Below are 72,089 nucleotides of genomic sequence, written 5' to 3' on the forward strand. Positions count from 1 at the left end.
GATTCTATGGAAGGTTTTTGCTGTCCTGTATGTATTCTGAATAAAGCTCAAACATCATCTGATGTCTTTTCTTTTGACCTGGAGGTAATTGTCATGCAATTTGTCTTGTACTGTGGGCATTTATATTGTTTGAAATGAAAAATGAAAGGATATTTTTGTGATTTTGTTGCATTTGGCATTCTTCAAAACTCTCACATTCAAAAAGCTCAATGGTTGTCTTTAGCAGATGCATTTGAGAGAATCTTCAATTTATTAGAAACACTGATATCATATTTTAATTCTGAAGGAAAGCCCCTTCCCTAAATCCTTGTTGATATTTTAAGGAATTTATTGAGTAAAGGCTACTTATTTTTTATTACTTCCAGTTTTCAATGCCTCTTTAACAATAGGATTATACAAATTGAAAGAAAAGCAATTATTGAAGACTCCATTGCTTAAAGAAACCCACTGAATGTGTTAAAAAAGAAATGACAGAAAAATGTGTCCCTAAGAGTGTTAAGGCTGTTCTTAAAAGGACAAACTTACTGATGAACAGAATAAGGGATTCTGACTTGAAGTGAATGATTATTACAGCCATGACTTGTCATGACTATCTTTTGAAATTGATTTTATCCTTGAAGAATTCAATTATGTTATAGGGATATTTCTAAATATTCTTACAGCACCTGTAGTGTTGAAGAAGAGGGATTAAAAATTGATGACCATGCTTTTTTCTTTAAGTGGATGATGCTTAAAAAATTGCTGATCAAGAGATTCAGTATAATCCTGAAGAATGGAAAAGAAAGTTATACCATGAAAGATGGCATTATGTGTTGCAAGAAATCAAATTTGAAGAGCAATTTTTGGAGTTATTAACTGCATGTAAGTACATATTCTGCATACTGGCTCATAGTACTAATGTTGAGCATGGCTTTTCATTAAAGAATGTTCAATGGACAAAATACCAAAGTAAATTGAATGTGGCCATTGTGTTACAATCTAATGGGAGCAGACACTATAACTGCAACTGATTTTGTAAGAAAATTCTGCAAAACATGTAACTGGTCAGGAAAGCCAAATTATCAGAGAAGTATAATTAAAGAAAATGGTATATAATTTAGATATATATCAGCTATTTCAGATGAATAAGTAATTTTTAGTACAATATATCCCGTGGAATATTTTATTCACAATTTACAATGCATGGACAATTCAAAATAATTAAAGTTTACCTGGGTTTCCCATGTTTTTATTTGCTTAATCTAACAACCCCAGTTAGGGATCAAATGGAGGGTGGCTCAGGGCTCTCCTAAGCTATCTAATTTACTTAGGAACCAAACTTTGACATAAACAAACTGCAAAATACAGAGGAAAAATGTCCATGGTAAATATAGGGCCTTCAACTAGACCCTAGAACCCTAGAGGTTGTTTAGTCCAATAACAGAACAAATCCCAACCACAAAGATGGCCTTCCAACCCTGCCTCAGTGGTGTAATGCTAGAAAGGGGCAAGTAGACAATCAGTGCACTTATTGTATAAACTTCTCAGTATTTGTAGACTTTTGAAAGTCACAGTTTACATAAAAGTCATTAATGGCTCTGTGGACTGTAGACAAAGTTAACACTAAATCCACGAGGATGTTTCCCTGGAAGGCGTTTGCTTTGAGCACCAAGGAAGAGTGTGTGATCCATCTGTCCAAGGTTCACCCATCCCTGGGGGCAGCTAGAAGACACTCTGTTGCATTTTTAGTGTTATTTAAGTAGCAACAGCACTCCCATTAATATATTCCCTAGTTAGAAAGTAAAATTCATCCATGTAAATGTTCTCTGGGGTTTTCTTTCTCTCTAAAATAATTCTAATAGTCTCTCAAAGATTACTTTTTCTGTTCGTGTTTTATTTTATACCGAGAACATGGTGCTGTATCCCGGCATGAGTGCAGGGTTTAACTAAGCACTAAGGCCATCCTTTTGCCTGCAGGTGACCATTAGGAAGGATGACGAGGACAAGCAAACATGGCAGCATGTGGATTCTCTGCAGAAATACGGCAGCATTTTGGGTAGCAAAGGTTCTTCAACAACAGGACCGTTACTAAGGGAGGATGTAGGAGTCAACCAGGAGTCTAGAAGATGCCCGACAGGCAACTCACCAACTTGAGTTCAGCCTCAAGAAATTTAATATTATGATGCACTGATAGTACACACAAAAACCAAAAAAGGAAAGCTTTGGTGGAGAGAGCCATGGATTTACGATCTCATAACTTTATATTGTGATAAGTCTGATTTTAATTTTTCATGAGAAAAAAAGATTGGCCCCTTCAAATGTGTTTCCTCTTTGAAAGAAGAGGTCAGGAGATGTTTTCTCACAAAACTGTTGTGAGGATTAAACACACACAGCAGACCCTCAGTAAATGTTGTCTTTCCCCTTCACTTATTCATGCCTCTGTAAAGTTGTCTGATCTACAAATACTTATTGAGTACTTACTGTGTGATTGCACTCTGATAGGTGCTAGAGACTTAATGAGGAACAGTCTCTCTCCCCCACGAAAAATCCCCAAATCCATGATTCTTACCCTTTATGGCACAGCCCTGGTAGAGAAGACAGACATTAATTAGACAGTAGACATTGGATTATAAATTAGATGCTTGATAGGAAGGGGAGAATATGATACTATGAGATAAATGTTAGGGGCCCCAGTTAAGCTTTCCCTGATGAAATTAAAACTGAGTCTAAATTCAGGGGCTGAGTAGGAGGTAACTGGGCTAACAGGGACTGGGCGGTACAAAGTTGGGAGGGAGAATGGAGCACCATGGGAAAGGAAAAAGGGCAAAAAGAAAAAAGCATACTGCAAAGTATAAAGAAAAATGGAGGTTGTTAGCAAATAGGTTGGTCTTATCTGTAAAGCTAAAGTAGATGACATCAGAACACTCCTATTAGCTCTAAAATTCAGTACATATAACTTTATGTTCCACCACACTCTTTGTGGACTGACTCAGTGCATAGCAATGGATTAGATTTTCCCTAATGGTCACTCAATTCAATTATTCATTGACCAAAGTAACCAGATCAGAAACAATTATTTCAGTCTTCTTAATAACACATTAGCTTGATTACAGCAATAATTGTGAAAGATGACCCAGTTAATTGGTTTAGGGGAAAATTGGTTTTTCCATATATGTAAGGCTTAATGTAACCTAATATGGTTTGGTTAGAACCTAGTTGGAAATAGAAAGATGTGCTCATGACAAGCTAGTTTAGGCTTTAAAATTATGTCTTCATTTATGATCTTATAGTACTGATCTCATATTGACCTAACATGACCTGATATATTATGCATGGCTTCTAGGGTCCAAGGATATGTCCATATATCTGTCAGAGAGCCTTCCTCAGCAACATAAACTTTGAGTGTTTAACAGAACAAGATACAGTGCTACAGTGAGAGGCTAAGACACATGACAGATCATCTCTGTAGTGTTTCTCCCCAGATATAATTTGGTAGATCAAGCCTAAGATTTGGAATCACCCAAACTGGGGTTTGAATCTAAGCTTGGCCATGGGCTATGTGACTTTGGACAAATGATGCCTCAGTTTCCTCATCTGTAAAGTGGGGATTGTAATTCCTATTTCTTGAGATTAAATAAGGTCAAATATACAAAGGCATATATCCAATGAATATTTATTACTTTATCCCCTTACTTTAAAAATTAACTAAGGGGCCTGAACATGCACAGTGAGCTGATGACTCCAAAAAGCAGTTCCCAAGAGCAGAAAGGGGTTCCACAGGGAATGGCAGCAGAGTCCAGTGGCAGAACTCTGGAAGAGAGTGCAGGCTCTGGCTCAGAGACTACATCATCCAGAGATGGGGACATCCATAACAGTCACTATTGCATCCATTGGACCAGTCTGCAAAGGAGCTGGTATATTAGAGAATCATGGAATAACTTAGGAATGGGTGTAGCTAGAAAAAACAATATGCAAACAGCTGTCCTTTGCTCTCCCTGCACAAAAGCACTGCTCTAAATGAATTCTTTTGTTTCTTCAGCTCAAAAGACACAGCATTCAAAAGGCCTGAGGGGAACTAATCTGCCAGAACTGGTGTGAAGTCGTTGTTGTGCTGAGGGAATCTGCACAGGGGCACCAGCTCCCCTTATTATTATCATCTCAAAAAACAAAGAAACAAAAACAAATGAGAACCCACATTCTGAGGAGGCCAGCTTCAGTTTTCCAAGATCCTCCAGATTCCTCAGCCTATAAGAAAATTCTATCATTGCCCACATGGAACTGGCTGCGATCTTGTGTTAAAAATCATGATCACATTAGCCATAGAACTATTAATCTTCCTATAGATTGTTAGACAGAAAACCACAGGCAGTGAAATAACAGCTGGTTGGGAGTGATGAAACTTTAAAAGGGTACAGTTGAGAGGCCTGGTGTGAAACCACAGCAAAGCTCAGCCTGCAAGGAACAAACCCCTTTGCCATCCCCCACAGGCACACTGAAACCCGTTCAGCACTGGGAAGACACTCGAGGTGGGTGTGAGAAGCCTGAAATGCTCCGTTACTCATATCACTCACTGCTTAAGCCCTGAAAGAGGCAGTCAAAAAATAACACCAGAGCTCAAACATTCTGACCAGCCTACAACGCGTTTCTCTCCTTTCATTCTCACACTTATCATGCTCAGTAATGGTATGGGCACTGGCAAATTGTCTGCAGAAGGGTCTGGGTGCAGGTTGTATAGTTTCTTATGCTATTAGGACTCATATTTGTTTTCAGAGCGATTTTCTCAGTACCTGGCCTGGGTTTAAGCTCTGTGCTGGCATAAAGAGCTACATTATTTAAGCAAAATTGAGTCTTAAGGCTTCCAAACTTAAGATGAGGGTAACAGTAGCCAGCGGGTCAGCCATAGGGGGATTATGACTTGAAGGACAGGACCACCACTAATATTCTGAGCTCCCAATGGCTCCCAGTAGGCTCCAAGCCTGGATATGTAAGTTGAATTTGGTGCAGGCATAAAATCACCCAGCCTCCCTCCATGAGTCAGGCCGGACTATCAATGAGAAAATGCAAGTTCTGATATTTGGCTGCATATTGTCACCCATGGGGCTGCAGCATGCAGGGGAAGAGGACTCCTTAAGAGAGGGCCAGCAGAGCCCCGTGTCTTGGGGCAGGACAACATTTTCTAAGGTGACCTGTGAGATGTGTGTCACGGTAAGCATGTGAAGGTTACCTTATCTACTTCCAGGGCTTTGCTTTCTCAGATGTTTTCCTTTTATTATTGCAAAAAGAAATCTCCTCCGTGAGGAGGTAGAGAACTGAAACACTCCTACATTGCTGGTAGGGCAGATACTTTTAAGAAAAATATCTTGCAGTTGTTCAAAAAATTAATCATTAAGTTACCATGTGACGCAGCAATTTCACTCCTAGGAATATACACAAGAGAACTAAAAACTTACATGAACGCTCATAACAATGTTATTCATAATAGCCAAAAAATGAAAAGCAACCTAAATGTCCGTTAACAGATGAATGGATAAACAAAATGTGATACAGCCATATAATGGAATATTATTCATCCATTAAAAGGAATGAAGTACCAATACATGTTACCACATGGATGAATCTTGAAAACATTATGCTAAGTGTAACAGCCAGACACAAAAAGCTCATATTGTATGATTCCATTTAAATGAAATGTGCAGATGAGGCAAATATATAGAGATATAAAGCAGAGCAGTGGTTGCCTGGGATTGGGATGGGGGGATGGTGGGGATAGGGACTGACTGCTAATAGGTATGGGGTCTCTCTCTGGGGTGATGATATTGACTGGAATCAGAGAGTGGTGGTGATTGCACAGCTATGTAAATATACTAAAAATCACTGGCTTGTGTGTTTTAAAATGGTGAATTTTAGGGTATGTAAATAATATCTCAATTAAAACAAAAAGAAATCTCCAAAATGAAAAGGCACTATAGGAATTTATAGCTAAGGGGCAAAATCTGGATTTGTGTTTAGAGATTCACCCTCTCATGTTGGACCTCAGATAGACATGCTTCATTTTGAGGACTTTATGATGTCCATAAAAAGATAGTTTTTAAAAACGGGTAAAATCATAAATCTCACTCATAGAAATATAAAATGAACATATTTCAGACTCTTTATTTAATTCATGAATTAATGAGGGAATGAGTAAGATGTAACAGGTTCAAAGGAGAATTTGAAGAATGAGAATTATGTGTGTAGTAAGGGGTAATATGTGTAGTAAGGGATAATGAAATAAACCTTCAAATAAATATAAAACTGTACTGTCCACAGGGCAAATCAATTATGATTGATTATTTGCATTTCTATGGACAAGAATAATTTGCATTATTATCAGTGTTTGCCAAAATGTAAGGTTGTAAAATAGCTCAAAGTCAATAAGAGGAAAAGGGTTATGCTAGAGAGGAGACCAAGCAATAAAATCTTTTTTAAGCATTTTAAGGTTCATAATTTTTCTTGGCTTCTCTAAGATATTGTAGGTAGTTTGATGGTTGGATGGAAGAATGCTATTGTTTTCATCATGACTATTCAGACTTGTAGATTTCCTAGTAAGTGGCAGTCATGTCACTCATCACCCAGTTGGTACATTTTTATTTAGTAGTGACTGAAAGTCAGGCCAGGAGCTTACAACTTAGTTGGAGTGGGTGGGGTAGGAGGCACAAAAAAGCACTGAGTATGAAAATGATTAGCCTCTTAATGAGAAACACTGGCAGTGCTATGGGGAGACCAGAGGAAGGAGAAAGCACTGTGGGCTGGAGCAGTCTTAGAAAGGAAGCAGTATGTTGGGCTGAACCTTCAACACACAACAAATATTTAATAATCAATCACTAAAGGCAATATGCTAAGTGCTTAGGTTCAGGAGACACCCAACCTGGACTGAACCCCAGCTTTACTATTTGTGTAATCTTGGGCAAATTACATAACCTTTCTGCTCATCTGTGTTCTCATTTTCAAAACAGGCTTAAAAATGGAACCTCTCACACAAGTTTTTGCATGAATTAAATGAGATAGGAAATGTAAAGTGCTGCAAACAGCACCCTGCATACAGTAAACCCTTAATAAATAATGTATGTACATTCATTGTTATTAAGGTCCACTCTTCGCCCTGTAATAGCTCTAAGTCAAGAGGGAAGTTTGCTGTGCACAGCAAAGGGGCACTGATTTCTTAAAATGCCTATAATGTGAAGGTCCTACTTGACACATCATCTCCACTAATTCTTACAATAAACTTGCGAGTTGACTGTCATCATACCTTTCTTAAAGGTTAGGAAAAGGAAGCACATAGAGTTGAAGAGCTACATTATTTAAGCAAAATTGAGTCCTTAGGTCTCCCAACACTTAAGATGAGGGTGACAGTAGCCAGGTGGGTCAGCCACAGGGGGATTATGGCTTGAAGGACAGGACCACTGCCAAAATTCTGAGCTCCCAATGGCTCCCAGTAGGCTCCAAGCCTGGATACCTAAGTTGAATTTGGTGCAGGTATAAAATCACAGAGCTGATTAACATCTTGTTCCACCTTGGGTTGAGTATCAGTGTTTGTCATACACATACTCTGTGTTTAGAACAGGGATATATGTGCATCATGCAGAAGCAACACCAAGGAGGAACTTTCCCTACCAGGAGAAAGATTTTTGGCAGAAGGCTAGCCTTCCAGCTTGGGATGTCTTGAACAGAGGCAGAAAGGCAAACGGAAAATGAGAGGTGCCTTCTAGAAATGATAATGACACATATAACAATGATGACACATATGACAAGAGGAAAGTTAATATCCTTTATCTTTGGATGAAATGCACAAGGAAAAGGGTGGAAGCCTGAGAGAGATACTTCCAGGAGGAGCATGGAAGATAGCCTTAACCCCTTCAAGGCTTGCCGTTTTCCTGAGGTCAGCGTTGTCATGCATTTCATTGTAGCATCAGGATCCTTTCGTTCAAGCACAATCTAGAACAGTTCATTAGAAACGGACCTGGTTGAGGCTGAGTCTGGGTAGGGCTTGGAGTCTTACCTGCTTGTCCTTCCTTGCCTCCAAAAGACAACACTTGAGGCAAATCTTTGGGGCCACAGGATTTTGCAGAGATTCCTGGTCCATGGAACACTGTGTAAAAAGCAACTGAATCAGATAGAAATGACAGTCAATCAAAGCAACCTAGAATTCTACACCTACTGGGCAACTGTCTGAGGTCAAGGATAGGTGATGTCCATGGTGGTCAGGGCAATGATTCAGGCCACTGGGGAGAGAGGATGGTAACTCACAAGAATTAAAAGTCTGGGTCATATTCACACACACACACACACACACACACACACACACACACACACACACACACGTAGTGGACTGGAACTCAACAGTGTAGAATCCAGGTGAGAGGGTGAGGTACCCAAGAGGGAGACATCACTCCCAGCATCTTTGATATACAACAGCTGTTGGTGGCGATACCCCTGTGTGCTTGACTGTCTGGCTTAGTCACTTTCTTTGAGCATCTCTACCTGAGCATGTCAAAGACAGAGCCACATCTTGGGGTTGGCCAGGGGATGTCACAGGAGGGTTATCAATTCCAGGAGCTTCATCATATCCAACTAGGAAAGTGGCTTAAGCTTGAGGGTCAAGCCCCCTTCATTAATTGAAACTTTCTTTTAAGGTTCTTGAATGCCTTTGAACTCAGAGATGTTGATGGGACATTATTGGCTAAAAGTAACTGGGTATCTGAAGGTTTCAACGAACACTAATCAGTAGAAACTTACCAACATATTTAATGGGTCTTGTCTTTGGATCTAAGCCCAGATGATTTCAAGGTCACACTGCCTCTGTTTTTTAATTTCAAATTTTCCTTAATGAAGAATGTTTAGGGAATCAAGGAGAAATGTTCTAGTGAGGCTATTGAGAGAAACAGCCTTTTAGTTATAAAAGGAAAATATGTATTGAGTTTTTGCTATGGGGAACTTCCCCATGGCCAAAGAAGAGCCTAAGTTATGGAATTTTCTTTGAAAACTATGAATTTCTTTGTGTACAGTAGTTTGTATAATATTCACTAAGGTTTATTAGAATCTGATAAGCTTCTTTGTTGCTTATGAACAGACCACGCATGCTGAGAGTAACAATCTAATTATCCAAACTGCTGGTATCCAAGATACTGTCTCCCAAGATTAATGTGTTTGTGTTATGAGTTTCCCTCTGAGTGAGAGTCAGTGGTCCTAAATAAATTGCACTGAATTGCTGTAATGAACAATAAAAATGAATCAACTTTTCATGTCAATTCTGGACTCGGGTGATTTCCACTGTGGATAGAGCATGGCCAGTTTTGTGTGTTAAAATTAAAGCAAAGCAATTCTGTGGACCATAAAGAACCATGACAACCCCTCTTGACTAACCAACTTGCTGCTCTTTTCGAAGGCCTGTCACCTGCAATTGTTCTCTTTTTAATTCCTTTCTGCAAATGTTCTTTTCTCTCTGTGACTTTTGACCCTGCTGAGATGCATTCACCTAGTCCTGGATGCTGTCCCACCTGTTTGTATAATAGTTTGTATAATATTCACTAAGGTTTATTAGTGAATAGCAATACTATTTATCATTATGAGGCTTAAATGCTTTAGGAATTCCTGGACTTATTGAGCATCAATAAGCAGTGGTGAGTAGTATTGTCAATGACGCACCCAACCAACACTGGCTCACTATGCTCCATTTTCCACCTCCTCCCTGTCTTACTCCACCCACCCTTGGGACCTGCCTGCAGTCTCTTTCCCCTGCATCTAGTTAGTACCTGCTGCTGAGGATAGTCACCACTTTTGGACCCCTTCTCCCTGGTATAAACTATAGACTTCACTCCCACTCCTGGTACTGAATATCCTGACATTGCAATTGGCTCCAACATACTGATGAAAAAGTGACTCTGGAGCCATGTTGCTTAGGTTCAAATCCTAACATCTCTGTTTACCAAGCACCTTTGCCAAGTGCTTAACCAACAAGTGCCTCTGTTGCATTCTCTGTAAATGGGGATGATAGTGCAAATATACTTTATGCCTTTTTTTAATGAGGCTAAAATGAGTTCTACATGTAGAATGTGTAGAATAATGCATGGCACACAGTAAGTCCTTAATGATAGGTTAATATTATCTTCAATATTACTATATAGTGTGATGGAATGTCCTAGATGTAGAGTCAAGAGAACTAGGTCCAAATGCTAGTTCCACTAACAGAATTCCAGATCTATGAATTTGGTAAATGTTATTTCAGCTCTGAAGTCTGTTTCCCATCTATAAAAGGCATTAATATTTACCTTACAGAGTTTCCGATAGGATTAAGTAGGAAACTATGTGGAAGCAGGGATAAATTATACAGCCATGGGCATACATAACGGAGCCGCAGTGACCTGGGCCCAAAGCTCAGCTAGCTATGTGGCCCCAGGTAAGTTATTTTTCATTTCTGAACTTTAGCTTTATCATCGGCAAAGTGTGTCAGCAATACAAATACATCGGCAAAGTGTGACCTCATATCATTATGAGGCTTACATGCTTTAGGAATTCCTGGACTGTGTTCCACTGAGCATCAATATGTAGTGGTGAGCAGTATTGTCAATGAAGCACCCAACTAACACTGGCTCACTGTGCTCCATTTTCCACCTCCTCCCTCTCTTACCCAACCTACCCTTGGGACCTGCCTGCAGCCTCTTTCCCCTGCACCTAGTTAGGACTCGCTGCTGAGGATAGTCACCACTCTTGGACCCCTTCTCCCCAGTATAAACTATACACCCCACTCCCACTCCTGGGACTGAACTTACCACGAGATTTTCACAAACGGATGCTTGACTGGGGCCTCCTGGGAGTGAAGGGCCATGGCAAGGGAGAAAGAAACGTGGTCCATGGGGGTCTGACCCAAGTCTGCTTCTTTCTGTGGCTGCTGTTTCTCCTGGCAAGAGAGCAGACACTCTTTGGAACAGCTCTGAACAGCAAAAGTATTTCTTAACAGTTGGGTGAAATAAAGACTCACCATAGACTGATACAGATTTTTATTTCAGAGCCCTCAGCTATGGAAATTACTATTTCTTCTCTTACTCATACTAACTCAGGGAATAACATTTCACATTCTTTGTAATTCTCTGTCCTTTTCAAAGGGTTTGCATGACAATGAAATCTTTTTGGGGTGGGGGTGCTTATTAGCATTAGATCAAGGGAGTGTGGTCAGTAACTCATATTTATTGAGTGTCTAGGATGTCAGACATTCATGAACTAGATCTCATACCCCAGTTATATGGGTGAGGAAGCTAAAGTTCAGAAAGGTTGTTAGGTTTGTTCTCCGTCACACAGATGGGAAGATTCAGAGATGAAATTCCAATAAGCGTCTGTTTAGTTCTCAGACTTTGAAGCTTAAACAGAAATCTCAGAAAGGAACAAGGACTTGCCACAGGTATGTTATTACTAAAATTTGGTAAAGGAGATTATTTGAATATATGGTTTGTTTTTTTGCTTTCTATTGAAATATTCAGAATAAGTGAAGAATCTGCTCCTAAGAAACAGTCCGCGAAATTCATTTGTGTAATGGGAGTAGATGTCCATGTGACTGAAGCATGCAGCAATCCTGAAATAAACTTCTGGTAAAATCTAAACCTGCACTCTACGATATGGTAGCCACTGACCATATGTGAATATTTGCATTACAGTTTAAATCAACTAAAATTAAATACAACCAATGCAATTAATGCTATGCTGTCTGGGTCGCCTGCCACAGCTGCTCTAGGCAAGGTCTGGAGAAAGTTATGCTTTGCAGGAACTTAGCGCTGTAGAAACAGAAACATGTGAGCAAGCCCCGAAACCAGGAAGGGAAACCCTTTTCTCTTCCAGCATCTCTTTTAGAAAATGTGAAACGGGCATGAGGAATATTTGGATATGGAAATATTCTGCGTATTTATTGTGACACTGACTTTATGGGTGTACACACCTGTCAAAGGTGACCAAATTGTATAATATAAATGGATATAATTTCTTATATGTAAATTATACCTCAGTGAAATTGATTTAGAAAAAGAAATGTAAGATAAACACTAAACAGAAAGAGACACACCACTCCTACCTCAGGATGGCTAGAATGAAAAAGACAGAAAATATCAAATTTTGGTGAAGATATGAAGCAATTGGAACTTTTCTAATACTGTTTGGTGTAAAGATAAAATGTACAACACTGGAAAGTTCTCTTGTAGTAACCATTAAAACTGAACATATGCATACCTTTGATCCAACAATTTTACTCCTAATAAGTAACTAACAAAAATGCAAACATATGTTCACCAAAAGATGTCTAATAGAATATTCATAGTAGCACTGAATTGTTCTTAGCCACAATCTGGAAAATATCCAAGTGGGCATAGTAGAAGAATGAATTAATCAATTCTATGATAATACTGGAGAATATTAAATATCAGTGGAAATGAGCAAACCATAACCACACAATAATATGGATGACACTCACAAATACCATGTTAAATGTGAAGACAAACACAAAGGAGAAAATGGAGTATGATACTATTTATTAAAAAAAAAATCAAAATAGTCAAAAAATTATGGTTTATAAGTGAGGGGGGATAGTACCAGAAGGGAGAATGTGAGGGTATTTGGGGGTGTTAGGTTGCATTCATGATCTGGGTGTGTTCAGCTTGTATAAGTTCATTGTGCTGTTCCCCTGTGTTCATGCTCTTTTCTCTATGTGTGTCATACTTCAGTAAGAAAGTTTACTGAAAAAAACCTCAGCCCTTCTTAGTACACTCAGAGCTCACAACCATTTGGGTCTGCATCTGTTTTAGGGGAACTTAAGCTTCTTCAGAGGGAATGTGCTGTTACCAAGGGAGTATTTTGTGGATCTGTTCCCCCTTGAGGATACCCCAGGTATCATTTCCAGAGCATATGGGGTTATTACAGGCAGGACCATGTAAGGCGCCCTTCCACTCCCTCTTGCTAGTTGGAGGAGGAACCAGCTTCAGCACAGGAAGCCGTCCCAGTCTGAGGCTGAGAAGCTCTGGCGTGGGAGCAGAGGAGCTTCCTTCACTTGGTTGAAGTTTGAATGGAAAGGGCTTTAGATTTAAAAAAAAATCTTATTCTGTTAGTTGGGGGTCTTTCTAGTTTTTATTTTAATTGATGTATAGTTGATGTACAATACCATATTGGTTTCGGGTGTACAACACAGTGATTTGACAACCACATGCATATGAAATGTTTACCACAATAAGTGTAGTTACCATCTGCCACCATACAAAGCTATTATAAAATTATCAGCTACATTCCCCATGTTGTGCTTTTCATCCCCATGATTTACTTATTTTATAATTAGAAGTTTGTACCTCTTTTCCCCATTCTACTTCACCCATTCCCCCCCCACCCCACCATGCAAGCACCAGTTTTTTCTCTATGTTTGTGAGTCTATTTCTGTTTTGTTTGCTTGTTCATTAATTTTATTCTTCTTAGGTCCCATGTATAAATGAAATCATAGTATTTGTCTTTCTCTGTCTGACTTATTTCACTTAACATAATACCCTCTAGTTCCATTCATGTTGTCACAAATGGGAACATGTCTTTAATTGTTATGGTGGAAACATATTCCACATCTTCTTTCCTCATTTTGGGCTTCAGGGTGACAGGACACTTGAAGATATGCCAATGACATTGGTGTGACCCTGCATGTTGGATGATGGGAAGGCATCCTGTGTAACAGGGAGCTCAGACACACAGGCATGGACTTGAACTCTGAGTCACTACTTGGTGTATCTGGGTGACCCAGAGAAAGGTGTGAAAGCTTTTGGAGCTCCAGATTCCTAGTTCCAAACACAAGAGGCACATCCCACATCTGGGGTCAGTATTAACGTTAAAGGGCCAAGTTTTACATAATTCTTTTGACCATGAGCTTCATTAAGATAAACATTTTACATTTTACATCTGGACCCAGTGCAAGCTTACACACACAAACCAACATTTTACAAAACAATTCTCTTATTATACATGATGCCCTGATATTTTCAATTCTATTTTACTTTTTAAGTGTGAAAAACACTAGGGCACAACCCCAAGTGCAAGGCACACAGTTGTCAGACATAAATGAGACCATTGTAAAGGTTGGATCAAATAACTTCTTTAAAATTCCAGAGGACTAAAGTCTGTGGTTCGCTAGCAAAACAGGATATTCCCAAACAAACGTGCATGAAAGGTGTGGTTCTCAGTGGAACTTAGGGCTTTAGGAGTGGTTCTCAACCTTGACTCCATCTTAGAATCACCTCTTGTGCTTAAAAAATTCCACAGACCAATTGAATCAGAACTCCTGAAGGAGAGCCAGGCACCAAGGGCTGAAGCTCCCTGGGTGGCTTGATGCGCAGCCATGCCTGTGACTTCCATTCTGTAGGGACTGTCTGTCACTACTTCAGCTCACTCAGCTTATTTCTCAAGGGTCAGAGTCCACTGGACACTCAGTATCCCATTCTTGTGCACTGCACATGCCCATCAGAGGCACTGCTGATGTCCTAGGGAAAATACCTTGATGCCCGTGTTGGGATTGGAGGGAGAACTCACTTTCCCTGGCTCTGAAGCAGTGGCTAAATATGCAGTTATCTGTGAATTCACCTGAAATGACATGAATGGGAGCCTACCAGCCTCCTCAGGTTCTTGCTGGGATTTAGCACATTAATGTTTGTAAGGCAAGTTGAGGCCCCTGGACCAAGAGACCCAGATTATGCTAATAAAGTTGTGCCATTCAGAGTTTACTATTGAGCAGACATGAAGACAAGACAGTGTGTCTCTGTGGGATGTGCCCCAGATCATGCTCTCTGAGGCTGTTAGTTAAGTTTGCAAAATGTCTCATCTTGTGATGTGTAAATATTTAGCTACATGGGAGACCAGAATTTTGCTTTCTTGCCTGCATTTCGAAATATACTTTTGACCAAAACATCACATGGCCCATAAGACACTTTTCAGTCCCATCGGAACATAATTTTAATGATGTCCTAAATTTCCAATCTAATTGCAGCACTTAGCCCTACCAGAAATACCTTCCTATTAAAGGGAAGATGGCTTAACTGTGACACAACAAAAATGCTCAGCAAACTTCCTTCTCTTGTTTTTTGCAGGCTACCAAGGTTTAGCCTCTTGCAAATGACCATTTAAAAACAAAGATTTATTTGATTATTTCTTATATAAAAGTTTACATCCATTTAGCATTTTTTGTAGTGCTAAACCACAGGGGAGGAGGGAAAGAGGATTGAGAGCACAGAGAGAACATCCATCTTTTCTGTGCGGCTCTGCTCACTCATTGCATTTATCACATGAGACCAGGCACAGGAGTTATTGTATTATGGGGCTTATCAAGCTCAGATCTTTGAGACCCCATTTACTCTTCCAGAAGTATGCGCTCTGATTAATAATGGATGGTTAGCCACATAGTTAAGTAGAATGATTGGCACCTTTTATTGGTTGTCTTTAAGACTAATTTAATGAAACCAGGTGGCCAGAGAGCAGAGGCTTGTTGCTGGGCTGACTAACAGATGCCTGCTGTTTGTAAACTAAGAAAGCCCTCCTTCCAAAGATCAAGCTGTCTGGAAATTTGCTCCATTTTATGTGACTCTTAAATCCTTTTGGACCCTACGCCCCTGAGTCATCCCTTCTTTTTCTATAAGAATATTTCATCCTCTTGCCAAAAGTGTCAAAAAGACACCTTTATTCCTCCAACCAGGCAACATAATTAGAAATTAACCACTGATTTGGTGTAGACAGTATCCCTTGGGTCAGTTAAGCTTTGGGAAGGACAGGCTGAAGTTTGGTTGCTAAGAACTCCACTAAGAAATGAAGAGTGAATAAGTACTAAAGCCAATACTGAAAAATCAAAAACACAGAAATAGAAAGCCTGCTATGCAGGAGCATTAATTATGTGCATGCGCAGGTGTGTGTGTTGACATCTGATCTGAGCGTGGAACAAGGACTGTGGCTGCAGGACTGTGGATTTCTCCGGGAGAACAGGAGAGTGGGGGGAGCTTGGAGGAATGGGAGTCTACTGACCAGTTTCTTTTCTGGGCCTGTTCTGCTCTACCCTGCTCCTCCTACCCCAGACCCACTCTCACTTTGTTCTGTGCCCCCAGGAAGCTGGTCTGTTTGAAGTGCCTCAATAGGCTCCCTGTTCTAGGATTGCCCCTTGAGTTTGGCCATAGTTTAATACTGATAGAAAAGGAGGCAGGAGAAAAGGAGTTAATTTACTCTTCTGGTCCATTCCCATGTCTTGCTGAGGGTTGGTGGTATCTCTCTACCAGAGGCCACAGCAGTTGTCAGATGGCCCTCTCTGCAAAGTCACCCTCTCTGGGTTCTGACAACCAATCCTTCCCCAAGTCCCCTGGCCCTCCACTGCCAGCCCTTGCTGGTTTCCCCAAACCCCTGTCCACACCCTGTAAATAATCTCTTTATTGAGATGGCCCCAGTCACCCAGTCTGAGTGGATCATCTGACTCCTGCCTGCACTGGCATCGAGATGGCATTCCCAGTGCTATTTGTAGAGAGGAGGGATTGGAAGCTAAGTTTGCTTAAGTAATTTGGCTGAGGTCATACAAAGAGTAACTGGTGGAATTCTGTGCCATCCTTTATGGGCACAATGGGAAGTATCCTCAGATATCACGGCAATGGAGACAATAGATATGGCTCGAGTTTTCTCCAAGCACACAGGACTGGATGGGCATATGACACAGGTGAGAGGTTGGTGTGCTGGCCAGCCCTTCTGATGCATCCCATGGGTCGGTCACCCATGCTGCTGCAAAACGGGAATGAAGGCTTCAGCATATCTCAGCATTGCAGGATCATCTAGGTACCAAGATCGCCTGAAAGCCAAACTGGAGCTCTGCAGAGACAGGAAACCATTGTCTGATGTTTGCCTCTCCAAGGGATACTTACCTTCTCCCAGCACTTAAAACTTCTGCAGTTCAAAGGGTATCAAAGATTAACAGGATTGCTGTATAGCAGGCCTGTTATGCTGGGGAAGCTACCCAATTGATTAAAAATAATAATAATGCAACTAATATTAGTTGAGTGGCTATTGTGTGCTAGACACTGGGATCATAACTCTGTGGACATTAAAGTACTCAATCCCTCCAAAAACGCTTGAGGGAGGTCCTGGTAACCTTCCCATTTTATAGTGAGGAGACTGGGTTGTACAGAGACTCAGGCAGGTGCCTAAAGTTCTATAACTAGCACATGGTAGAGCTGGGACCTAAATCCAGCTCTGTTTGATATAATCTTTGCTTTGAACTATTACGCTATGTAAATATATAGGTAGCTATATAGCTATTCTTCCTGGGTGCTAGTTCTCCACTAAGATAGGCAATACAGTTGCAGTTATCTACTGAATGTTCTCCACCTCCCATCTCCTCCTCAATGCACGTTTTATCCTTTTTCTCCCCAAACACACAAAAGATGTCCTTTCAATGATGGAAGAGCCCTTTTCTCCTTGTTCAAGCAAAACACTGTCTTTGATCTTCCATACTTTGAAATTACTGAATCTAGATTTTGTTCCGCCCTCTCTCATCCATTCTTTAAATGGAGAGAGCAAGCTTGAACTAAATGTTAAAAGTAATGGACCAATATTTAAGAAGCACTAAGAGCTCTTCCACTCAATATTTTCCCAGAACAGAGAAGTATTTCTAATTATCCTGCTTTTCTTCAAACCTAGAATCAACAAATGGATACCAGATGTCAACTTCCACAGAAGGCTGCTCACTGGATACTGGCTGTTCTCGCATATCGAAAACCCTGTACCATGGGTTCTTGGCGTTTCTGTTTCCAGGACAATATCTGGCCCCTTCCCATGGTTTCTTTTCCCTAATCTGAGACACACTTCACACAAGAGGACTAATCATTACAAGTATTATTGGCCGTGTATGATTGCAGTCATAAGTGGATTCCACTTATTGTCCTTTAGCAAGTTCATGTTGTCCTTAGGATTGCTTCAGTTTGTCAAGTTAATGCATTTAGCACAATTGATATTTCTATTATTTATGCTTCAGATTTCAGCTCAAAGATCACTTACTACAAACTGCTTCCCTGATTCTTCCAGACCACATTCAACAGCTAAATTTCCTTCATAACCTTTCATTGCATTTTCCACAGTAGAGTTTTCTTTTTTAAAAAATACATGTGTTTTTTAAAGCAATTTCAGGCTCACAGAAAAATTGGACAGAAGGTATAGAGAATTTCTATATGCCCCATGCCCCTACAGGTGCACAACTTCCCCTGCTATCACACTGACACCACAGTGATACATTTGATACTATTGATGAGCCTACATTGACACACCATTATCCACCCAAGTCCATAGATTACACTGGGATTCACTCTTGGTGTTGTAAATTCTTTGGGTTTTAAGAAATATGTAATGGCATATATCCATTATAGTGTCATACAGAGTAGTTTCATTGCCCTAAAGATCTTCTGTGCACCTATTTATCCCTCCCTCCCATCAATTCCTGGAAACCACTGATCCTTTTACTGTCTCTATAGTTCTGTCTTTTCCAGAATGTCACATAGTTGGAATCAGACAGTATGTACCCTTTTCAGATTGACTTCTGTTGCTTATTAATATACACTTAAATTTCTTGAATATCTTTTCATGGCTTGTTAGCTCATTTCATTTTAGTGCTGAATACTATTCCATTGTATGAGTGCAACAGATTATCCATTTACCTAATGAAGGACATCTTGGTTGCTTTGGGCAGTTATGACTAAAGCTAAAACATCTGCATGCAGGTTTTCGTGCAAACATAAGTTTCTGATTTGTCTTGGTAAATACAAGGGAGCACAATTGCTTGATCATATGGTAAGAGTCTGTGATTTTTGGTCAGAAACCGGCAAGCTATCTTCCCAAGTGACTGTACTATTCTGCATTTCCACCATCGGTGAGTGAGAGTTCCTGTTATTCCACATCCTTGCCAGCATTTTGTAGTGTCAGTATTTTGGATTTTGGACATTTTAATAGGTGTATAGTGGTATCTTGTTTTAATTTGCATATTCTATGACATATGAAGTTAAGCCTCTTTTCATGTTTATGTGCCATCTGTTCATCTTTGGTGAGGTGTCTTTTCTGATCTCTTGCCCATTTTTAATCAGTTTATTCATTTTCCAGTGTAGTTGTTGAATGCCTGTGTTCCTTGTAGGAATATAAAGTCCTTGAAGGCAGGGGCTGTAACTTTCTTCTTACTGCTCTGTTCTCAGCACCTACCTCAGAGCCTGCAACAATAAAATAAATGTTTATTTAAAGAATGAGGGTGTCTACAAATTTGTACACTGATAAAGTAATAAGTAAAATAGTCAACCTGGCTTCATAGACACTCATATTTTCCGCTTTACACACTTTGTGGCGTTGGGTAGTTTATTCTCTCTGTTTCCTCATCTCTGAAGTGGAGATAATCATAAAATCAAACTTTCTGATTGGGAGAATTATATGAAATAATAAATGTGAAAACACTTCGTGAATTATAGTGCTGGATATTTATTTTATTTATGATTAAGTCCTGCAAACTGGGCCTTAACTAACCATTTCGGGAAGACTTCAGGTATAAGATCATTGTTGTCTACTTAGTATTTGCAGTCTGGTTACAGAACAGCTTAATTATAGCTCTTGTTAAGTGAGTGTGTTCTATATGCTGCATTTTTGCCACACATGATTTCCTATTATTACCACCATCCTGCCCTGTAAGTATCATTTTCTCTCCTTCACAGATGAAAAACCTGAAGCTCAAATAATGTAAGCAACTTGTACAAGATCCCAGTTACTGAGAAAGAATTTGAACCCAGGTAGGTTTGACAGCAAGCACAAAATAGTTTCTACTTGTCCTGACTATTCTCTGACAACTGTACTAAATCAGCCTGAACAATGAAGTTTAGTCTGTATATTTTTAGAATTTTCTAGAAGAATAACTCAGTCCATGCAAAAGGAAGTTGAGAAACTAGAGAATTTCATTGGTTGCTTTGGGTGTTCTTTGTAAAAGTGTCCAGCCACCTGCTCCCCTCATTAGAGCTGCGTGTGTTGGCTCAGTGGGAGCCTGAGGCTCTCAGCCCTCATGTGTAGATGGGTGACAAGGGCTCAAACAGGGATGGTCTCAAGCCCTGCCTTGGCCTCACCGTGAAGCCAACCTCTTCAAGTCAAAATGGACAATAATGCTTTCCCCATGGAATTGCAAGTTTCAGCCTGAGGCCCAGATATAAAGGCCTAGATATAGGTGTTTCCTTATCCACCAGTCCAACGTAAATCCTAAGATTGGACTTAATGGAATGTTCTTTATTATCTATAGAAGGATTGTTCATTCATGTTTCCAGCAACTTAAAGATTGGACTATTGAGAGTTGCTTTCACAGTGACCCTTCTCCCTGCAATCTTGCCATATCCATAAAACCTTGGCAGAGAAAGATTAGTGGGCTAACCTGGAGAACAGAGACTCTCAGAAAGGGAGTTTTGAGCTGTATCTATTCTTGTATCCTCAGCCACAATATAACAGATGTATATCTCAAGGAGTCTGTTAGAATCAGTCCTGGGCAAATTATAGGAGCTCGACAATTGCTAGGATTTCTATTTTAGTCTAGTGCCTGAAGAAGTGTTTAATGTTTATTCTGCTGCCTAGGTACAGTATTCTCCCAAAGGATGCTGGTTCTTGCCCTAGTTTTTCTTTCCAAAAAATCTCTCTGAGCTAGAAATATTTCTTTTCTCTGTATTGCTATAGATTTCCTCTTATAAAACCTATCATCACTTCAACTATGATAGAACTAGAAAATGGTTAAGTGTTCTACCATTATTAAAGGGCTACGAACAAAACAAGAATGTTCTTTCTTCTCCACTCTCTACCCAGCCGCCTGAACCTGGCCTGGCCATCCGCTCTGTCTGAAGACATTTGATGTGGTCTTTTAGGACCACAAATATGAAAGAGTGTCCCCCATCACCAAGCCTGACTTCTGCTCTGTGTTAGTGCATTTTATTACCCTTCTCTGCTTATTGGATTACCATTAGCTACTTATCTTGACAAATGCACAACCATAAATATAATTTACTGGATTTTGAAACTGAAAGCCATGGCTTATTTATATCATTCTTTGTTTCCAGGCAGGATTTAGTAGGACATATGTTTTATTAAAGAATCCTTCCTCTATCCCACCCTGAGCCAGAGAATATATTTCCCAGCTCCTTTCCCTTTTATTTCCCTGCCAAAGAGGCCCAAGTAGAAACGGCTGCTTGGTTTATATCCTTTTACATTTCTTCTCCTGGAACAGAAAAGGATATGGCTTTTAAGCAAAATATGGCACTTCCTTCACAGAAATTTGTATGTTAGTGATGAGCAAGAGCCAAAAAAAAATTCAAAAATATTCCTGACATCCATGTCTCATGTATGTGCCAGTGAAGTTTTAGACAGGAATCCATGAAGTAAAGAATCTTTTCTTATTTTACCCTGAGTGGACACATGTCTCTCTTCATCTGAGCAGCATATATCCTATTGAACCCGCAGAGACAGGGCATCTGCAAAATGGATTCCAGCTGCCAGACGTGGAATCTGCCAGTGGCAAGACACCATTCTGTCTTCACATCTGCTCTGAACACTTTTTAGAGTGTCTCTTTCACGTGTTCTAAAACCACTAGTGACACTTTACTTTTTGCTCACGAATGCTTTTACCCTAGTTGACTGACATCTCTATCTGAAACCCTTTCCTGGAATCTGATATGGGAAACTGAGGGTCAGGACGGGAACATCTGGGTTAAACATTTCTACTTGGGCATGGAAGAATTTCAAGAGTCTGCAGACTCCACAAATGCACTCAGCAGTCCCTGCTTTTTAGATGTCTCCTTAAGCTCCTCAGAAACAGGCAAGGAGACCTGCCCTTTGCTTGTGTGCTAAACAGATGCTTGCCTTACTTTAGCCCTCAGGACCCCCAAAGGGTCACCAAGGCGCTGATCCAGGCTGCCTGCTGGCCTCTACAGCCCCTGGGTTACCACAATACACCCTTTGGACTTGGGAGCAGGTACAGCTCATTCACTTACACAGGCAGATGCGAGGAAAGGACATTTGCAAGTGATGTACTTATTCTGACCAAGTGCACTTAAGAAAACAAAACTCTCTATGCAAAAGATCCCAGAATTCTCATCCAAATGTCAGGAACTTTTGGGATGGCCCTTCATCTTCACACAACTTAACAAAACAACTTAAGCCCTCATCCTAGCCTCCGTGGGGCACTCCTCCAATATCCCAGGAGACTTCTGGGGGCTCTTGGTCTCCTGGTAAGTCTACACAGCATTTGGTTTGGTAATACAGCTCTAGGTTTTGTCTTGTTGGTGTCCTTCACTCTACATTAGCAATCACTCCAAAGCATTTCTTCCCTCAGAGTGTTAGTAAGGTTTTTTGTGTTAAGTGTAAGTGAGGTTGTAGTGAAATTTACAAAAAGTTTGTACTTACGGGTGGAGATTACTGCGGGCAACAACTTCACCTTGGTTATTAGACATCATTTTCCAAAGTTTCCATTAGCCATTCCTCACCACAGGCAATTTTCAGGAATCAGGCTTCCTTGGGCACCATCTACTCCTCAGTGGCCTCTCTTTCTCCCTGCTGTCTTTCTCCAAGCTGTAAGTTCCCTAGATGCCCAGCTCTTGACCTCCTACCTCGCATTAATTTACGGGTCTAACTCCACATAGCCAAGAACTTATTAAGGTCCTCTTAAAACAAAAGATGGTCTACTCCATCCAGCCAGCCACAATTTTGTTGGCACAAACCAAGGGACATATTAAAGTATTTTACATGTTGTTTGGCATGGTTCTTATCAATCAGAGTACCAGCCATAAATCCCCACAGGCCAGGTGACGTGCACCACTGAAATTCTACTGCAGGGCAAAAGCATGAGCAGCAACTATGAAATTATGGTTTTCCTAGACAGGAGTTCCTCCCTCACCAAACTTCAATCACAAGAATAGTTTAAAGATATACTTGTCCCCTGACCAGGACAAGTCCCTTGTTTTCTTTACTCCCTCCAATTATACTAATATTACTGATGTTACCTATTAGTACATGGGATATCTAGAAATGCGAAGTGAATAAATATTAAGGCCTGCTATAGGCTGGGTGCCAGACATTTATTATTTAAATCTCATACTCTGATGCTTGGAGGCAGGTAATGTAATCCACATTTAATGATGGAAAATGGGAGCCTCTGAGACTCAAAGATGCTCAATAACTTACCCAAGGTCACACTCCTGGTAAGTAGGGAGATGGGATATGATCCAAAGTCTGGCTGATTTCTTGGCCCATGCCTTTCCCTGTACAAAAGTTTGAGTTCCCCAGAGTAGCTTCTAATCCTACTCCCTTGCCTTTTAGGTAACAGGGATCATAATCCAGGCAGTCAGAGAACCTGGGAAGCAGATGGCTCCCAAAGGCTTCAGCAACTGCCTTCTGTCTTCTAAACATACACTGAACTCCTAGAAAAGGAACTTTAGTCTCCTGTCTGTAAAAACCCCAAGTTCTCCAAAGTTTCACAGCTGTGTGGAGCATACTCTACCCTTTTCTCCAAGCCCTGCTATGGAACATTCACTTTGCAGAAAAGCTTGGGCTCCATCTACAAATACCCATTTTATTTTATCTCAAATAATTCTATGGCACAGGTCATTATTATGCCCCCATTGTTTGCTGTTAATATTCTAGAAGAGAAATTATAATAAGTAAAGTGATGTAGAATGTAGAAATGTTCTCATTTCCTCACTCACATAGAAGTTTAAGAATCTCTTTTTGCATATTCTCTAGTTTCCTCCACTGACCCTCCCAAGGTTAGTGTCTTGTCCATGCTTTTGGGAAATGACAAGGTGGCTAATGGTCATCCTGGGCAGGTAGAGATCAGAGGTGGTTCTAAGTGGTGCAGGCTTCTCCTTGTTCTGAGCTCTTCCATTACAACTGCAGCTGCTGATGGATGCAGACTTGCTGGCTCACGCCACCAGAGAAACAAGAAATCCTGGTATTTTTCTTGGCATTTTAGAGTTGCCAAGTTTCTCAAGAACTTCTTCCCTGGGGAAAAAGCAGAAAGGACTCACTTATAGATCAGACCAGAATTAGCCATTTAATAAAAAGATCCTGGATTATGTTGATCGTCGTTAATGAGAAGCATCTTTACCCTGCCAATGGGCTTCAAAAAGTTTAGCAGAAATCCCCAGAACCCTGATGAGAGAAAATCATGATAGACAAGCAACCATAATCTCTCATGTAGATTACTGCATTCACCTCCTAGCTAGTCTCAACAGCTTCCATCATGTCTTGGGGACCCAAAGATCATTCTCAGGATCAGTAATTGCTAGAAGGACTCACAGGACTCAGAAAAACTGTTATATTCATGTCACAGTTCATTATAGCAAAGGCATGCATATGGAAACCAAGTCAGGGAAAAAGCACATGGAGTGCAGAAGAGAACAGGTAAAGCTTCTAGGTGCGCCTTTCCAGTAGAGTTGCACAAGACATACTTAATTCTCTTTTCAGTGATGTGTGACAACACTTGTGGCTGGGGGTGTAGCATTTGCATGAATGACCCCAGATTTTCAGATTCCAGTCCTTTTACCTGGTAAAATTGATGCAGCCTGGCTCAAGGCCTCATGACAACACTCTTACCAAGCAGAGTATTCCGAGGGCTTAGAAACTATCTCCAAACAGCCTAACAAGGGCCTCTCTGGGCCCTTTTGAGTTGAAGATGCAGGGTTTTGACAACGACAGCCTGCTGAATTAAAACACTTTCCTGCCCACACCTCACTTCCCTTGAGTCTATTCTCTGTACAGCCAGAGAGATTCTGTTTAAAATGGAAGTAAGGTAATATCACTTCTCTGTTCAGAATCCCCCACCCTCTGGTCATGCCCTCCATGAACCCACATGATCCGGATCGCTGTCGTGCTCTGGTTCACCTCATCTCCCCTCCCTTGCTCACTCTGCCCCAGCCACATTGGCCGCCCTGCTGGTCCTCAAATAGCAGGCACATTCCTACCTCAGGACATTGGTTCCCTCCACCCGGAATGCTCTTCTTCAGATACACACACAGCTTCCTTCCCTGGTCACACCACCTAACATTCGACCCCACTTGCAGACCATCATCACATTTTACTCCTGCCTATTTGCCCCTCCTGATTATGAGCTGTCATACTCTATTCTAATTTCTCTGTGGCTCATGCTGGTCTCTCCCCTAGAATGTAAACTCTTTAAGTGTTTGATCTGTTTGTTCACTGCCTGGAATCAGTGCCTGGCACTCAGTAAAACTGGTGAATAAATAAATAAGTGAGACAAAGGTGGATACCTCTAACCTCATCCTTAGAAGGTAGGAAAAAATACACAACATTGTCATCATTATCATCATCAATAAATTCTTAGTCTTTTTTGGTTACTTTATAGATTACATGAGTTTTTACTTCCAGGAACTGCTTGATCCTCACCACCCTGTGAGACAGACACAATAGCGGGAGCGGCTCTGCTGCACCCATGTGGGATGTGGGAGGAACTTCAGGGGAAGAAAACGCAGGGAGACACAGATGACGGAGCATCCTCCTTGATGTCTTCCACACTTTGGGCCTTCCACGAACTTCCATGCCGTGGAGCTTGCCTGAGTCACTTTATTATTTATGGATCCAGTTTCTTTTTGTTTATAAAATAAAGAAGTTGATAATGTTAAGTCTTTCACCTTTCAGCAGCTGCTTATAAAATTGCAGTTTTATGAGCTCCAGTGTGGTTTCTCTCAGCTCATGCTGTCTACCTCTCTGACTGAGAAATGGCAGCTTGCGTCAGTAATCATCTTAAGCTCTCATGGCCGTGAGTGGGGCTTTAGACCTGTCCAGAGATGTACCTTAAGCTTTCTGGGGCAATCCCTGATATTGCAGCCATGAAGGGTCATTATACTATGTAAGGTCACCCATGTATTCTAACCAGGAGTCTTGTGCTCTCAAATACGTAACAATGTTTAACAACCCGATGAAATGCTTATGCTATCTTACTAAGTATAAAAAGCAGCATGTAGAGTAAATCTAAAATGTAGTCTTAATTACATAAAAACATGTATAACAAAAAAGAAGGGAAGGCATATGCAAAATGTGGTTTCCTTTGTGTAGCTAATCTATGGTTTTTCCTACCTAGCTGTTTGTTCATCTCTGTATTTTTCAAATATCCTAAAATAAATATGTATGGCTAAGTAACATTATTTCTTTAATTAAAAAATTTATGACAAACCCCCCAAATAACAAGAATAAAACATTAAGTATAAAAAGACATAACTTATAACAGTTATTTTTATTTTCCATGGAAATACTTTGAAATTCTTAACTAGCTGACAACAAAACTTACAAGTTTGCATTTCCTCTGCTTGAGTTTCACTTTAGCACTTAAGCAGTCCCAACTGGTAGCCAAGCTCTCCTTTTGGGCATTTTTAGCTACAGGATCAGAAATATATTTGAGGAAAGTAGATATTAGAATCACAAGTCTTAATGCAACTTAAATTGCTTCCAGAGCTACTTTTTCTCTAGCCTAAATGAGTTTCCACCCATGACAATCCACTGAGAAGTAACTCAGAACCAGAGGGCTCTGTTCTTTATCAGTTCTGGGACAGGTAGACTGAACCAACAGCAATTCTTGCTCAAAATGGACCCATCCAATGATGTTGACAGTGGCTCCAACAAATGTAGGATGGTTTCAGAGCAAAAGTGTGTGTGTGCATGTGTGTGTGTGTGTGTGTGTGTGTGTGTGTGTGTGAGAGAGAGAGAGAGAGTGAGAGAGAGAGAGATTCTTGACATTCTCTTAAACAGAGTCAGGGTCCAGTACTTTCTTAGTGTTTCTCGTATATGACTGCCCTTCATTTCTGGACAGCTCTGATGTACAATAACCAAAAAACCCTAAGTGAGCCATTTCTGTGCTTCATTTACACACCATTATTTAACTAGTGCTGAGGTACCTGAATTTTCATCCTCTCATTTGCTCTCTTAAGTGTGCCTAAATTGATTGTAGGTTCTTTTACCTAAAATCTACTTTCCCGGGCATTGGGTTTTAAAGGAGGATATTGTATAGATGCGACCAGCTCTATCTGTGTGTGTTTGGGATAAACATTTCAGCTTCCATTATTGAGGTTAATTTACCCAGGTTATACCATTGCCAGCCAACCTCTGCCTAAATATCCCAGGGATTGGGATGCACCTGACCTTTTGGTAACACTGATTACCTTGTTGTGCTCTGTATCAGTGTATGTCTGTGTACATAGCTCATCTTCCCTATAAAATCACAAGCTCTTGAAGATTAGGGGCTGAATCTACTTTGAAAAAATTCATGTCTCCCATCACACAGTGACTTTGTAACTAGAGGTGACAGGTGGTCACTGAGACTTTCTGCAGCTGAGCGCTAGTGGCCCATGGCTGATGGAGAAGTGGGGACACAAGACAGCAGAGGATTTCAATGCGTTGATCACCAGATCTTGACAGTCACTGGATTAAGAACATTAACAAGCTCATTTTTCCCCCTTTTATCTGTTGGATGCATATTATTAGGCTCATAATACAGATGAGGAAAAGGAAACTGGAGAGAGTACCACCATTCATAAATGGATTAGGATTTAAAAGCATTTCAGTTTAAGACTCCAGTTCTAAGTCTTGTGATCGACTGCTTTATGACTCCACAGTGCCCTTGGCTTTGAAATTTCCTCCAGATATCTGACCATCATGGAAACTTCATTCAGTACAGCAAGAACCATACCACCTCCCTCTCACATTTCTGTAGGACCCTCTGCCCTATGTGTGAGGGGTGTTCAGATCCAGGAGAGAACTTTTGTCAATCCTGAAACTTGGCTTTGCATGTTAAACCCACTTATTGAAACCCCAACAGTCATTAAGGGCCCCCAGAGGCGGAGAGCTGTAGCATTTGCGGGTTGATCCCCACCCAAATCAAGACCACCTTTCAGAAAGTAACAGTTCAAGGCAACCGTTTGTCTTTGTCTCCACGTTCTTACATTGTTCTTGAAAGATAACTCAGCTATCAATAGCATGTCAATCAGACTTTAAATGTTAATTATGTAAACTTCAGGATGGACATTTTAAAAATGGACACATCACATGGCACGTCCCTGAATATGTCTGCTGGTGCACATGACAACATATAAGTAAAGCTTATGCATTTGGTCCAATCGCTTCCCTGACTTCCAAAATGGAACATGCTGGAACAGAATTAAAGGGACTTCTTGTTGAGCCTTATTGTTCACTCAGGTGAGCTGGCCTCTCTTCCTCCTGCTCACATTGCAGGCCGCTGGGGATCCTGGGGACCCATCCTACATATTCAAGGGAAGCAGGAAGACTGGGAAGTTGTTGGAAATTGTAGGAAAGAGGCACTCTTTAAGCTCCATGCAGGCAAAATACTGCTCACGTGTATAAAGGTGAGGTGGGAAATTTAAACGGGAGGAGCCAGGAATTAACAAAACGATGGCGCTCAGCTGGGGCCCCTCATCCTCAGGGAGCATGAGGCTCCCTTTTAACCTCTCCTCACCGTCAAAGTTGTCTGTGCTGGCCGAGGGCTTGGTAAGAACCCTTGCTCACTTGAACATTGATTTCACCAAACCTACACATAATGAGCTCACCGTGAGGTTTCCCACAGCCCTTGACATTGCCCAAAAAGAGCATCGGGAAGCAGGGCCAGCACAAGTGTCTGCCCATGTGCAAAAGACGCGTCAGAAGAAGAGCCGCTCTGGACACCCATGGATGGCCTGAAGCAACTAACTCAGAGAGAGGCCGGACGTGCTTTTCCCAGACAGGAACTAACCATGGAACTCTGTGCCCACGGTGTCTGTCAAGTTCTTCCCCCTGGAGACTTCATTTTCCTTGTACTTTTCTTTGTAGAGAACTGGACTTGAGACAGTGTGTTGTTAATCAAAAACACAATAAACACAACTATTTACTTAAAAGTAAACTTTTATCCCTTAATACTGAGTGACCACATGAAATGGAAACCCTCATGCAGACAAAGCATGGGGCTTGTCTAACCCAGGCTGCCTGCTTCTCTCTTTCCTAATGACATGTCACAGTGGAGCCTGGGGAAGGCCCATGGCTGCCTTGCTCCTGAAGGAATAAGCTGGTGACATTCCTCCACGCTGAGCTGCTTCTCTCCCTTCATGCCCCTGCTGGGCTCTTCCTTCTTTACTCAGCAGAGGAGGAACTGATTTGGGATGGAGATAAATTTAGAGTGAAGTCTTTGACTGCATCCCTTACATTGGTAACTTCTCCCCACTTGAGCTCCTACATGCCTTTACTGTATCTTCCTAAGCTGTTTTAGATGTTTGCCCCTTTTCGTGAGCAGATAGTCTCAAACATGTCATGACCGTGCTCCTAAGGGCACTCACCACTTGGTATTAAAGCCCAGAATGGGTTGTGTTTGGAGGCTGAGTCCCAAGATCAGCTTGCCAGGGGCCGATGTTCACTGTGGTCCTAACAACCTGACCACCAGGGCTGAGAGTGTTGGTATGTAAATCACCACTCTGATTCCACCTTGCTAAGGCAGGAATGCAGCTGGGATTCTGTAGATAGGTGGGGAATAGCCCCAACAGTGAGGTGAGGGACAGGGGTGTGTTATCATGGAGGAGGGATGGAGACAGAGAGCTTCTGGATTAAGAAGCTGAGGCAGAGCTGAGGGGCACTGGACCCAGGCTGTGTCCCTCCGTCTGGCCTTCACTGAATGCTAACAGGAAGTAACTAACACAAAATAAATAAACTGGTCTATGTTATTCTGGACAAATCACACTTTAAATTACTTTTTCACCCACTGATTTTATTTTCTCCCCATTTCTCTCTAGCAAACTCCCAGGCCAATACTTAAAATACGAAAGTGTAAATCTCTGCTGGACAGTTTTAGGCAATGTGATTGTCAAAGGAAGATTGTGAAGTCAAAGTCCCTCCTAGATCACATGAATTCTCACCAAGGTGGTTGCAGCTGTCCTTGTGAAGCCCAGCTCAGTCAGTCTGTACCAGTCCCAAGGTTGGTCAGCCACTTGGCAGGACAGGAACTATGCTAGTGAGGTCAAGATGTCGTGGGTCAGGAGGGAAACTATAAAGAGGTGGGTCTCTTTTTCCAGTGGGCATTCATGCTTCATCTCCCCAGCTGCTTGCCCCCTGGAATGGCATCCCAAGCCTTGGCACTAGCCCACCGGGCCTGGAGCTGTATGTTGCTCAAGCCTTCTGAAGGGCTTGGCATCCTGTCAATGTGCACATCTGAAATGTGCAGCTGGATTCAGAACTTTCCAGAGGACTCTGGCAGTTGGAAGAGTATTAGGACTATTAGCATTGTCTCAGCTTGGAGGGGTCACAGCACATCTTTCCTTGGAAGGAATTCTCACTCCATCAACACCTGCAGCTTGAGGTGGGGGAGGATCTTCTGTTCCAATCAGGCAGAAAATGAGGGTGTGTTCAAGTTTGATGAATGAGCCCAGCAGAACAAGTCCAGAAGTCTGTCAGTATGGAATAATGTTTTCTGGGGAAGAGCAGTGAATGGCCGAATCTGATTAGGGATTCACAGAGCTCTTTGGCTGTTTCCTGTCTCCCCAGCAATCCTTGGCCACTTCATGGCACTGACAAGTTATCAAGGTTGGGTTGCAGAAGTAAGGCAGGCAGATGAAGACATTCCCACCATCTCTCTTACCATCCTACTTCTTTAGTGTGTCTCACTCTTGAAAAACAGCAACAATTATTTGTTGAATATTTATTAGGTGTCAAAAACTTTATGTACATTGGCTCACTTAACTTCACAACAACCCAATAAATATTCATTCGTGTGGTCCAGTGTGGTTCTTTACGATGACTGCTTCCAACTGGCAGGATGAAGAAAAACAAGAAGGCAGGGAACACCCCCAAAACGACAACATCTGATTGACCAAAATTTAGTCATACACATGTAGCAATAAGGACAGCATCTTAATTAGACTTTATTTGGATAATTTCATGGATGACTTGAGTCTAGTACCAAGGAAGCATAGAAGAAGGCAAGAACAGATTTTGGGGCACAACTCCCATATATCCTAAGGGCCAGTCTGGAACTCAGGGGGGAAAAAAGTGGTATACACCTAATGTAAAGGCACCTGGGACACCCTGGAGGGAACTGATAGAAGAGGAGCCTGAGGCACCGCCAAGCTGCACTCCTGGAGAGAAAGACAAATAGGGTACAGAGAGAGAAGGAGAGAGGGAGAAGGAAAGAAAGGGTGAGAGGGAGGAGGAGAAGGCAAGGATGGGGAAAGAGGCAAGGGAGAGAGAGAGAAAGGTGTTTGCAAAGGCACCAGCAGCTGACATCTCATTCACTGCTGTTCACAGACCACTGGATAGAACCGGTCACATGACCCTAACCAGCCCTCAGTGGAGCCTGGGAGTTGCAGGGGAGCTCATGGATTTGGGAGGAGCACCAACTATCTGTGTCATGGACATTTTATATAAAAACAAGAATTTCCTATTTTTCTTAGACAATCAGATATTGTGAAGTCAGCCCAACTTTAACTGGGCAAGACCCACTGAGCTCCTCAGCTGCCACCCCTTTGTCAGAGAAATCGGCGTACAGCGTGTCTCATTCACCATTTAGCTCCCTACAGGGAGTGATATTGTCAGAATACACTTTTCAATGATTTCAGGAGTCTTTTCTTATGTTGGTGCTGACAAGCCAAGGCATCATCTCTTCCTAAATACACTGCTTTCTGTTTCCCTCAGTGACTCTCTACACTTCCTCACACTTTGCCTTGTGAGAATGACCTTGATGTACCCCTGTGAGGTTGATATTTTATCACACAAAGATTGTGGGAACCATCTTCTTGCACGAGCTTTGCAAATAAGTACAGGGAATATGATCATATCACACATTTTAATCAAAGCTTTGTAAGTGGCCATGCCTCCTCTTTTAATTTGATTCATGGAAGGTGGATGGGATTTGTAATCTAAAGACCTAGGTTGAAGTCTTGGTTCCAGGACTTGTTAGGTATCTGGCCATGGATACATCTCTTAATCTCTTGGAACCCTCATAAAATACTCAGTACATAGGCGGTCATGAGGAGCAAATGAGTGAAAGTTTGTGAGGGCATTATAAAATGCAATACCAATCCAGTTTCTAATCTAGTTATCTTCCCAGTTTTGTTACTTCCCATTTCTTTTAATTTTCCAATGATTTAGTCTCCTCTACATTTTATTTTACTTAAGAAAAAGAAGGCAAGAACTGAAACACAGTTCAAATATCTAGAGGGATAAGGATAACCTTCTCCTTACACAGTCAAAGAAACTGAAGAAGTAGACTTACCGAAGTCAAATAACCAAGGCAGAATAGAAGTTGGAAGTTGTGGCAAAACTGAATGAAAGACCAAATACAGCTGATCTTTAATATTTTCAGATTCCATATTTGTGAAACCACCTACCAGCTAAAATTTGTTTATAATTCTGAAATGAATACTTCTGTAGATTTTACAGTCATTTGCAGATGTGCACAGAGCAGGAAAATATTTGAGTCACTGAAAACACTCCTATTCCTGAGTTCAAACAGGGTGACACCATTTTCTTGTTTCAGATCTCATACTATAAACAAGTGTCCTTTTTGAAGTGTTTTTGCATTTTGTACTGTTTCTTGGTACTTCTGCTGTTTGAAATGGCTCCCAAACATAGCACTGAAGTACTGTCCAGTGCTCCTCAGTGACGACTGTGATGTGCTGTATGAGAAAGTACGTGTGTTAGATAAGTTCACTCAGGCATGAGCTATGGTGCTGTTGGCCATGAAGCCAATGTTAATGAGTTATATGTATACAAAATAAGTTACCTTTATGTAGAAATACATAAACGAAATCACCTATTGATCAGTTGACAAAAAATGTGACCACAGGCTTGTAGGACCTGAACTCTCTGTTTTTCCTGGGAGCAATGTTTCAATATTAGCTCGTTCGATGTTTGAAGCAAACTTATAGAACATAACTACTGCAAATAATGAAAATCAACTATACATTGCCAAGTGCAGACCCTTCATCATAATTCAAAAGGTTTAACAATATAGTTTTCTTTTCAAGCCCTCTTCAGGTAGAGTGATACAACCAAGGAAAAGCTCTGTGTCGCAGTGGGCATCCTTGACATGCCACTGACCTTATAAGCTAACCTAGGAAATACATGGCCTAGCACAGGTTGCTTATGTTCCCATATGAGCTGTGGCATGATCCTAAATTCAAGATTTATGCTCTAAACTGAGAAATGAATGCACTTCATTCATTTTGATTTCACAATCAAAATAAGCAAAAGTTGAGTAATTGGTGGGTGTGGTTAATGGGACAATAACTCACAGAACATTCAGATTCCTTACTGCCTCTTGAAATGCTTACATTAATCAGTCTGTCTTTCTGCCTTCCTCTGTCTTGCCTTCTCCATCCTTTTCTTTATATTTTCACTCCCTTTCCTTCTCTTACTCCCCCTCTCCTTCTTTCTCTTCTTCCTTCTTCCTCATTTATCCTTTCTGATGTCATTATACTTCTCCTGAAACATGAGAATTACTCATTTAATGTTATGAATACAGAAGCCAGCATATGAAATTCACTATTGAATCTCAAAATGCAAAGATCAAGAAAAGGCAGTCTTAAAGAAGCTGTGTTTAGAGATAACTTTTCAAATTCCAGTTTGTTTTTTGTATAGCTCAGGGCAAAGGAATGAAAAATAATGGGAATCTATTTTAAAGAAATCCCTAATTGTAGCCCAATGTTTATAGGTAACTTGGATCCCCAAAGTGACTTTTAAAAACAATATGGCTATTTTAAAAATAGATGTTTACTGCATTGTAAAAAGCTCAACAATGAAGACACCATTTAACTTGGAAATTTAGTAGGAATTAAGTAAATTTGGAATTTCAATTGCTCCTTAAAAAATATCTGCTTGGCTTGCATTTTGAGCCATATTTCACATTTTAACACCGACTACCTGGCTTTGTTAAAGATGCGTGTGCATTGGAGGTAACATGTTCAGTCTAATTTAGACAGGTTAGGGTATTCTGTCTTTTCTCCCTTAGCTGCAGAAGTTTCAGTCCTGATCCATCATCCCACAATGAAAGCCGGACAGCTTTTAGTTGAAGAGCAGCCATTTAGTGCATCTGAAGGAGGTCTCAGGGCTACTTCTCCATTTGCCTGGAGTCACTTTAATGATGCAAGGGAGACCATAATGCACTTCACCCTGACATTTCAGTACTTTAGGCACTAACCTATTGTCAGATCCACCATCAATATCTTATTAAATTCATCATTATGCTCTTGACATTATTTTAATAGCGCTGGCAACTGCATGATAGAAATAAATAAATCACGAGCCCGGATTTTCTTTTATGTGACTTCCTGACTTAAGCCACTACCCACTTTCTCTTTAGCTCTAAAAACGCTTAGGCAACCAGTCACTCTTTTTCAACTGGTGGCAGCCCTAAGCAGGGAGCTTTCTATAGCTGCTTTCTGTAGCATTTGCTTTCATGATGTAGATTTATCCATGGAGCCAAGGCCTTGAACATCAGAGACAAAAAGTGTGTGAGGGACTGAGGTGTAAAAGAACTTGTCCACAGCATTTTCCAGCTCAAGCACCAATCCCAGGTACCTGGTGAAGGTATGTTCTCATGATTCCTCCACAAAGGTAAAGTGGGGATGGAAATGATTTCTTCACTTCTGGCTAGATGGGAAGAGTGTTACTATTTTGAGTTTAACAAGCAGTCTGGGTTTCTATATCTCACAAGCTTGAATAAATCAAACATCTCATTCTGAGACATTCTCTGCCTCTTCCTTCTTTCTTGCTTATCCCTTTTTTTTTTCCCTAGCAACATATGAGCCTTTACACCACTTTCTGATGCAAACTGTGGATTTTTTTTTAGAACTCTGCTGTGGCTAGCTTCTTTAGTCTATAAATACTCCAGCCTGACTGTTTTGGAGACAAATAAGTTATGAATTTTGTGGAAAACCAGGGTAAGATCAGGGTCCTATTAGATAATATGGCCATGGGGGCATGATTCCCCAAACCGTGCTTCTAGAACACTCAGCCTACCATGGAATATGCTGAGAAACAGATGTAACCACAGGGTGAAAAACTGCAAATACAAAACAAAGCAGCACTATTTTTAGCTTGCCCCCATCCTAATGAAAAACTTCAGCAAGGTGGATTGGGTCACAGGAAAGCAACTGTTCCATCTACAAGCTAGACCCATGGTTCTCAAACCTGAGCATGCCTTGGAACCACCCAAAATCTGGGTTGAAATACAGATTATGGGGTCCTGGCCCCAGAGTTTCTGATACAGTAATTCTGGGGTGGAGCCTAAGAATCTGCCTCTCTCAGAAGAAGTGATATTACTGCTACCACTCTGGACCCCACTTTGAGAACCACTGAGTTAGGCATTCATTACCTCTAGAAAAAGCAAAACCTTTCTGCTGACTTTCTTAAACACCCGCAAAGCCCACAGCCCAAGTTTTCAATCTCATCCCTTGTTTCCTGGCCATGTACGGGCCCTGCCCAGCAACCAGGGCATCTCACTGATTCCATGTCAGTAGTTCCAGGCTTGCCTGATAGGTGAGAGGAACTTACAAGGGTGGAAGAGGAGAAAGAAGACAGTGACTCTCCCTTATATGCTGCCCTGATCAATTTCCAGAAGCTCCCCCCTTCACACTAGGATCCGCTAATCTGTGTGCTGGGAAGTGATGGACCAGCTCCATCTCCTTCTTTGCTGCATACTCAGCATGATTAGAAGAGGAAATTCTATTGCCATCCTTTCTCCATTAACAAGCTTCCTTTGATAAACCACAGCCTGTGGCAACTTGTGAATCTCATTGCCCATCAGTACCAATGGATCTTCTTTGCCTGTGTGCCTCTATCTGAAAAGCAGGGGCATGCCAGAAAGTTGCACAATTATGTGTTTGCAGAAAATATCATGGAAAGTAATCCTATGATAAGTATTTTTGCACGTCATGTCCTTTCTCCTTAAAACATCCATTTTATAGAGTCCTACTCTCATGTATATAGCCTGCTATAGGTAAGGCATGCAAATTTGTACCTGCCTATTGCTTATTGTTGTTACTATTTTATTGTAGAACATGTTTTTGTTTTGTGATTTAAAAAAAAATATTCTTCACTTTACAAAGATGTTTCACTCAACTTTTCTGTTGTTCCAACATTATCTGGTGCCAAGGGAAAATAACTATAAAACTGTAAGGAATTTACTCTAAAGATAGCATGCTCCTTGTCACATAGTGTTTCCTTGAGGAGACTTGAGTGCTGGGAAAAACGATGCTTTCTTTGAGGAACTGGTGTCTTTTTATAGTACAAACAATGTGAATTGTATTCTGGACATGTTTCCCTCTAGTTCGGGGACACTTTGAATCTGTAGCTGTGCAGAAATTTTGGGTGCTCATTTTAGCATGCTACAGTTGCCCTTGTTTTCTTTCCTTTGTCTCTTTTTAAATTCTATTTTATTGGAAACATTTCTGTAAAATCTAGTCATTTTTGAAAAATGAGATAGGGCTGAAACAAACAAATGATATTTTTCATTTTTCATAGAAAGGCACATCTTCTTGTCCTTAATGTACACCATCATATGACATCTGCAGGCTGTACAGGAACCATGTTTGATGTCAACAAAAGAAAATCTGTGCCAAGAAGCCAACTGATGAACTGATTACCAGACATCAGTGGCTGTTATAAGAATGAGCCTTTGTGCACTGGGAATGGTTGGAAGCTCCCATTTCCCACATGTGGAGCAAATTTACTTGACTGAGCTGTAAAGCATGAAAAGGCTTTTCAAGTTTGGCCCTTCCAACTTCCAAGAGGCTGTGATTCCATTATGTTCTACTATCTTTTGGTTGTAGAAATATTATATACTAAGGTAAAATACTGGGACAACGTAATGTGTAATATATAAAAAGCTCCTACAAATCCATACAAAAAAGACAAACAACTCGTTAGGAAAATGGCATTGAATCAAAAATGCAATTCACAGAACTAGAAATGAGTATACATGTCTGAGAAAATTCTAGCAATTTCGTTCATAATGGACAACAATAAAATTACATAACCAATAATGTCTTTGGCCTCCCACATCAGCAATATTTTAGGAAAAGTAAGAACAAGTGTGGAAAATAAATAGTGTTGTTAGGATCATACATTTTCAAAGACTAGAGGGCAAGTTGCAAAGAATTACCAAAAATCAAAATGCAGAGACTATATGAGGAATTCTTTCAGGGATTTATCCTACACAAATATGGGCACACCTGTGCAGAGAGGCATGCATATGCATGTTATTGCCACATGAATTATAATACTGGAAAAGGGGCATAATTAAACTACCCATCAATAGGAAAACAATTAACTAAACCGTGATGTATCTGTACAATGGCACACTATTCAGCAGTTTTGAGCATGGTAGCTCTCCAAATGCCATCAGGGAAAAACTCTTCAAAACATATGGCTAAGAGGATGAAAGCAAGATACAAAGCAATATGAAAAGTATATGAGTCCACATATGTAGGGAACAAACTACCACAAACAATATGCTTTTTTGTGTGTGGATAGATAAGAATGCAAATAAAGAGAGAAAGGCCTTTTTTTTTTATAGCTCTCCCTGGCTGGGGAGTGGGATGGAGATGCAGAAAGAGAGAATAAGAGTGAAGAAACACTTAATTTTTTTATCCTACATAATTCTATCCTATGCAGTTTGAACATTTGCATCCCTATGGTATGCAATTACAAACAAAAAGCCTTTAAAATAATGAGAAAAAATAATAGTAAAAGGATGAAATAGCTACATACTAAAATACAATCTGGGTAATGAGATTACGGGTAATTTTTATTTTCTTTGAGCTGTTGTTCCCAAGTTTTTTCAATGGACATATGTTATTTCATAAGCAGATAAAAAATATTTTCAGCTTGATACATTTCACATCTTCCTTTCTAAACACATAGGAAAGGGATATCACATATTGCATTTTAATCACTATGATTTCCTTCTCATTCTTTCAAACACTGACATCATTAGACAGCACCCCATGTTCCCTTCCATTACTGTCTTTAATACTCTGACAGAGGGTCTTGGGTCAGGCTCTCTCTGAGTGCTACCAAGCACCCAGGATAAGGCTCAGCCCTGATAAATAGCGTCTCCTTCTTAGAAATGCCTGTCAACTCCCCCCTCCTCCAGGAGGTTGTAAGGGGAAGATGCTGAACGTTTCTCTAATTTGTCTCGCCTCCATCTCTTGTGGATTTACCTGGATACCTAGAGATTTCTTTTCTAAAGGAAACATATTGTCCTGCAGCTGCACCCTCCTGGGCAACTCCATCTCCATTTGGTCGGGAGATTTCACAAGCTGAATTCCTGCCAGCCTCTCTTGGATCAGCTCAGAGCAATACTTTCTCCCCAACACGCCATATGGACTAGCTGTGGATGATCTCCCACGGCCTGCTCACCTTTTGTTATGAGCATGTCCGGCATCCATGGGCAGCACATGTTTTTGAGAGGTAAAGAGTATTTCACGGAAGTAGAACTTGAACAGGCTCCCTGCCCCCACCCCCCACGCCACCTTGCTTTACTCTGGTGGTATCTCTTATGCATGCAAAATGTCTCCTTAGGGAAGACTTCTCCACCTGTAACACATGTGCAAATCACCTGCAGATCTTGTTAAAATGCAGATTCTAATTCAGTAGGTCTGGGGCGGAGGCCAAGTCTGCATTTCCACCCAGCTCCCAGGTGATGCTGGTTCTGCTGATCCTCAGGTCACCCCTTGAGAGGTGAGGTTCTGAGGGACATCAGAGGGAATCAGTTCCACCAAAGCCACGTGAAGGTGAATGGACTTTTTTCATTGCTAAAGACGAACTGTCCACACAACAACGAGTGCAGTCAAACTCATGAATGTATGGATACAGGTTTCATTCAGAGTTCCTTTCTTAACCATAAAACAGGAGGCCCCCATTTTATAGAAAGAACAGGCTATAAAACAAACGGTGAATCCCAGAAACACAGAAATGGAAGCACGAGCAGTGCAGAAGGTGGTGTTCACGGGCCTTTGAACATGGTGTGTTGAGCCCATCTTTTCTGTGGTCTGGTGGAGAGTAGTCTGCAGTTGCTGGGCTGTGACTGGAGTGGGAGGTGAGAAGGGAAAGGCAGAGAAGTGGTGTTTATGAAAGGGCTTCCAGGTGGGAAGCCGAGCTCTGCAGTGGGGAGGGCCTCATGGAGCTTGCCCCCAGCTACTGGAGAGCCACACATGAGACCAACACTGGTGGCCCAGGGGCAAAGCTGGTGCACTGCCATCCTAACAGACCACAGGTGTCCTTGTCTATGGAGACCCGCTTGGAAAGCTAAGACATCAGAGACTTCCAAAGGGAGTAACAATCCCTTCATCTCCTCCCATCCCTCCCTGTCTGCCCCCAGCACGCACATCAACCTCTCCCCAACCTATCCCAGTCTCACTGCTCTGCTGACCAAGGGGCTTATTCAAACATGGCGTCAGAAAGACCCAGATGTGATTTCCAGTTCTTTGTGGACCTTGGATATGTGATCTCAAATTTTCCCCATATTTTTTTTCCTCCTCTGTTTCTTAAAACTTACTTAATGGAATAAATAAATGATTCACATGTTTCAAACACCCAAAGGATAAAAAAGATACAGTAAGTATATAAAGGCCTCCCATCTGCTCAGTTCCTTGTCTCCACTCTGTTAGGTGACAATTATTATTAGTTTCCTGTTTATCCCTCTGGAGGAATCTATGCTTAAATCTTTTGTTATGAGATTTGTTATGAGATTTTGTTATATATTTATAAAAAATATTTTATAAATATATATTATTTAACTGTGCCACTTTTTAATGTAAATGGGAACCTGGTATTATGTTTCAGTAGCTTGCTTTTTTTACTTAAAATATATCTTAGAGGACATTTATTATCAGTAAAGACTGGCTTTCTAATTTTTCCTTCACAACTGCATAGCGCTCCAATATATGGATGAGCTATGATTTATTTATTCTGTTTCCCACTGAGAAAAATTCAGGTTGTTCTATTTCATTATAATCAGAAACTATCATCAGCACTGTTTCACATTTTGGAACATATGGATGCTTTCTCTATGGTCTCAATTTTTATGGTCAAATTTTAAGACTGTACTATAAGCACTAGGAAAGAAATTCTATCTTTATTTTTGGAGTACAGAATTTGAAATATAACAACTAAATTGTATTATTTAATTCTTCTATCTGTTTACATGGTTTTTCTGGTCTTGATATTTATTGATGGGGGAAGGTGAATTACACTTTCAAACCCTTGATGTCTTTTGACTTTTTATTAAAATTAGTAAGTGCCATTTTATTGGGTAGATATATGTTATGGTAGCATTTTGAAAGGCCCATTTTAATGTAATGAAGGGCCTTCATTGTCTTAATTTTGTGGCCTGCTTTCCACCTTCTCTAATATTACTACCATGACAACGTTTTCTTGGTGGGGGTCATGTTATAACTGCTTTATGTCACCTATTTATTTATTTTTTTAATTTATATTTTTAAAAATTTTGAGATAGTTGTAAGTTCATAGGAAGTTACACAGAAATGTATAGGGAGATACTGTAAACCCTTCCACCAGCCTCTGCCAATGGAGATATCTTTCATAAGTGTAGTACAATATAAGGTCAGGAAATTGGTGTGGGTATAGTCCATAGAGCTTGCTCAGATTTTACCAATTACATATAACTCATTAATGAGAGGGTGATATGACTTTACCCAATTCTATTCCAATTTTACATTATGCGTAGTTTCATTCATGTGCCACCACAATCAAGATGCAGAATCGTGCCATTACAATGCATCTTGGTGCTACCTCTTTACATGCCTCCACACTATCTTTAACCCTTGGTAACTAACTGATCTGTTCTTCATCTCTGTAATTTTGTTTCAACTAAAATCATATAGGATTTAAACTTAAAATTGGCTATTTTCACTCACTTGAGGCTCAAAGTGAGCCTCGTTGAGGCTCAAACGAGTTGTTGAATATACCAAGAGTTTATTTTTTTTACTGCTGACTCATGTTTTATGGTATGAATGAACCCATTTGTTTAACCATTCACAAATTGAACATTTGGGTAGTTTCTAGTTTTTGACTATTATGAATAAAGTTGCTATGAACATTCATGTGTAAGTTTTCCATGAATATAATTTTCATTTATCTGGGATAAATGCTCAGAAATATAATTGCTGGGTCATATGTTAAAGCAATTTTTAGTTTAAAAAAACTGCCAAACCATTTTCCAGAAATTTGTACCATTTACATTTTTACCAGCAATAATGAGTGATCCAGTTTTTCTGTAGCTTTGCTAGCATTTGGTGTTAATCTATTTTTTTTAGCAATTCTGATAGTTATATGATCATATTTCACTGTTGCTTTAATTTTCAGTTCCCTAACAGCTATTCATGTGATATTTGCTGTCTTTATATCCTTTTAGGTTAAATGTCTGTTCATTACTTTTGCCTATGTTCTATTTAGGTGTTTTGTTGACTTTTAAGTGATATTTATATATTCTAGGCACAAGACCTTTTAAAATTCTTGTTTATAAATTCTGCAATAAAATTGCCTTGTTGGATATTGATCTGCAAATTTTTTCTCCAAGTGTGTAAATTGTCCTTTCATTCTCTTAACATGCCTTTGGCAGAGCAGAATTTTAAATTTTGATTGTTCAGTTGATCAGTTTTTCTTTTTATGGATTATGCTTTTGGTTGGCCTCACTGTGAATGACTGCATTATGTCTGAGAATAAAAATACAGTATTGTTCAATGGCACTTGCAGGCAATGGTACAGAAATAAATCTGAACCAGGTGGTCTTCAGTTACAGTTGCAATCAAGAGTCTGAAATACCCAGAACAGGTAGCAGGTGAGCAACCATCCTTGAGAATGGTGTGTCCATTGCGCATTTGGCACATTGCACAATCACACCAAAACTCTGCAGGAGCTGGAACCTGCTCTATCTGATCACCAAGGGACCTGGGGCATCTAAGATATTATGTGGCATGAGTAGGTCCTCCATAAAAACCTATTAAATGAATAAATGAATGGACATTTTACCTTTGAGTCTCATCACATATGGCATAAGGCAGATACCATATTAAAAATTTACATAGGTATGGAAGCAAAAGAATCCTAGTGTCGCATGAATCAGAACTGGCAAAGACATAGAAAGATCCAATCTTTTCAGGTGTGTTGTGAGAATTTGGACAACATATTCCATTTGGCCTACTTCATGCTACATATTTACTTTTAATTAATAACAGAGACTTTAATGAAACATTTACAGACACAGAGCTATTTAATAATAACACAAAATGCTTGATATGAGAAGGCCTAGCTTCTAACACATGCCCCTTATTACTTTTTAGTTTGCTTGTACATTTTCCAATGGCTTAAAATATATGTTTCCTAGAGAAATTGGCATATCCATTTTCAGGGTTTAAATAAAACATATTTTTGGCATTTATATAGTGTCTGCTTCATTTGGTGGTTTAGTTTTTCTTTTCTGGTATTTATTTTTTCTCTTTATAATCCTTGTAATAAATTTAATCTCTTCTTTCACATGTATAGGCCTCTGGAAGTTCTCAACTAAATACTTTTTAATTAACTCACTGCCATTTCCATCATCCCTGGTTTCATTTGGATCAAAAAATGTCCTCCTGTCTCTAGCAGATGCCTGGAGGTGCCTGACAGCTCAGTGTTGTGAAAGACTTCAGCAAACTTGCCAAGTAGAATGAAGGTTTCTTTTTTCACCTTAAAGAAATGTCCCAGTTCAAATCTACTCCCAGATACGTCTCCTCCCGCCCCCAAGAAGAGGGAGCACAGCAAACTGTGTCATGTTTCTGTTTAAAATTTTGTTAATCTGACTTTCAATTATTTCTTAAAGTTTTCCTCTGGTAAACATACCGAATAAATGCATGCAATTCACTTCAGGGACCAGGGCAGTTCTGCATTAGAAACAGGCCAACCCTGTGAGTGATTACAGTTTCTTAGAGGAGCATTCCATGCAAACTGGACTTAATGCAAGATCTGACTTCAAAGGGCAAAAGTGATGGTTAAGTAGAGAAAAATTATTCCCTTATGATTAAAAAGAAAATGGTGTATTTTGCGCAGACGGGCAGCACCGTTCTGATGCAAGAACTTTCCTCTCCCGTTCTGTTTCTGCCCATCATGAGGGAGCAGGGGAAGAGAAAGAGAAGAACAAATCATGCTCTTCAAATTCCCTCTCCCTAGGGAAGCTCTAGGCCAGTGCTGCCAGTCTTCACACTGTTAGTGACTGTTAATGAGACAGAGACCTTGCCAGGGAACGTAAATCCTTCCTATCACTACGCATGCTTCTTGGTGAAATTCACAATGAGACTTCCCTGATGAAGGAAGCAGTGTGTTGATTTAAATTCTGCTGTGAGCTTCTTGTCTCATTTGGACTGGCACTTGGGGTATAGCACTGTTGTGGTTAGAATAGGAAAACAGCTGGGCTGAGTCTTCAAGAAGCCACTGAATAAGCTCTGGTGGCAAACAGCACCGCACACTCAAGGCAGCCCAAGAAAAGCATTTGTTTTAGGAATACAAACATGGAACCTCATGGAAGTCCAAGTGCTGAGCTCAGAGAGCTGAAATGATAAAGGTAGTGCCAGAGGCCAGTTGCAGATCCAACATGCTGTGGTGGAGTCAGCAGCAATAACACCATATGAATTTATTATTTGACTAATTTTGAGCTATAAAGGTAACTTTCCTACAGTAAAGACCTACATACTTACACTGTTCAGTTAACAGGTTTTGGAGACATTTCACTCTTTTGCTTGTACTTAAAGCTGCTGTTCCCTCCTGACTGGGCATAGCATCTGGCATTTAGTGAATTGAATCTGAAGACAGGATTTGAGGTCACTCTTCTCTCAATGAATCACATCAAAGGCAAAGGAAACCTGGATTTATTAAAGCCTTGAATGGGGATTTTGGGAAATATAAAGGTTTAAGCAATGTATTGGCAAATTCCTTTGCAATCATTGGCAGTAATTCAAAAAAATATTTGATGAAGGCGTAGATCACAGTGCCAGTTCCTATGGACAAGAGAAAGATAAATAGTAAAGTATTTAAAATCGACACAAGTTAGTTGTCTCAGGGACAGATCTACCTTGCAGATGTGCTTTATTGGGCCTGCATGTTGTTTTTGCACATACACATAAACATACACACACATGTAGAGACATATGTAAATGTATATATATACACATATGTAAATATGTATTTGAATTAACCCATATGGTATTGTTAACCCATATGTATTGGTTTTCTGTGGCTGCTATAACAAATTGCCACAGATTTCATGGCTTAAAACAACACAAATCTATTCTTTTACAGTTCTGGAGGCCAGAAGTCTAAAACCAGTGTCAGTGGGCTGAAATCGAGATGTCAGAAAGGTTGTGCTCCCTCCAGAGTCCCTGGGGGATGACTTGTCCCACGAGCATCCCAGCTTGTGGTGGCTGCCAGCCCTCCATGGCTTATGGCTGTATCACTCCAATCCCTGGTCACATTGCCCCCTCCTCTTCTGTGTGAAATCACCCTCTCCTCACTCTCATAAGGACATTAGTGATTGAATTTAGGGCCACCCAGATAATCCAGGATAATCTCCTATTTCAAGATCCTTAACTTAATCACATTTGCAAAAATGCTTTTTCCATATAAGGTAGAATTCACGGGTCCTTGGCATATCTTGAGGTCTCCTTTACTCAGTATATCGCACCATATGAATTTATTATTTGACTGATTTTGAGCTATAAAAGTAACTTTCATACAGTAAAACCTAATAGTTGCCTATAAATAAATAAAAAGACTTCACATACATACAGATCTCTGTATTCTTTTGACAGATGGGATTATCTGTTTATGCTGAGACCAAATCCTGAATAGGAACATACCTGGATGCCAGTGGCACCTGCTCCTGCTGATGACTCACCTATGGTCTCCAGCTCACTGTTATACAGTACTTACTTGGACCTTAAATAGATACAAGTTTGTAACTTCTGGTTTTAAATCTAGGCAGAGCTGTAACATCCACACACACACACCTCATACAAAGGACCGAAGATATATGTGAGGGGGTTCCAATGGGTAAGTCAGACAGATTTTGGGGTGAGGTGCAGGTGACGGAATTCTAAGTAGGCAAACAAAGCTTGGAGTTTGGGAAGTGTTGGGTGCTCAGTCACCTGAGGGCACCTAAATGTTTCCTCCTAAAATCCCAAAGGCAAGACTTCTCTTACATGATGTGGCTGAACTCAGACCTGGAATCATGGAAAGCTAAGAAAGTCTCAGAAATGCTACCTGCGATCTTTTACCCCATTAACCTTCTAGTAGAATCAACTGACAGGGGAGTTGGCCCATTCTACAAAGTCCTGGAAGGCACACCACATTGGTCCTTACAGCAACTTGCAGGTGCAAGTGATAATGCAAACACAAAATGAGAACTACTGATACTCACTGATGATAAAAAGTCTACATTGATGATATATAGCCTAAATTGCTTTCATCATGCTTCCTAAAATGCTTTGTGAGGAGGTCTTCTTAGTAAGTTTCTTTTTGTGACACCCATATCGTAATGATGATAAATTCGATTATTTTTTTAAATTATGAATTGTATCTTACTGAAAATCTGAAGAGGTATTTCACTATGAAGAGGTAATATATCTGAAATATATACAGATTGAGTTGATACTAAAAAGTGATATTAGCTGAGGTCAGGTTGACATTTTTGTAGCTTTTTTATTGAGTCGAAGGGAGGAGGTAGGAGCAGAAATGTGTGGTTTGTACCCCAGGTGAACTGGTATCTTTGAGAAAAGTAGTATTGTGTAAATCCCTTCTTTTTTTCCTCCTCTCTCCTCCCTCATTCCTCCGATGCTTTTTCTGTTCTCATGCCTGAAACAGCTCTATTCCAAGATTTTTTTGTGTGGGTGGAGGAAGATGAGGAGACGAAGGCTTGATGTTTTGAAGTAAACTCTACTGATTCAAGTTTGAGTCGTCAAAGCTCTGATGAGACAAAGTAAACATCTCTTCCACTCAGTATCCTGGGCAGGAAACTCAGCAGCTAAATGTCCTGGCTAAGATTTAGTTCACTGTATTTTCTTGAAAACTATAACGTAGATGATGAGAGTCAAATTTTTACATTCTTCTCTGGGGAACAATAAGTAAAGAGCTAAAATATACAGTTCCTCAGCATCTTGATCATGAAGACACATAGTTTTGCCTCTGCCTTCTCTATCACATCAATTATCTTTTAATTTTGTATGAACTCAGGAAATATTTTATGAGTATCTCTACATGCTTTGCACTGTATGAAGTGATGGGAATATTTCAGTGAAAAGAATAAACAAAAATCCCTGAAACTTTGAGATTACATTCTAGTGGGAAGAGCGATTAACAGTAAACTCCATAAATCAGGGCATGATCTCCTTCAGTAGAAGCTAAGATGTTGTGGGAACTAAATGGAGGATAATGAGGAGTTAGGGTCCTGGGAAATGGGTGGCAATTTCAAATGGGGTGGCAAGATGGACTTCACTAGAGGGAATCTCACAGAGGGGGCTAACCCTCCCTCTCCACGGCCTCCATGCCCTGCAGTCCCCGCAGCCCACCCCAGCACCAGGGCCACTGCCATGGTTGCTACCTCCTGTAGCACCTCTCTACAACTAGTATTACAAAGAAAGCCTGATGTGACTTCTCCAGGTTGTGTCCAGCAATTACCTTTCCACTTCTGTTGTGGATTGAAATCTCCAGCCTCAGCACAAACCAAGATTTGCCTAACAATGGCTCTACCAAGTTCAAATAGGGCCAATTTTCCAGAAGCTTTTTTCTTTTTTTAGATAATTATTTTTTATTGAAGGGTAGTTGACACACAGTATTACATTACATTAGTTTCAGGTGTACAACATAGTGATTCAACATTTATATACATGATAATTCTAGGTATCAGCTATCACCATACCAAGTTGTTACAATATTTTGACTGTATTCCTTATGCTATACATTACATCCCGGTTACTTATTTATTTTACCATTGGAAGTGTGTACTTTTTTTTGTTTGTGAGGGCATCTCTCATATTTATTGATCAAATGGTTGTTAACAACAATAAAATTCTGTATAGGGGAGTCAATGCTCAACGCACAATCATTAATCCACCCCAAGCCTAATTTTCGTCAGTCTCCAATCTTCTGAGGCATAACAAACAAGTTCTTACATGGAGAACAAATTCTTACATAGTGAATAAGTTACATAGTGAACAGTAAAAGGGCAGTCATCACAGAAACTTTCGGTTTTGCTCATGCATTATGAACTATAAACAGTTCAAATATGAATACTCATTTGATTTTTATACTTGATTCATATGTGGATACCACATTTCTCTCTTTATTATTATTATTTTTAATAAAATGCTGAAGTGGTAGGTAGATACAAGATAAAGGTAGAAAACATAGTTTAGTGTTGTAAGAGAGCAAATGTAGATGATCAGGTGTGTGCCTGTAGACTATGTGTTAATCCAAGCTAGACCAGGGCAATAAAACATCCACGTATGCAGAAGATTTCTCTCAGAACACGGGGGGTTGAGGTTCTAAGCCTCACCTCTGTTGATCCCCAATTTCTCACCTGATGACCCCCCTGCGACTGTGCCTGTCTTAGGTTGTTCCTCCCTTGAGGAATCTTACCCGTCTCTGGCTAACCAGTCATCTTCCGGGGCCATACAGGGACATGTAAAGTTGGTAAGTGAGAGAGAAGCATTATTGTTTGAAATGGTTAGCTTTTTATTTCTTTGCATATTTATGCCCTGTAGCTTCTATGCCCAGCATTTGTCTTGAGGTGTCTTTACCACTTGGAAGAATTATGATACTCGGTAAATTTGATATGAGGCACGAATTCTATTTAAGGATTGTAATTAGGAAGGAAGAAGAAAAGCTATAGAAGTAGCAGGCGGAAGAAAACATGGGAAGATTGATTATTTCTTTGACATATCTTCTTGTAGAGTAACTTCAGCATGTATAGGTTTTAAGCTACTACTTAAATTGCGCACACACATTAACATAATAGGAGTATAGTTACGTAACCAAAGCATACCTGTAATTACCAGCCATCTCCAGTGAAACCAAGAAAACCAGTTAGGCACCTTAGGCATTTGTGAAAACTTATCTATGATATGGTGGATATTGTCCAACTGAACTTGAACAGTCTGAGAGAAATCAGACAAATTAAAACAACCCATTCCTGGGGAATGTTCACATCCCTTATGTTCTTTTAACAGTAAATAGTCTGTAGTTGTAAGATTTTGGAGCTCTCCAATTTGCACTTCTCCTAATTCTTGGTTGAGTTCCAACAGTATAGATCCAGTCAAATTTGTTGTTTTACTGTATGCACAGGCCAGCTTAGATATCTCCTTTTTCATTTCCATGGCAAGTCCAGGAACTGGTGGGATGAGTGCATCTACAGCTGTAGCAGTGCGTGGATCTTTGTTGGGGTTTTTTGATGATCATCTTCTGGCATGAGTCTTCCAGGGAGTGCTGATGTTGGAAGTTCTTTTTCATATCGTATCTTAGTTCATTTTCGGGGTAGCCCAATTAGGCTTTGATCTTCTGTATAAACACAAACAGACCCTTTGCCTACACTTTTATATGCCCTTTATACCCTTGTGTAGAACTCATTGGAGGTTACCACACAGGAACTGCCTTTTTTTTTTTGGTATCACTAATCTACACTTATATGACGAATATTATGTTTACTAGGCTCTCCCCTATACCAGGTCCCCCCTATAAAACCCTTTACAGTCACTGTCCATCAGCACAGCAAAATGTTGTAGAATCACTACTTGCCTTCTCTGTGTTGTACAGCCCTCCCTTTTCTCCTACCCCCCCATACATGCTAATCTTAATACCCTCCTACTTCTCCCCCCGTTATCCCTCCCTCCCACCCATCCTCCCCAGTCCCTTTCCCTTTGGTACCTGTTAGTCCATTCTTGAGTTCTGTGATTCTGCTACTGTTTTGTTCCTTCAGTTTTTCCTCTGTTCTTATATTCCACAGATAAGTGAAATCATTTGGTATTTCTCTTTCTCCGCTTGGCTTGTTTCACTGAGCATAATACCCTCCAGCTCCATCCATGTTGCTGCAAATGGTTGGATTTTCCCTTTTCTTATGGCTGTGTAATATTCCATTGTGTATATGTACCACATCTTCTTTATCCATTCATCTATCGATGGACATTTAGGTTGCTTCCAATTCTTGGCTATTGTAAATAGTGCTGCGATAAACATAGGGGTGCACTGATCTTTCTCATACTTGATTGCTGCATTCTTAGGGTAAATTCCTAGGAGTGCAATTCCTGGGTCAAATGGTAAGTCTGTTTTGAGCATTTTGATGTACGTCCATACTGCTTTCCACAATGGTTGAACTAAATTACATTCCCACCAGCAGTGTAGGAGGGTTCCCCTTTCTCCAAAGCCTCACCAACATTTGTTGTTGTTTGTCTTTTGGATGGCAGCCATCCTTACTGGTGTGAGGTGATACCTCATTGTAGTTTTAATTTGCATTTCTCTGATAATTAGTGATGTGGAGCATCTTTTCCTGTGTCTGTTGGCCATCTGTATTTATTTTTTGGAGAACTGTCTGTGCAGTTCCCCTGCCCATTTCTTAATTGGGTTATTTGTTTTTTGTTTGTTGAGGCGTGTGAGCTTTTTATATATTCTGAGCATCAAGCCTTTATCGGATGTTTCATTTTCAAATATATTCTCCCATACTGTAGGGTTCCTTTTTGTTCTATTGATGGTGTCTTTTGCTGTACAGAAGCTTTTCAGCTTAATATAGTCCCACTTATTCATTTTTGCTGTTGTTTTCCTTGCCTGGGGAGATATGTTCAAGAAGAGGTCACTCATGTTTATGTCTAAGAGGTTTTCGCCTATGTTTTCTTCCAAGAGTTTAATGGTTTCATGGCTTACATTCAGGTCTTTGATCCATTTTGAGTTAATTTTTGTATATGGGGTTAGACAATGGTCCAGTTTCATTCTCCTACATGTAGCTATCCAGTTTTGCCAGCACCACCTGTTGAAGAGACTGTCATTTCGCCATTGTATGTCCATGGCCCCTTTATCAAATATTAATTGACCATATATGTCTGGGTTAATGTCTGAATTCTCTAGTCTGTTCCATTGGTCTGTGGCTCTGCTCTTGTGCCAGTACCAAATTGTCTTGATTACTATGGCTTTATAGTAGAGCTTGAAGTTGGGGAGTGAGATCCCCCCTACTTTATTCTTCTTTCTCAGGATTGCTTTGGCTATTCGGGGTCTTTGGTGTTTCCATATGAATTTTTGAATTATTTGTTCCAGTTCATTGAAGAATGTTGCTGGTAGTTTCATAGGGATTGCATCAAATCTGTATATTGCTTTGGGCAGGATGGCCATTTTGACTATTTTAATTCTTCCTAGCCACGAGCATGGGATGAGTTTCCATCTGTTAGTGTCCCCTTTAATTTCTCTTAAGAGTGACTTGTAGTTTTCAGAGTATAAGTCTTTCACTTTTTTGGTTAGGTTTATTTCTAGGTATTTTATTTTTTTTGATGCAATTGTGAATGGAGTTGTTTTCCTGATTTCTCTTTCTGTTGGTTCATTGCTAGTGTATAGGAAAGCCACAGATTTCTGTGTGTTGATTTTGTATCCTGCAACTTTGCTGTATTCCAATATCAGTTCTAGTATTTTTGGGGTGGAGTCTTTAGGGTTTTTTATGTACAGTATCATGTCATCTGCAAATAGTGACAGTTTAACTTCTTCTTTACCAATCTGGATTCCTTGTATTTCTTTGTTTTGTCTGATTGCCGTGGCTAGGACCTCCAGTACTATGGTAAATAACAGTGGAGAGAGTGGGAATCCCTGAGTAGTTCCCGATCTCAGAGGACATGCTTTCAGCTTCTCGCTGTTCAATATAATGTTGGCTGTGGGTTTATCATAGATGGCCTTTATTATGTTAAGGTACTTGCCCTCTATTCCCATTTTGCTGAGAGTTTTTATCATGAATGGATGTTGAACTTTGTCAAATGCTTTTTCAGCATCTATGGAGATGATCATGTGGTTTTTGTCTTTCTTTTTTGTTGATGTGGTGGATGATGTTGATGGACTTTCGAATGTTGTACCATCCTTGCATCCCTGGGATGAATCCCACTTGGTCATGGTGTATGATCCTTTTGATGTATTTTTGAATTCGGTTTGCTAATATTTTGTTGAGTATTTTTGCATCTACATTCATCAGGGATATTGGTCTGTAATTTTCTTTTTTGGTGGGGTCTTTGCCTGGTTTTGGTATTAGGGTGATGTTAGCTTCATAGAATGAGTTTGGGAGTATCCCCTCCTCCTCTATTTTTTGGAAAACTCTAAGGAGAATGGGTATTATGTCTTCCCTGTATGTCTGATAAAATTCCGAGGTAAATCCATCTGACCCGGGGGTTTTGTTCTTTGGTAGGTTTTTGATTACCGCTTCAATTTTGTTGCTGGTAATTGGTCTGTTTAGATTTTCTGTTTCTTTCTGGGTCAGTCTTGGCAGGTTGTATTTTTCTAGGAAGTTGTCCATTTATCCTAGGTTTCCCAGCTTGTTTGCATATAGGTTTTCATAGTATTCTCTAATAATTCTTTGTATTTCTGTGGGGTCCGTCATGATTTTTCCTTTCTCGTTTCTGATACTGTTGATTTGTGTTGACTCTCTTTTCTTCTTAATAAGTCTGGCTAGAGGCTTATCTATTTTGTTTATTTTCTCGAAGAACCAGCTCTTGGTTTCATTGATTTTTGCTATTGTTTTATTCTTCTCAATTTTACTTATTTCTTCTCTGATCTTTATTATGTCCCTCCTTCTGCTGACCTTAGGCCTCATTTGTTCTTCTTTTTCCAATTTCGATAATTGTGGCATTAGACCATTCATTTGGGTTTGTTCTTCCTTTTTTAAATATGCTTGGATTGCTATATACTTTCCTCTTAAGACTGCTTTTGCTGTGTCCCACAGAAGTTGGGGCTTAGTTTTGTTGTTGTCATTTGTTTCCATATATTGCTGGATCTCCATTTTGATTTGGTCATTGATCCATTGATTATTTAGGAGCGTGTTGTTAAGCCTCCATGTGTTTGTGAGCCTCTTTGCTTTCTTTGTACAGTTTATTTCTAGTTTTATGCCTTTGTGGTCTGAAAAGTTGGTTGGTATGATTTCAATCTTTTGGAATTTACTGAGGCTCTTTTTGTGGCCTAGTATGTGGTCTATTCTGGCGAATGTTCCATGTGCACTTGAGAAGAATGTATATCCTGTTGCTTTTGGATGTAGAGTTCTTTAGATGTCTATTAGGTCCATCTGCTCTACTGTGTTGTTCAGTGCTTCTGTGTCCTTACTTATTTTCTGCCCAGTGGATCTATCCTTTGGGGTGAGTGGTGTGTTGAAGTCTCCTAGAATGAATCCATTGCAGTCTATTTCCCCCTTTAGTTCTGTTAGTATTTGTTTCACATATGCTGGTGCTCCTGTGTTGGGTGCATATATATTTAGAATGGTTATATCCTCTTGTTGGACTGAGCCCTTTATCATTATGTAGTGTCCTTCTTTATCTCTTGTTACTTTCTTTGTTTTGAAGTCTATTTTGTCTGATATTAGTACTGCAACCCCTGCTTTCTTCTCGCTGTTGTTTGCTTGAAATATGTTTTTCCATCCCTTGACTTTTAGTCTGTACATGTCTTTGGGTTTGAGGTGAGTTTCTTGTAAGCAGCATATAGATGGTCTTGCTTTTTTATCCTTTCTTTTACTCTGTGTCTTTTGATTGGTGCATTCATCCCATTAACATTTAGGGTGACTATTGAAAGATATGTACTTATTGCCATTGCAGGCTTTAAATCCGTGGTTACCAAAGGTTCAAGGTTATCCTCTTTAGTATCTTACTGCCTAACTTAGCTCGCTTATTGAGCTGTTATGTACACTGTCTGGAGATTCTTTTCTTCTCTCCCTTCTTATTCCTCCTCCTCAATTCTTTATATGTTGGGTGTTTTGTGCTCTGCTCTTTCTAGGAGTTCTCCCATCTAGAGTAGTCCCTGTAAGATGTCCTGTAGAGGTGGTTTGTGGGAAGCAAATTCCCTCAGTTTTTGTTTGTCTGGTAATTGTTTAATCCCACCATCATATTTGAATGATAGTTGTGCTGGATACAGTATCCTTGGTTCAAGGCCCTTCTGTTTCATTGTATTAAATATATCATGTCATTCTCTTCTGGCCTGTAGGGTTTCTGTCGAGAAGTCTGATGTTAGCCTGATGGGTTTTCCTTTATAGGTGACCTTTTTCTCTCTAGCTGCCTTTAAAACTCTTTCCTTGTCCTTCATCTTTGCCATTTTAATTATTATGTGTCTTGGTGTTATCCTCCTTGGATCCTTTCTGTTGGGGGTTCTGTGTATTTCCATGGTCTGTTTGATTATTTCCTCCCCCAGTTTGGGGAACTTTTCAGCAATTATTTCTTCCAAGATACTTTCCATCCCTTTTCCTCTCTATTCTTCTTCTGGTACCCCTATAATATGGATATTGTTCCTTTTGGATTGGTCACACAGTTCTCTTAATATTGTTTCATTCCTGTAGATCCTTTTATCTCTCTCTAAGTCAGCTTCTATGCGTTCCTGTTCTCTGGTTTCTATTCCATCAATGGCCTCTTGCATCTTATCCATTCTGCTTATAAACCCTTCCAGAGTTTGTTTCATTTCTGCGATCTCCTTTCTGGCATCTGTGATCTCCCTCCGGACTTCATCCCATATCTCTTGCGTATTTCTCTGCATCTCTGTCAGCATGTTTATGATTCTTATTTTGAATTCTTTGTCAGGAAGACTGGTTAGGTCTGTCTCCTTCTCTGGTGTTGTCTCTGTGATCTTTGTCTGCCTGTAGCTTTGCCTTTTCATGGTGATAGGAATAGTCTGCAGAGCTGGGACGAGCGACGGCTGGAAGAACTTCCCTTCTTGTTGGTTTGTGGCCCTCCTCTCCTGGGAGAACAGCGACCTCTAGTGGCTTGTGCTGGGCAGCTGCGCACAGACAGGTTTTCTGCTTCCTGCCCGGCTGCTATGGAGTTTATCTCTGCTTTTGCTGTGGGCGTGGCCTGGCTCGGGCTGCTCCTCCAAAATGGTGGAGTCCCGTTGGAGGGGGAGCGGCTGGGAGGCTATTTATCTCCATAAGGGCCTCCCTGCTCCCTGCAGCCCAGGGGTTAGGGTGCCCAGAGATCCCCAGATTCCCTACCTCTGGATTAAGTGTCCCGCCCTGTCCCTTTAAGACTTCCAAAAAGCACCCGCCAAAACAAAACAATGACCCCCAAAAAAAAATAAAAAATAAAAAAAAATTTTAAATTAAAAAAAAAATTTTTTTTTTAATTAAAAAAAAAAAAAAAAGGTAGCCACTCGTTTTTCTTTATTCTCCAGCACCAGCCTCAGGCATCTGCTCACCGGTCTTGCTGCTCTGTTTCCCTAGTATTGGGGTCCCTATCCCTTTAAAACTTCCAAAAAGTGCTCGCCAAAACAAAACAGCAAAAAAAAAAAAAAATTGGTCGCTCACTTTTCTTATGTCTTCCAGCACCTGGCCTCCGGTGCCCGCTCACTGTTCTTGTTGCTCTGTTTTCGTAGTATCCAGGGCCCCCTGCGCACGCACTGTGTCTGCTCTCTGGCCCAGATGGCTGGAGCTGGGTGTTCGGCAGTCCTGGGCTCAATCTCCCTCCCGCTCTGCCTATTCTTCTCCCGCCGGGAGTTGGGGGGATGGGTGCTCGGCTCCCACCAGGCCGGGGCTTGTATCTTACCCCCTTCGCGTGGCACTGGGTTCTCTCAGGTGCGGATGTGGTTCTGGATATTGTCCTGTGTCCTCTGGTCTTTATTCTAGGAAGAGTTGTCTTTGTTATATTTTCATAGATATATGTGGTTTTGGGAGGAGATTTTCACTGCTCTACTCATGCCGCCATCTTCTGATCCCTCCTCCAGAAGCTTTTTTGAAAAAGGAAAGCATATAGTCATCATTTCAGGAGCTGGTATTAGTGCTGAAAGTGGAGTTTTGACTTTCAGAGGAGTGGTAGGTTACTAGAGAAGGTAGCAGTCCCAGGACCTGGCCAATCCATAGGCCTCTGCCCAAAACCCATCCCAGGTGTGAGTGTTGTACCATACCCGTGGGAGGTCATGCAGTGAAAATTGCTGAATCCTGGGGACCTCATCATTACCAAGTGTGAGCCCTGGCTGGACAAGCAGGGCCAACAAGTCATGGTCATCACCCAAAACATCGATGAGCTGCTCTGCAAGGCTGGCACCAGGAACTTTCTAGAAATCCATGGAAGTTTATTTAAAATTCAATATACTTCTTGTGGAGTTGTAACTGAGAATTACAAGAGTACAATTTACCAGCTCTATCTGGAGAAGGTTCTCCAGAACCTGAAACTCAAGGTGCTAGAATCCCAGTAGAGGAATTTCTCTGGTGTAATGAGGCAGGGTGTGGGGCCTGCTGAGACCACATGCAGTGTGGTTTGGAGGAAACCTGGACTCTGCCATCTTGGAGAAGGTTGACAGAGAGCTATCTTGGAGAAGGAGGAGATTATACTATATGTATGAATGCTAGGATACAAATAGAGGAGAAACAATATTCTAGATGGTGAGCTAAATATTAGAAAATCTAAAAAAATCCTCTGATTTCCTGGCTGGAATCCAATCTGTTTATAAATGATAGGGTCTTAGAAGGAACATGTAAAAGTATTTAGAGGGAGAAGTGAGAAAACTATAAGTTGATTCATGTTACTTGGTTTGAACATAAACATAAAATACTCTGATGTGTTTGGGTGAGAAAATATTTTGTGAATAGATTGTTTAAAAAGTGTACTCATCCCTATTGTGGTTGTGCTATTTGGGCAAAGATAGAATGCAGAGTAAAACCTAGGTATTTGTGCCTTTTGTACAAGTTTTGGTGAAAAATTAAGTTTCTCTTTACAGTAAGTAATTTATTATATAAAGATGTTACTCTAAGAGGGGGGAAAAAGATGGGCCTCCATTAAGATGGTAACTTTTGCACAAAGACTTGGAGGAGGAGAGGGAATGAGCCATGTAGACAGTGGAGAAAGAATAAGAGTATATCATGAAAAGAGAAAAGTAAGGACAAATGCCCTGAGGTGGGAGCAGGCCTGATGTGTCCCAGAGGCAGTTGGGAGGCCCTTGTGCTGGAGTGAAAGGGGATCTAGAAAGTAGTTGGAAATGAGGTGAAGAGAGGTCCTTGTGGCCTATAAGGGGATTTTAATATTTATTCTAATGATAGTGAGAGAGAGAGAGAGAACACTATAGTCTAATATTGCTCTTGGACATAGATATAATTATCCTCTCAAAAATTTTAGCAAATTGAATATAGCAATGTATAGGAAGAAGTATATACCATGGCCAAATGATATTTATTCTAGGTATGTAAGTCTGCTGCAGTCTGCAAAAATCAATCAGTATAATCCATTGTTTCAATAGGTTAAAAAGAAAAATTATATATAGTCATGTTAGTTGGCATAGGAACAGTTAAGGACATCTACAAAAAGCCTACAGCTAACATTGAACTGATAGGTGAAAGATTGAATGCTTACTTCTAAAATCAGTAATAAAGCAGGAATATATGCTCCCATCTCTCTTATTTGATACAGAATTTTGGAAGTTCTAGCCAGCATTATAAGGCAAGAAAATAAATAAAAGGCATATGGGTAAGAAAGGAAGAATAAAATTGTGTTCATTTACAGATTTACAGATGACATAATTGTTTATGTAGGAATTCCTCCTACACACACACACACACACACACACACACACACACACACACACACACACAGAACCCTTAGAGCAAATGAGTACATCAAAGTTGCAGGATACAAGATCAACATGCAAAAATCAATTACAATTCTATGTAATATCAACAAACATATGGAAACTAAAATAAAAGGCATAATCCAATTTAAAATTGCTCCAAAGAAAATCGAACACTTTGTTATACATCTAAAGAAACATATACAGGATTTGTATGCTGAAAATTACAAAATGTTGGTTGTTAAAATAGATTTTAAAAAACCTAAATTGTAGTGGCATACCATGTTCATAGATTGGAAGATTCAAAATGCTAAATATGTCAACTGTCTCAAACTGATCCACAGGTTTAATGCAATTCTTATTACACTTTTTTTAGAGATATAGACAAACTTTTTCTAAAAGTTATATGGATACGTACCAATTCTAGAAGATATTACACAACTTGGAAAACAAGAATAATGTGGGACAGAGAACTCTATCCAATATTAAATCTTACAGTTCTACAAAAATGACCAAGAGAGTGTTGTATTAGCTGAGGGATAAACATGTAAATTAATAAAACTGAAAAGAGAACCCAGAAATAGATCTGTACAAATCTGCCCAACTTATTTTTGACAAAGATAGAAAAAGAAATCAATAGAGGAAAAGATATTCTTTTAAACAAATGCTATAGTGATTGGACATTCTGGGCAAAGAATAGTGAACCTCAACCTAAACCTCATGTCTTATACAAAATTAACTCAAAATGAATCACAAATTTAACTATGAAATGCAAAGCTATACTTTTAGAAATGAGAAAATCTGAATTGTGGGCTAAGCAAGGAATTCTTACATGACACCAAAAGCATGATTCATAGAAGGAAAAACTGATAAATTGATCTCATGAAACTTAAAAATCATTTTGAGTGTGAAGGGACAAGCTACACACAAGGGGACAATGTTTGCAAACCACATAGCTAACAAAGGACTGTTCTCTGGAATATATAAAGAACTTTCAACACTCAATAGTTTAAAAAAAAGCCAAAATATCCAATTGGGATATGGGCAAAGGTCATGAAAAGACATTTAACCTAGGAGGTATTCAGATGGTAAGATGTTCAACACCATTAGCCATAGAGATGCAAATTAAAATACTTACATATCACTATATACCTATTAAAATGGTTAAAGTTAAAAAGTGACAATACCAAATGCTGACAAGGATATGGAGAAAATAGACCTCAGTAACTCAAATATTACTGATGGAAATGTAAAATGATACACCCACTGAGGAGAAGTATAAAGCAGTTTCTTATAAAACTAAATATATGACCCAGCAATTTCATTTTGGTTACTTATTTGAGAGAAATGAAAACATGTTACTATAAAAACCTGTACCTTAATATTCACATTTACTCTTATTTGTAATAACCAGAAACAGGAAACAACCCAGATGTCCTTCAATGGGTAAATGATTAAACATACTGTGCTTCACCCATATCATAGAATATTTCTCATCAATAAAAAAGAACAAACCAATGATATACATAATGACCTGAATTATGCTGAAGATAATAGGCTACCCCAAAATGTCACATACTGTATGATTCCATTTATATAACATTTTTGAAATGAAAAAATTGTAAAAATGGAGAACAGATTTGTAGCTGCTTAGGGTCACAGCTGTGAATGTGGCTATGAAAGAACAACATGAGGGATCCTTATGGTGGTGAAAATATTCTGTATCTTGTCTTTATCAATGTCAGTATCCCAGCTGTGGTATTGTACCATAGCTTTATCTGATGTTACCATTGGAGGAATCTTGGTAAACAGTGCATAGGTATCTCTTTGTATTATTTTTTACTAGTGCATATGAATCTACAATTATTTCCAGGAAAAAAGTTTAACTTAAAAAATATATAATTAGAAAAATTAAACCACTATGGCATTATGATTACAGAATGAAACAAACAGTAAAGTCCTCATGAAGTGAAAATAGTATAGTGTGGAAACCAGAACTTTAGAATGAGGATGAGAGAAGACTTTTCAGAGTGTTAATTTAGCATCTTTCCTGAAATACAATCAGTTAGTTTTAGGATCCTCCTGAGGGAAATTAAATAAACGATGGGGTGATGAACATTTATCTCTGGATCAATGGATCAACAATTTCTTTAGTTTCTTTTCTTTGTTAAATTTAAGTAAAATAAAGCACAATTTTTACTTAAAATTCAGCTTGCATAATTTGGTCCCAGGTTGATTATTTCTATTTATTTGCTCATTTATCCTAATCTACATAATGAATAATGTTCAATTGCTCTTAATAACAGTAATTTATAGGTAACATGATTTAGGGTGAATTTTTAATTTGTAATTTTTCTGTACTTTTTGAATCATTCATATAAAAAGTCTCACTTTTCAGAAAAAAATCACTGAATAAAAAAGAGACCAAATGTAAAAAAAGAAAATCAAAACCCAATTTACAAAACAACAGAAAAATAGAAGTATGTAACATACTTAAGAGTAAACATAAAAAGACTTAGAAACAGACACCTGGGTAATTTAGATATTGAAATCAGCAGAAAAGAACTTTAAAATAATTGTTATTCATATGTTCAAAAAATTATAGGGAACAAATGGAACTTCACTAAAGATTTAGTATCCTGAAAAAAGAATCAAATTAAAACTCTAGAACTGAAAATGATATGATATTAAGAACTTAACAGATGTGTTTAAAAGCAGATTAGATGCAGGCAAACAAGATTGACAAATTGAATATTAGTATGTCACAAGGTGCCCAAACTAAAGTTTGGAGAGACAGAAAAAGTGAGAACTACAGGGGAAAAAAGTGTAAGTACTATTTGTAGAACAGAGGAAAGAAACTAACATAGGTGACTTCAAGTCCCAGAAGCAACCCAAGTGAGAGGAAAATATCAACTTCTAATGAGCAAGAAAGTAATAATTAGATCTCAACAGACAATGGAAGCCAGAAGTCAGTAGAATGACATCTTTAAAATGAGGAAAGAATGCAACTGTTAACTAAGATTCTCTACACAGTGAAAATATTCTTCAAAAATAAAGGCAAAATAAAGATGTCTGTAGAGAAACAAAGCTGAAATAATTTATTGTTAGCAGACCCAGCTACAAGATATACTAAAGGAAGTTTCCTAGGGAAAAGCAAAATGAGGGAAACCCAGAAATGAAAGGAATAAAAAACAAAAGAATAGGCAAGTATAAATGACCATTAACTAAATAACACATTAGTAGTAATGCCTTGATGCATTCAAAATATATTTACTACCAAAATGAATGATAATCATACATGAAAAATGGTAGGAGACAAATGTACCTAAAGCATTATTAAAGAAATAGTAGAGGTAATAATATGCATTATTAATTTAGTCATAAGGTATACTCACTTACAGAATAGCTATTTAAAGGAAAGTAAAAAAGAAAACATGTAACAGGACAATAGAGGAAAAATGGTAGAATAAAAATATTTTATTAATCTTAAAGAAGTCAAGAAATCAAAGCAAAGGAACATAAAACCAAAACAATGATGGTAGTGATAAAGCCAAATGTACCAGTAATTATAGTAAATGAAAATAATTAAATATGCCAATTAAAAGTACTAAGATTATCAGACTACAAAAATATAAAAGCAATTTATATGCTGCTTACAAAACACACCTTAATATAAGTAAAATTATATAAAAAAAATATGTTATTCAAACACCAACCAAAAGAAAGATGGGCTAGCTATGCTAATATCAAAGTAGAATTTAAGGCAAGAAGCATTTTTAGAGACAAAGCAAGTTGTTTCATAATAAAAAATAGGTCAATCCAACTCCTTAAAAGACAACAGTTGCCAAACATGCCCCAAGAGGTAAAAGAAAAATCTAAATAATTTTTAAATTAAATAAATTGAATAATAGCCACCCTGAAAGGAAAACTCCAGGCCCAGGTGGTTTCATCAGAGAATTTTTGCAAATATTTAAAGAAGAAATAGTACCAATCTTACATAGGCTCTGTAAAGGAAAAGACGGAGCATCCAAACTTGTTCTCAGAGGGCATCTTAATTTTGATACCAAACCCTGATGAGGACATTATGAGAAATACTATTATAGTCCAATGTCTGTCATGAGCATAGATATGGAAATCTTACACAAAATACTTGCAGTGCAACTAAATTAATGCATGGAGTGGTTTAACATTAAAAAAAATCAAGGAGTATAATTCACCACATTAACAGAAATAGGAGAAAATTATTTTGTATTCCTTATCTAGAAAGACAAAGTATTGAAGAAAATTCAACATCCATTATTTTAAAAAATCCTCTTAGAAAACTAGAAATAGGAGAGTGTTCCTTTAATTTTGAGAAGATTTTCTACAAACTCTTACAGTAAACATGGTGACACTCACTGGTGAAATAATAAAAATTTTGCCCTCGAGATTGGGAATGACACAAAGATAAGCACATCATAGCTTCTATTCAAATTCCACTAGAGAGTCTAGCATATACAATAAGGTAAGAAAAATTAAATAAAATGAGAATTAGAAAGGAAGAAAAATACTGTCAATATTTGAAGATATGGTTAGTGTGTACACTGAAAATTCAGAAGAATCTGCAAATGATTAGAATTAAAAATTGAATTTAGCAAGATGACTAGGTACAAGGTCAATATAAAAAGATTTTATTTCCATATACCAGAAAAAAACAGAGAAAATAAAGATGAAAGAATCTACACACTATTAAAATTAATACTTGAATTTAGCAAGACAAAAATAAATAATTTTGAAGTAGAAAATTATGGAAGCATTAAAATGCTTAGAAATACATGTAACAAAATTAGTGAAGACTTCTACAAAGTAAACTGCAAAATGTTATTGAGGGAAATTAAAGAAGGTCTAAATAAATGAAACAATATGCTATGATCAGGGATTGGAAGACTCAGTATTATAAACATGACAATTTCCCTGAATTTATCTACAGACTCAATGCAAACCTAATAAAAATTCCAGTGTGTGTGTGTGTGTGCGCGCGCATGTATAAATTCTAAAAACTGATTCAAAAGTGAATATGAAAATGCAAAAGGGCAAGAATAATCAAGGCACTCTTGAAGAACAGCAACAAAGCTGGAGGACCAATACTATCAGACACCAAGAACCTTTATAAAACTATAGTAATTAAAATAATGTGATATTGACCCAAGGATAGATACACTTGGTCAGTGTAACCAAAGGGTTAAGCCATAAATAGGCTTACACATATACAGTCTCCTGGCTTATGACAGTGACATTGTAATACATTGAGCAAAGGATAATCTTTTAAAAAAATGGTGTTGGATCAACTGAATATCCACAGGGAAAAAAATTAAATCTTGACTTCTATTTCACCCCATCCACAAAATCAATTCCAGATGGATAGAAGATGAAAATATGAGTGGTATAAGAATAAAGCTTTTAGAAGAACATCCTCATGAGTATAGGCAAATATTTCTTGAACATAGTAAAAAAAGCAATACTCATAAAGGACAAAAATTAACAAATTACACCACATTAATAATATGAATTTCTTTGTATCAAAAGATACCGTTAAGAGAATGAAAAAACAAGCTATGGAGTGGCACTGTATTATTTGTAATACATATATCCAGCAAGAGATTCATGTGCATAATAGATAGAATATATATATATATACATATATACATTCTATGTAATAGATGTATATCTCTTCTATATATATTCATATTCTGTATATATATATTCATAGTATATATTCTATACACATATTATGTATTTTATGTGTATTTGTATATTATATATAATAACATTAATTATAATAAGAGAAAACCAATAGAAAGAAGCATAAAAGACTTCAACAGATTCTTACAGAAGAAAGTATCCATATGGCAAATAAACATATGAAAAGATGCTCAACTTCATTAGTCATCAGGGAAATGTAAAAATGAAACCACAATGCATTACTTCAACACACACACCAGAATGAAAAAAGTGGAAAAAGGCAAAAGATATCAAATGTTAGTGGGACAATCATATCGCCTGTGCAGTGCTGGTTGGATTGTAAATTGGTAAAGCACTTTGGAAAACTGTGTGGCAATATCTACTAAATCAAAACATATGCAGAATCTATGACTGAATAGTTTCACTTTTGGGCAAATGCCCAACAGAAATGAAAGCAGGTGTTCACTCTGAACTTGTATGAAGATGTTCATAGAAGTAATGCTTGTAAAAGCTCAGTATTAGAAACATCGAGAGTGTCCATCAAGAGCTGGGTGACCTGAAGGGGAGTCATGGTCCCAATAAGGGTCCTACAGCAGAAACTGGCAGAGACCCTTTGTTACTGGACCCTCAGGTTCTGAGCGTCTGGAGGAGCGAAGTCATAGGTTGTCCAAAGAGATGCCTGAAGAGGATAGTTTATCACAGAGCGGGCACTTCATCTCCTCCCTGACTCCCATTCCGTGATGCCAAGTGAGCCTGCATAGGAAGGACACATAAATCCTCTATTGCCTGAACTTCAATATAAAAAGCCCGAGAAAACACTTCAGTGACTATTTCTTTGGGATATTTTAGAATAAACTTTAAAAAAAATTCCCTGCTTCCCTCCTGTTTTTTCTTTAAATTGTGATAAAATACATATACATAATATTTATCATCTTAAACATTTTTAAATGTACAGTTCAGTGGCATTAAATACATCCACGTAACCACCACCACAAATCTTTTCATCTTGCTGTACTCGTGTGACCCAAGGATTCTGCTTTCTGCCTCCTGAAGTCTGAATTCAGTCCCTTGAAGAAGATGATGTGCGTGAAAGTTGGCCTTTGCATCCTGTGTCTTGGCGTTATGGAAACACAGCCTTTCCCTTACTTTTCAGAGGTCAAGAAGTACGCAGCAGCTTTAAGTACAGGCCTGAATTTTCCTTCAGCTCCTATCCAACTTGACTGCTTTGTTGGACTGGATGTTGCTGACCAGCCTCCTCTCAGCTTTGTCATTCCTTGGCTCTCGTTCTGTTTTCTTTTCTACTTCTCTGTCTGCTCCTCTGCCTCATCCTGTCCCCAAATGTCACTAGGTATGTGCCTTTGGCCTTGCTTTCTGACACTTGGAAGTATCAGAACCTCTGTGGCCTGTGGCACCGGGAACCCTAGGAAAGCAGAGTGGAGGCGGGGAGTCAGAAGCCTCTTGACCTGGAGCGTGTGCTTGGTGGCCAGGTGCCTGTTGTGGTGGAGTGAGGGGGAAAGCCAGGATGAGCGGCTCAGATGCTCCTGCTTGGGCAACGGGATTGTGCCACCACCTGTGAGAGAAAGCAGAAGGAAGGGTCGGCTTGTGGGGGAAAACAACAGCTTCAGAGTCCGAATTGTTGAGTTTGAGCTTCCTGCAGGACATTCAGGCAGCACATGCTGCCGTCCTGTCGCCCACATCTTCCCCAGTTCCAGCCCCTGCTGCCAGGGCACTTATCACCACTCACCTGGCCCAGCCGTACAGCCTCGGACAGGCCTCTACATCTCCTGGTTTCCACTTTCCACTCCAAATGAGATTGGATTACATTTTCCACGGCAGGACCATGATCTTACTCCATGCTATGATATTCACACATTTCACAGTGTACACTGCCACACAGTCACATCACAGGCCATGTGCCACATGGCATACTCTACCACATAATCACATCATATACTATGATTACATGTTACATGTCAAATAGTACACACCATCACACCACATTGTCACATATCACATGGTACCCACTAGCATACCATATTGTCACATGTCACACAGTATACACCATCACAACACATCATCACATGTCACACATCACATGGTGCACACCATCACACCACATTGTCACATATCACACATCACATGGTGCAACACTACTGCACAAGCATATTCCGTGCTGTCATATAGCACACTTCACATAAGATACACTATTATATAATTGTGTCACATATAAAAACTACACTCACTCAATAACCTTAAAGGACATTGTCCACCTTCCTATACTAAGTGTAAATTTCCTACCTTGGAATTCCCCATAAGTTAGAGTGGTTTTGGTTGGAAAATACAAATCCTGACTTAAAATGTCTTCAGCAAAAAGGATACTTGATGTTTTTTATACCCACTTAGGCAGATAACATTAATTCCAGTTTAGAGAATTGGAAACTGAGACCCCAAGACCTTAACTGACCTGCACAGCACAGAACAGCTAATAATTGTCAGAGTCAAGACTTTTCACTCTACCTTCTCTGTCCTCAAAGCCCCCTCTTGATGCCCTCCTCCTACTGCCTCACTTGAGTTTGCCTTTGCCTTCTCCGTTCCTGTCCTGAAGGGTTAGGGTGGAGGAGATCCTGCTCAATGCCAGGACCAGCACTTTTCCTCTTTGAGCCAATGAATCCTAAAGTCCTTCTGGAGCATCTGCTGTGTCCCAGCACAGTGGAAAACATTAGAAGTTACCAGGCCTAGTTCTTGCCCTCAAGGAGCACCCAGCTTGGTAGAAGGCAGAAGGCATGAAAGCTCAGGTAAGCTTACAGACCAATGGAGGAACAAGTCTGTTACTGTGTAGAGTGGCAGAGAAGCTGATTGCCCTGCAGAGGCCTGGGCTTTGTATGGGAAGGATTTTCAAAAAGCAAGCCAGGGGAGCATTCTTGGTGGAAGTAACAGCATGAACAGGATGCAGCAGCAGGAATTCATTGAGAAATCAGCTGCTATTAAACGAGAACCCCTATCCAGCCATGTTTTCTGTGCACCCTCCATCTCTCCTTCCTGCTCAGTTTTGAGGAAGGAGGAGAGTATGGCTCATACTGCTTCCACCCTGCCTGCCTACACCCTCCCTTCCCAGGATTTGCCTCTGTCTACTTTCTATTTTCTCCACAGTCACATTCTCTTCTTCTCCATTGACTCCTTCCCAACTGCATGTAACCATCCATAAGACTCTCCCATCTCAAAAAGAAATGCTGCCACAAACACATCTGCTTCCATCTCTCTCTTCCCTTCACCCATGCACTGTGTTCCATTTCCACCCTTACTTCCCAGTCACTGCGACCTGGATCTCATTCCCATTATGCCTCTTCATATTTGCACCAGGACCCCCAAAGGCTTCCTTGCTGCTAAACGCAATGGCTAATTCCACTTGCTTATGGAGCAAGTCCTGGATCTAGCAGCCCCATTTGGCGCTGGTCCTGCTGCCCCTGGGGGCTTCTTTCCTGGCTTCTCTGACTCATCCTGATGTCATTTGGAAGGTCCTCTTTCTCTGCTCCCCCCACCCTGGTCTCCTTAAATGCTGGTATTCTTCGTCGTGCCCACCGGGACCCCCCTATACTGTCACTGCACACTCTGTCTCAATGATCAGCACCTCCTGCCTGGACCTCAATTGCTATGAGTCTGGATTTATGTCACTGGGACAGAGCATCCCAATGGACATATCATGTGGATGTCCCCAACACCTTCAAATTTAACATGTTCAAAACCAAACTCATCATCTCTTTCCCCTATCCCATGTCTGCCCCTCCACCTATTTGTCCTACATCCACAAACAACACTACTACCCGCCCAGAATCAGAATCCTGGGCCCCACCATCAATACCTCCCTACCTAACTCTCACCTCCAACGGCCAATTAATGACCACATCTCGTGAATTCTAAATGTCAAGCACACATCTCTCCAACCATGCTCACTGTCCCTCCTGCCACCACGCTGGGAAGCCCACCATCATCTTTCTCACCTGGGTAAGGCACAGCCTCCCGACAGATGTCCCACTTCCAGTCCTCCTCCTTTAGGGGTTGGTCTTAGCACTGTAGCCCAAACCAACTCACTAAAATCCAAATGTGCTCATGTCACCACCTTGCTTAAAATCTTTCAATGGCCCAGAGGCTGTTGCTTGTCATTCTGGGTGATCTGCTCCTCTCTCCTATGTCATCTATGACCGTTTTCCCTTTACACTCTTACCCTATCCATGCGGATATTCTCTCATTTCCTAGAACGTGTCATTCTCTGTTTTGCCTCTGAGTCTGCCCACCTTACCTGCAACACTCCTAATGCTGCTTCCCAGATGCTTCCCGTGGTTTCTGAGACTGGGGCGGGTGCCTTCTTATCTTCTCTATGACATCTTCTGCTTCCCTTTCATAGCACATATCTCATTCTTGGTTACCTGTCTGATTCTGACAGACTGAGAACTCCATGAGGACATAAACTGTGACTAACTTTTCAATTGCTGAGTCCGTTAGGTCTAGCTCTGTGCTTGGCACACTGCAGACATTCAATTTTCTGTTAACCAAAGAAAAAATTTGTGTAAGGTTCCCTGACAGATTCCCTTTCTTTCTAGGTGTGCTTATGGAAAAAGGGAATCAAAGATGGTGAATTGCCAGAACAACAAGAAGGTGCAGTAAGAGAAAAATATTAACATGAGAAAATACATGGGCTTGGCGTTCCAGCGTTCTGGACAGTTTCAATGTAGTGTCACAGACTTGCAGAATGTAGAAGCTGAAAGGCCATCAGAGACCACCATGGCCCAACACCCTCATTTTATAGGTGCAGAAATCGATGTGTAACTTGTCTAAATCTGCAGTGGAACCCAACTAGAGCCGCAGTCTGGGTGCCTGGTGATGCCTATACATAATGAAGCTCTGGTCCAAAGACATAAATTTGGACTCATCGTAATCAAGGTCCAGGCAGGAGTTGGTGATCACTGAGACAGAGTGTGCAGTGACAGCCTCCCAAGGTCTCCTGACTCTTCCTGCAGCTCTAATTAGCACCAGGCTCCAGTTCCAGACAGGAAGTTGGTCTGGGCGTTTGGCAACCACACCTGCGCTGTCTTTCCCACAGCCTCCACCACTGACTGCCTCTCATTTTCCTCTACGGACCTGCCTCCGGAACTCAGAGTACCTACAAGTCTGTCTTACTCTGAAGCAACCCTCATACAACCCAGGTGAAGTAAATTAAACTCCCTCCCGTTTTCTGTCACCCTTCACCATAAAGACAACATGCTCATCTATCAGACTTGAGTCTCCTGTGTTTATGTGCCAGAGGCTAACACTAAAATCCTTCCTCCCCTAATCTGATGCTGCTGCCAGATTTAAACAAAATAATAATAATGTTCTTTCCTGGTGTCTGTTTGCCATTATCAGAGTTCTTCCATAAAATGTCCGTGTGGACACATTGCTCTCCTGGCACTATTCAAAGCAAGAGAGCAAATAGTCAATGCTGCTCTCAGAAGAGAAATTCTAGAACTCACATGACAATTAGCCAACTAGAAGCCAGATGTACACAGGCAACGTCAGCTCAGAGCTGAGCCAGTACTGGGAGGTTTTGATTGACCTTATAAGCAGACACTAAGTTCTGGAGAGTAGGTAAAGAAAGGAAGAGAAATCCTGCTTCTACCCCTGGCAGTGAGGGATGGAGTCAGTTATTTCAGTCCACCTCTTATGAGCGGCAGACAGGAGAGCCTTTACCTAGAAGATAGATGCAGCTTGTCTGTGGGGTGGGGGCTGGGCGAGGTGGAGGACGGGAGAGAGGGCAGAGATACTGGGAGGCACGTTTATAAGAGAACTGAGAACTCAGACCTTGACTTACGATTCCACTTCCCATTCCAGGAGTGTAGCAGGTAGCAGGAGTGGAGAGAGGTATACACGCTGTAGCTTCAGTGACACCCAGGAAAAATACTCATGTGCAAATAGCAGCAGTGCAGTGCAGAGTGTAGGGTCAGAAGCTGCAAACCCGTTACCTTGCCGTGGTCTGCCACCACATTGCTTCTGCTGTCCACTGTGAAGTGGTGCAGACCACGGGGCAGTAAACTGCCATCTGCAGGCCAAGTCTGGCCTGTAGCCTGTTTTTGTATGGCTGGAGAGCTAAGCATTTAAAGGCAAGTTCAGCTGAAAAAAAATAAGTGACAAAGACCATGTGTGGTCCCAAAGCCTTAAACATTTACTTTCTGGCCCTTTACAGGAGGAGCCTGCTGATCCAGGCATAGAGGACCATGCTATCTGGACGGCTCAGAAGAGTGTTACATTGAGGGTATTTCCATTTATGGAATTGGCTTCATGTCCTCCACACACGTTCCCTCAAGGCCCAGGAAGCACCAGCCCCTCATCTCTGAGGTTGCCAAGGCAGCCCCGCTCCATTGGAATCTACTGCCCACCATTGCCTGTTAGGAGTTTGGCCTTGTCAATACTGTACATACTCAGGGGTATTTTTTTAATTAGACAGGACTTTTCAACTGAAAGACTAATATACGCACATGACTTTAAAAAAATAAAGCTATACAATAAAAAGAGGCATCCTTCCATCCAAGACAAGCAGTTTAAGATTGAGAGTATCTTATGTAACCTTAGTGTGTGTGTGTGTGTGTGTGTGTGTATGGGAACAAGTTATACCACTGCTCTGGCTCTAACTTCCCAGCTGTTTGATTTTTAACCTTAATGATATAGTGAAATGATCTTTCTACATTAGCAAATATAAATCTGGCTCTTTTTGATACCAGTATAGTATTCCTTCGACTGAATGTACATTTGAATCCACTATTCCCTTAGTAATACAAGTTAAGTTGCCTCTAGTGTTTGTCTAAAAAACAGTTCTGAGTTTCTAATCCTCGTACCAATACCTTTGTACAAATGACTGGGTATAACTGGAGGATAAATTCCTAGAGTGGAATGGCTGAGGTAAAGGGAAAGTGATTAGATTTTGATACATACTGAGAAATAGCCCTCCAAAAAAGTTGTATCAGTTAATGCCTTTACCAACAGTAAATAAGAGGTCCTCTTAATAACAGTAAATAAGAGATTCCCCAACATCTTTCTGAACATTGAGCTCTATCATTACCAATTTAATTGGTGAAAATGACATTCCAATGTCATCATCGTGTACCATTATGTTAACTATCACTTTGTATATTTATTTTTATGGGTCTTCCAGTGCATGCTTTTGCTCATTGAGATGCTGGAGTTTCTTATACCTTCCACACCTCATTATATACACACTTCAGAATCCAGGGACTTTGTCCTGTTTGCCTACTGTATCCCAAGAGCCAAGCCTAGACCTGTGCCTGACATAATAGGAAGATAATATGTATCTGCTAAAGGAAGGAACAATTTAAAAAATCATTATATATGAAGGAAAGTATGTCCTTTGACTGTTAATATCTGTTGCAAATCTGTTGTATTTTTTACTGTGTTGTACTTCCTTGGTTTCTGTGATTCTTTTTTCCAATGTAAAAAGTTCATGAAACTTTTTCATGATTAAGGATATCTTTTTTTAGATTCATTGAAAATACATCTTTCTATAAGTTATGTGGAAGGGCTCCAAATTAATTTTTTCTACCTTGGTGTGGTTTTAAGAACTTTTAAATGGGCCTTTTCCTAGATTGCCTTCTGTATGCGGTTGGTCCATTAAATCCCACTTATAAGCGCATTATGCCTTTGTCACAGGAAATGGTGATCATTCTGGAATGTGGGTTGGTATAGAGAGAGAAGATCCCACCAGAGAGCCAAATGTGCAGGAAGAGGAAGTTAGGAATTCCAAGGATGACTTTTGCTTATTTCACAATCATTCTGGGCCTGGGTTAATTGGGATATCTTGCTTTTGATGTATGTGCAATTTTATTTTGGATTTTTCTCATGTAATACAGAGATGTCAATGCAGAGTCTCTCTGCTTCTTGAGATCTAGGGGGAATCAGACAGTCTGAAGTCCACCCAAACATTTTTGAGAATTCTTAGAAGTCTTAAATTCTCCTGCTTCTTCTGCCTCTTCAACTCCAGCTTATTCACCATTTTTATGTGATGCCTCATGTAAACCCAAGTGGCAATGCAAATCCTTCTTCACTGTCACCACCCAATTGCCAACAGAAATACTCATGCCAAATCTTTGTGGGTTCAGTGGAATTTACTGGAGACATTTTGGGGAAAATATTCTGCCATGATGCTGGCACCATCTTTCACCTTATCCTAATCCTCTGTCTGTGCTCCTCACTCTCCCCACTGGATTTGTCTAAGAGCTTCCAATCTGTCTCCCTCTATTTAGACAAGTAGCACACTCTCACCCTGAAATTTTGCCTAGCAGAAAAGGGAGAGAGTATGTCACCTTTAACTCTATATAGAGTTTTTCCATCCAAGACAGTTTTGTATTCAAATGGAAATCTGATGTCAACTGTTCAGATTATAAAATAGTCTCTATTTTGTTGCATTTACATTACATTTTAACAGGTCCATTACTGCTTTCTCCCATCCCACTCTAAGCACTACCACACACAGCCATCCACATGCACACACTTTTCTCCTTGCTTCTCCTTATCCATTATAAAGCAGCTTAACAACCAATACGAAAGCCATGTGAATTAAAAATGACTGATAGTCTTTGGGGCATGGCTGATTTTTTTGCTGGCTCATTGCAGTGCAATAGACTGCCCAAATGGGTCCAGATCTGATGCAGAAATTAGGTCTGTTCATCTAGTGCTGCAGACATGCAGTGGACTTAGTGGTCCTTTAACAACTTGAGATCCTAGGAGAATGTCCAGAATGGTAGATAAAAGGCAATGGGTAAAAGGGGATAGTCTAATACTTCTTCTGGCACCAGAGGAGACTATGTAGACTCAGCCACACAATGTGCAGACAGGTGGGCAGGAGCTAATAGCAGAGAATCCAGCAGCTAATCACACATGGTGGATTCATCTGGAGTTCTCAATTGTAGGTACTTGGATACCCACATAGACTGCCAGTTGGGGAACATCAGTGAGTTCAGTCAGCAGGGAGCAAACTCTTGCTCTGTTTCAATGTGCAGAACTGTTGTCCCTGAAAACAGGGTGAAGGAGGCTGATAAAATGAGTAGGGTGTGTAGCAGTCTACTAAAACTGAAAATGGGAGAAAACACAAAAGGAAGGTAAAAGGGATACCAAATCTCTGGAAGATGGGTCAGCAAATTAGTTCCCATGGGCCAATCCAACCCACCACCTATTTTTATAAATAAAGTTATATTGAAACACAGCTACACATATTCATTTGCAGATTGTCTGTGTCTTCTTTCCTGCTCTAACAGCAGAATTGAGTAGTTGAAAAACCTAAAATACAGTAGCCTAAAAATAAAAGTAGGTGAGACCCTAAAATATTTGCTTTCTGGCCCTTTATAGAAAAACTTTACCCTTGATTTAGAGTGTGTTTTTGAGAGCAGAGAGTTTTGTCCATCTTTTCTACATCTCTTTTCTCAGCATCCACAATAGTGCCTGGCACACATCAGGTACTCAGTCAGTATTCGCTAAAGGAATGAATA

At 40.0% G+C, this 72,089-nt stretch overlaps 1 pseudogene; it reads left to right on the forward strand.

Annotated features, from left to right (window-relative positions):
- The first annotated feature begins 46,562 nt into the window (after positions 1–46,562).
- LOC118931075 (NAD-dependent protein deacylase sirtuin-5, mitochondrial-like) lies at positions 46,563–55,627 on the forward strand (annotated as a pseudogene).
- The last annotated feature ends 16,462 nt before the right edge of the window (positions 55,628–72,089 follow it).

The sequence above is a fragment of the Manis pentadactyla genome, chromosome 3 (genome assembly GCF_030020395.1).
Source record: "Manis pentadactyla isolate mManPen7 chromosome 3, mManPen7.hap1, whole genome shotgun sequence".
Lineage (NCBI taxonomy): Eukaryota > Metazoa > Chordata > Mammalia > Pholidota > Manidae > Manis > Manis pentadactyla.